At 45.0% G+C, this 71,052-nt stretch overlaps 3 protein-coding genes and 2 pseudogenes across 3 annotated transcripts; 4 read left to right on the top strand and 1 right to left on the bottom strand.

Moving 5' to 3' along the window:
* The first annotated feature begins 16,839 nt into the window (after positions 1–16,839).
* Positions 16,840–17,866, top strand: LOC116747698 (annotated as a pseudogene).
* Positions 17,867–35,205: 17,339 nt separating this feature from the next.
* Positions 35,206–36,240, top strand: LOC116747044 (melanoma-associated antigen B3-like). Its single transcript, XM_032618877.1, has one exon. It carries the CDS (start codon positions 35,206–35,208, stop codon positions 36,238–36,240), a length of 1,035 nt encoding a protein of 344 aa, XP_032474768.1.
* A 9,491-nt stretch (positions 36,241–45,731) lies between these two features.
* LOC116747043 (ubiquitin-conjugating enzyme E2 D3-like) lies at positions 45,732–46,201 on the bottom strand. The gene is given in 2 exon segments (XM_032618876.1): positions 45,732–45,848; positions 45,851–46,201. Coding segments are annotated over 2 exon segments (468 nt in total).
* Positions 46,202–53,970: 7,769 nt separating this feature from the next.
* LOC116747042 (melanoma-associated antigen B4-like) lies at positions 53,971–63,147 on the top strand. Its single transcript, XM_032618874.1, has 4 exons — positions 53,971–55,016; positions 57,259–57,471; positions 57,927–57,977; positions 62,994–63,147. The coding sequence occupies exons 1-4, from the start codon at positions 53,971–53,973 to the stop codon at positions 63,145–63,147; spliced, it is 1,464 nt and encodes a 487-aa protein (XP_032474765.1).
* A 1,870-nt stretch (positions 63,148–65,017) lies between these two features.
* Positions 65,018–66,045, top strand: LOC116747791 (annotated as a pseudogene).
* The last annotated feature ends 5,007 nt before the right edge of the window (positions 66,046–71,052 follow it).

Here is a 71,052-nt window from a genome sequence, read left to right as displayed (position 1 = left end):
AGTAATTAAAATTCCTGAGTTTGCATAAGAAAGTGCTAACATACTGGGATCTGCATTAGATAAACTAAAGTACTCATGTAATTCCCAAGCAGACCCACTTCTAAGGCCAAGTGTCGCTTGACAGAAACTGTGGTACTCTCTAGCTTGTCTTGTAAACTACTATAAATTAAAATCAATTTACCAAGTGATTACTACTTGTTACGAGTATTTTTTTATAGCTTTGGACTCTGGAATCTTGGCCTTGGGAAATAAAAATTCTTAGTATTGTAATTTTGCAGAGGGTGAAATATGAAAAGTCCTTTGGGTCAATGTCAGTGTTCTCCAAGCATACTTGAATTAAGCTGTTGGCTGGTGTAATATACTGTACTGTAAATGACTCCTGATTGAAACCCTCATAGACCTACTTCCCCAGGTTCCCAGAACTAATGAGCAAAGAACAACACTTCTATTCCCCTTCTTCATTTAACTAACATTTTATGAAAATTGGAAGCAAAAAATAACAAATTTCTTAACGAATTTATCAATCTATAATATTGGGAAACCTTATTTGCCACGTTTTTTTTTTCCCCATTGACATCATGTTGATTCTACTAGCTCCAACTAAACTACAATAGACAAAATGTTTAACTGATAAACTCTAGCTTTATATTTGATATTATTGTTTCCATTCCAATTAATTTAAAGAATGAAAATAACTTGAATATCTAGTAGGTTCTTCATTTTAGAATTTTAGCTGGAATTTTCATGTAAATTCAAGAACTTACAATGAAATAGCAGATTTAGCATAAATGTAGTATTTTAGCTATTGTAAAGCTTAAAGTTATTAACACTATATATTGTAAACATAAAGGCTTTCTCTGCTGAATTTTTGGCATAGTTTTATAAAATATTATTTCCTTATGGTTTACAAGGTAGAGAATTTCCTCCCATTACTTTCATAGCCACTTTCTGGTTGGATAATTTCTTGATAGTCCCACTCTGACTATGAAAGAAAATCACATGCTTTGTGGTTTGGGATTAACAAAAAGCACGGGATAGGGAGAGTAAAATGCCAATTCTTTCTTTTGATGACCATTGTTTTTACTTTCATTCCATGGTTATATTTTATATGTTTCAATAGAATCCACTCCAGATATCATAATAGAAGAATGAAAAATGGCATCCGTATTTTCTTCCTAAAAAACTTTCAGGCATATGAATAACTTGCATTATTTTTTACCAATACAAATCACATGCATCCAGACATCTGTATTTCTTAAAAATTGTAGCTAGTAGACTCAATTTACTGACACAAACTACAGGGAGTTAATTTCTCAATGGCCCAAACTGCTTAATTTTTCACAAATGGAGTACAAGAACTTCATTAACCTTTTATTAAAAAAAAGAATTTTCCCTTTTTTGAAGAGTCAGCCTATTAAATTATTCTCTCTAATTGCTTTTGATGTTCTAGACAGTAGAGAAAGAAGACAACATATGGTTAATTCTCTTGTTACACATCTAACTACTAAATATTTGTGGTTTCTATGATTCCACCAGCAGGGAGAGTTGCCTATTTTTTACCCAATTATTTTGATTTTTTGTTTAATCTATAGTTACTCTGAAATAAGTATCAATTCCATAAGACATAAGCACCCAGACATAGTGGACTTTAATTTTACTTTCCTTAATTTAAAGATGCAGGCACCACACACCACTGCTAATTTACCATAAGGGAAGGTTCAGAAAAACTTCAAAAGGATAGGGAAAATTTTCCACCAGTAATGGTTTTGAAATGGAATCTACTTGATATCAGTTTGCTGGTAAATTTTTTAAATTCTAAAACAAAAACAAAAACTTTTATAGTCATGTGAATAGCACATTTTTCTTCTTTGTATAAAAAATTACTAGAAAAATGGGACCTATGTCATCAATATATCTTTTATTCTAATTGAAACACTTCACTCAAAAGGAGGGTTGCTGTTTTAGTCTGTCTACATGTACTAAGAAATAAATGGATTAGCTGCACTTTTTAGAATTCAGGAATCAATTAGTTGTCTACTATGTTTTAGGATGTTTGCCAGATTTGATATGGAATAATAAAAATAATGTCCTATAAGAAGTTTCATAGAAAATGAGGGAGGCTACAGTAGGAGGGTAAAAATATAAGGCAATGGAAATGGAAATATATGCAAATTTGACTATAATGTGCATTAGAGTTAGAGTAGGACCCCCAATATAAACACAAAGTACTCTATGAGAAAATCCTTAAGAATTACATCATTTGCTAGTGATAGAAAACCAACCAAAATGGATTAAGGAAAATACAAATTTTAATGATGAACAAACCTGAAAATTTAGAGATATAAGGGACTTTAGGGATGACTGAAGCTTGAATGATGTCTTCAATACTTGTTCTCACATTCTCCATCCCTAGGGTCTGCTTTCTTCTGTGCTGGCTCCCTATGCAACCATCTTAGGTGCTCTCCTTCTTCAAGAGAAGGACGACTAGCAGGGCCAAGCTAATATTCTGTCATCTCAGAAAGAAGAGCAGAAAGACAGTATCTCTCTTCCTAATACTTTACTCCCAAACTTAATCTTATGAAGACAGATTTGTTTCTGTACCCATGCAAGAGGTAGTTACTGTAATCAGGGTTGCATCATGCCTTTATTGACCAGCTCTGGGCATCTATATTGTAAAGCCATGTAGAGTCAGAGGTAGAGATATGACTTATGATAAATTGGGGTTCTCTAAGCAGGAGAAGAAAGCATGGATAGGGAAAACAGTAGACATCCACTAGAAGGGGTCTGAAGAAGAGAACATGTTCAATTTGGAAAGGAAAGAAATGAGGAAAGATTTTAGAGTCCATACTATTTGAGATATGCCTTAAAAGACACGTGTAAAAGACACACTTAAAAGTAACAAGTGAGGTATGTCAAAGAGAATGGCATTCCAATCAGAATATAAAGCAAGAGCAAAAACATGGATACAGTAAAACATGGAGACACTTCTCAGCGAATGACAGGGAGTCAACAGCTAAGAATTTGGGAATTTACTTTTTGAAAATCTTTGATGAGACATTTGGAATTTTGTGTTCAGTTTTACAGAGGGGCTATTGAATGATTAGGAGAGGGGTCAATATCTGTCCTTTGTGAATGTTAGTCTGTAAAACTTTACAAGGTGGATGAGATGAGGAGACACTGGTGACAGGGGGTAATGTTAAAGGTCTGTTATGGGGATGATAATGTTAAAAATAATTTGAAAAGAATGAAATTATCTGAATTGGAAGATTTCAATGGTTTTAAATAACGATGGAGTGAAAGGTTGGGAAATAAGTTCAGCATTCCACCCTTGCCCCATCTCAAATTGTAAGAGAGAATTTCTTCTTTAATTTGTATTACATACTGGAATTTTACATAATATTTCATTTGAAAAAGGCAAATGCTGCTGCTATTTTTTTTTAAAACACTGATCTGCCTAACTAATATAAATATGTTATGTACTTCTCTTGGCTGGTCTCACTTTTTCATTGCCTGTTATACAGATGTGAACTAAGGAATAAGATAGCTGGGTGGGTTTCTGTAATGACAGTTCTTTTAATTTTTTTAAAATTTTGTTTAACATCTTTATTGGAACATAATTGCTTTATAATGGTGTGTTAGATCCTGCTTTATAACAAAGTGAATCAGCTATACATATACATAATATCCCGATATCTCCTCCCTCTTTTTTTTCTTTTTTTTGCGGTACGCGGGCCCCTCACCGCTGCGGCCTCTCCCGTCGCGGAGCACAGGCTCCGGACGCGCAGGCTCAGCGGCCATGGCCCACAGGCCCAGCCGCTCCGCGGCACGCGGGATCCTCCCGGACCGGGGCACGAACCCGTGTCCCCTGCATCGGCAGGCGGACTCTCAACCACTGCGCCACCAGGGAAGCCCCTCTCCTCCCTCTTGCGTCTCCCTCCCTCCCACCCTCCCTATCCCACCCCTCTAGGTGGTCACAAACCACCAAGCTGATCTCCCTGTGCTATGCGGCTGCTTCCCACTAGCTATCTATTTTATGTTTGGTAGTGTATATATGTCCATGCCACTCTCTTCACTTTGTCCCAGCTTATCCTTCCCCCTCCCCATATCCTCAAGTCCATTCTCTAGTAGGTCTGTGTCTTTATTCCCATCTTGCCCCTAGGTTCTTCATGACATTTCTTTCTTAGATTCCATACATATGTGTTAGCATACGGTATTTGTCTTTCTCTTTCTGACTTACTTCACTCTGTATGACAGACTCTAGGTTCCTCCACCTCACTACAAATAACTCAGTTTTGTTTCTTTTTATGGCTGAGTAATATTCCATTGCATATATGTGCCACATCTTCTTTCTCCATTCATCAGTTGATGGACACTTAGGTTGCTTCCATGTCCTGGCTATTGTAAATAGAGCTGCAATGAACATTGTGGTACATGACTCTTTTTGAATTGTGGTTTTCTCAGGGTATATGCCCAGTAGTGGGATTGCTGGGTCATATGGTAGTTCTATTTTTAGTTTTTTAAGGAACCTCCGTACTGTTTTCCATAGTGGCTGTATCAATTTACGTTCCCACCAACAGTGCAAGATGGTTCCCTATTCTCCACACCCTTTCCAGCATTTATTGTTTGTACATTTTCTGATGATGGCCATTCTGACTAGTGTGAGATGATATCTCATTGTAGTTTTGATTTGCATTTCTCTCATGATTAGTGATGTTGAGCATCCTTTCATGTGTTTGTTGGCAATCTGTATATCTTCTTTGGAGAAATGTCTATTTATGTCTTCTGCCAATTTTTGGATTGGGTTGTTTGTTTTTTTGATATTGAGCTGCATGAGTTGATTGTAATGTTTGAAGATTAATCCTTTGTCAGTTGCTTCATTTGCAAATATTTTCTCCCATTCTGAGGGTTGTCTTTTCGTCTTGTATAAGGTTTCCTTTGCTGTGCAAAAGCTTTTAGGTTTCATTAGGTCCCATTTGTTTATTTTTGTTTTTATTTCCATTTCGCTAGGAGGCAGGTCAAAAAGGATCTTGCTGTGACTTATGTCATAGAGTGTTTTCCCTTTGTTTTCCTCTAAGAGTTTGATAGTGTCTGCCCTTACATTTAGGTCTTTAATCCATTTCAAGTTTATTTTTGTGTATGGTGTTAGGGAGTGTTCTAATTTCATTCTTTTACATGTAGCTGTCCAGTTTTCCCAGCACAAGTTATTGAAGAGGCTGTCTTTTCTCCACTATATATTCTTGCCTCCTTTATCAATCATAAGGTGACCATATGTGCGTGGGTTTATCTCTGGGCTTTCTATCCTGTTCCATTGATCTATATTTATGTTTTTGTGTCAGTACCACAAGGTCTTGCTTACGGAAGCTTTGTAGTATAGTCTGAAGTCAGGGAGCCTGATTGCTCCAGCTCCATTTTTCTCTCTCAAGATTGCTTTTGGCTATTCGGGGTCTTTTGTGTTTCCATACAAATTGTGAAATTTTTTGTTCTAGTTCTGTGAAAAATGCCAGTGGTAGTTTCATAGGGATTGCATTGAATCTGTAGATCGCTTTAGATAGTACAGTCCTTTTCACAATGTTGATTCTTCCAATCCAAGAACATGGTATATCTCTCCATCTGTTTGTATCATCTTTAATTTCTTTCATCATTGTCTTATAGTTTTCTGCATACAGGTCTTTTGTCTCCTGAGGTAGGTTTATTCCTAGGTAGTTTATTCTTTTTGTTGCGATGCTAAATGGGAGTGTTTTCTTAATTTCAATTTCAGAGTTTTCATCATTAGTATGTAGGAATGCAAGAGATTTCTCTGCATTAGTTTTGTATCCTGCTACTTTACCAAATTCATTGATTAGTTCTAGTAGTTTTCTGGTAGCATCCTTAGAATTCTCTATATATAGTATCATGTCATCTGCAAACAGTGACAACTTTACTTCTTCTTTTCTGATTTGGATTCCTTTTATTTCTTTTTCTTCTCTGATTGCTGTGGCTAAAACTTCCAAAACAATGTTCAATAATAGTGGTGAGAGTGGACAGCCTTGTTCCTGATCTTAGTTGAAGTGGTTTCAGTTTTTCACCATTGAGGACGATGTTGTCCATGGGTTTGTCATATATCGCCTTTATTATGTTGAGGTAAGTTCCCTCTTTGCCTACTTTCTGGAGAATTTTTATCATAATTGGGTGTTGAATTTTGTTGAAAGTTTTTTCTGCATCTACTGAGATGATCATATGGTTTTTATTCTTCAGTTTGTTAATATGGTGTGTCACAATGATTGATTTCCATATATTGAAGAATCCTTGCATTCATGGAATAAACCCCACTTGATCACGGTGTATGATCCTTGTAATGTGCTGTTGGATTCTGTTTGGTACTATTTTGTTGAGGATTTTTGCACCTATGTTCATCAGTGATATTGGCCTGTAGTTTACTTTCTTTGTGACATCTTTGTCTGGTTTTGGTATCAGGGTGATGGTGGCCTCATAGAATGAGTTTGGGAGTGTTTCCTCCCTCTGCTATATTTTGGAAGAGTTTGAGAAGGAAAGGTGTTATCTCTTCTCTAGATGTTTGATAGAATTTGCCTGTGAAGCCATCTGGTCCTGGGCTTTTGTTTGTTGGAAGATTTTTCATCACAGTTTCAATTTCAGTGCTTGTGATTCGTCTGTTCATATTTTCTATTTCTTCCGGGCTCAGTCTTGGCAGGTTGTGCATTTCTAAGAATTTGTCCATTTCTTCCAGGTTATCCATTTTATTGGCATAGAGTTGCTTGAAGTAATCTCTCATGACCTTTTGTATTTCTGCAGTGTCAGTTGTTACTTCTCCTTTTTCATTTCTAATTCTCTTGATTTGAATCTTCTCCCTTTTTTTCTTTAGGAGTGTGACTAACTGTTTATCGATTTTGTTTATCTTCTCAAAGAACCAGCTTTTAGTTTTATTGATCTTTGCTACTGTTTCCTTCATTTCTTTTTCATTTATTTCTGATCTGATCTTTATGATTTCTTTCCTCCAGCTAACTTTGAGGTTCTTTTGTTCTTCTTTTTCTAATTGCTTTAGGTGTAAGGTTTGGTTGTTTATTTGAGGTGTTTCTTATTTCTGAGGTAGGAGTGTATTGCTATAAACTCCCTCGTAGAACTGCTTTTGCTGCATCCCATAGGTTTTGGGTCATCATGTTTTCATTGTCATTTGTTTCTAGTTATTTTTTTTATTTCCTCCTTGATTTCTTCAGTGTTCACTTTGTTATTAAGTAGTGTATTGTTTAGCCTCCATGTGTTTGTATTTTTTACAGGTCTTTTCCTGTAATTGATATCTAGTCTCATGGCGTTGTGGTTGGAAAAGATACTTGATACGATTTCAGTTTTCTTAAATTTACCAAGGCTTGATTTGTGACCCAAGGTATGATCTATCCTGGAGAATGTTCCATGAGCACTTGAGAAAAATGTGTATTCTGTTTCTTTGGATGGAGTGTCCTATAAATATCAATTAAGCCCATCTTGTTTAATGTATCATTTAAAGCTTGTGTTTCCTTATTTATTTTCGTTTTGGATGATCTGTCCATTGGTGAAAGTGGTGTTAAAGTCCCCTACTATGAATGTGTTACTGTCGATTTCCCCTTTTAAGGCTGTTAATATTTGCCTTATGTATTGAGGTGCTCCTTTGTTGGGTGCATAAATATTTACAATTGGTATATCTTCTTCCTGGATCGATCCCTTGATCATTATGTAGTGTCCTTCTTTGTCTCTTCTAATAGTCTTTATTTTAAAGTCTGTTTTGTCTGATATGATTATTGCTACTTCAGCTTTCTTTTGATTTCTATTTGCATGAAATATCTTTCTCCATCCCCTCACTCTCAGTCTGTATGTGTCGCTAGGTCTGAAGTGGGTCTTTTGTAGACAGCATATATATGGGTCTTGTTTTTGTATCCATTTAGCCAATCTGTGTCTTTTGGTGGGAGCACTTAGTCCATTTACATTTAAGGTAATTATTGATATGTATGTTCCTATTCCCATTTTCTAAATTGTTTTGGGCTCGTTATTATAGGTTTTTTCCTTCTCTTGTGTTTCTTGCCTAGAGAAGTTTCTTTAGCATTTGTTTTAAAGCTGGTTTGGTGGTGCTGAACTCTCTCAGCATTTGCTTGTCTGTAAAGGTTTTGATTTCTCCATCAAATCTGAATGAGATCCTTGCTGGGTAGAGTAATCTTGGTTGCAGGTTTTTCTCCTTCATTACTTTCAGTATGTCCTGCCACTCCCTTCTGGCTTACAGAGTTTCTGCTGAGAGATCAGCTGTTAACCTTATGGGGATTCCCTTGTGTGTTATTTTTCCCTTGCTTTTAATATGCTTTCTTTGTATTTAATTTTTGACAGTTTGATTAATATGTGTCTTGGCGTATTTCTCCTTGGATTTATCCTGTATGGGACTCTCTGTGCTTCCTGGACTTGATTAACTATTTCCTTTCCCATATTAGGGAAGATTTCAACTATAATCTTTTCCAATATTTTCTCCGTCCCTTTCTTTTTCTCTTCTTCTTCTGGGCCCCGTATAATTTGAATGCTGGTGCATTTAATGTCGTCTGAGAGGTCTCTGAGACTGTCCTCAGTTCTTTTCATTCTCTTTTCTTTATTCTGCTCTGTAGTAGTTATTTCCACTATTTTATCTTCCAGGTCACTTATCCGTTCTTCTGCCTCAGTTATTCTGCTATTGATCCCATCTAGAGTCTTTTTCATTTCATTTATTGTGTTGTTCATCATTGTTTGTTTTATCTTTAGTTCTTCTAGGTCCTTGTTAAATGTTTCTTGCATTTTGTCCATTCTGTTTCCAAGATTTTGGATCATTTTTACTATCATTATTCTGAATTCTTTTTCAGGTAGACTGCCTATTTCCTCTTCATTTGTTAGGTCTGGTGGGTTTTTGTCTTGCTCCTTCATCTGGTGTGTGTTTTTCTGTCTTCTCATTTTGCTTATCTTACTGTGTTTGGGGTCTCCTTTTTGCAGGCTGCAGGTTCGTAGTTCCCATTGTTTTTGATGGCTGTCCCCAGTGGCTAAGGTTGGTTCAGTGGGTTGTGTAGGCTTCCTGGTGGAGGGGACCAGTGCCTGTGTTCTGGTGGATGAGGCTGGATCTTGTGGGCAGGTCCACGTCTGGTGGTGTGTTTTGGGGTGTCTGTGGACTTATTATGATTTTAGGCAGACTCTCTGCTAATGGGTGTGGTTGTGTTCCTGTTTTGCTAGTTGTTTGGCATAGGTTGTCCAGCACTGTAGTTTGCTGGTCGTTGAGTGAAGCTGGGTGCTGGTGGTGAGATGGAGATCTCTGAGAGATTTTCACCGTTTGATATTATGTGGAGCCTGGAGGTCTCTTGTTGACCAGTGTCCTGAAGTTGGCTCTCCCACCTCAGAGGCACAGCACTGACTCTGGCTGCAGCACCAAGAGCCTTGCATCCACACGGCTCAGAATAATAGGTAGAAAAAGTAGAGAGAAAGAATTAGTAGAAGTAGGAAGAAAGAAAGAAAGGAGGAATGGAGGGAAGGAAGGAAGAAAGAAAGAAAGAAACAAAGAAGGAAAGGAGGGAGGGAGGAAGGAAGGAAGGAGGGAAGGAAGAAAGAAAGAAAGGAGGGAGGGAGGGAAGGAAGGAAGGAAGAAAGAAAGAAACAAAGAAGGAAAGAAGGAAAGGAGGGAGGGAGGAAGGAAGGAAGGAGGGAAGGAAGGAAGAAAGAAAGAAAGAAGAAAAGAAGGAAAGAAAGGAGGGAGGGAGGAAGGAAGGAGGGAAGGAAGGAAAAAACAAAGAAAGAAAGAAGATACAGTAGAATAAAATAAAGTAAAATATAATAAAGTTATTAAATTAAAAAATAATTATTTAGAAAAAAAAGGGACGGATAGAACCTTAGGACAAATTGTGGAAGCAGAGCTATACAGACAAAATCTTACACAGAAGCATACACATACACCCTCACAAAAAAAGGTAAAAAGGAAAAAATCATATATCTTGCTCTCAAAGTCCACCTCCTCAATTTGGGATGATTCGTTGTCTAAAGGAGGGAAAGAAAGAAAGATAGAAAGAAAGAAAGAGAAAGAAAGAAAGAAAGAAAGAGAAAGAAAGAAAGAAAGAAGAAAGAAGAAAGAAAGAAAGAAAGAAAGGAAAGAAAAGTATAATAAAGGTATTAAAATTAATTATTAAGAAAAAAATTAAAAAAAAAAAACGGACAGATAGAACCCTAGGACAGATGGTGGAAGCAAAGCTATACAGACAAAATTTCACACAGAAGCATACACATACACACTCACAAAAAGAGGAAAAGGGGAAAAAATCATAAATATTGCTCTCGAAGTCCACCCCCTCAATTTGGGATGATTCGTTGTCTATTCATGTATTCCACAGATGCAGGTACATCAATTTGATTGTGGAGCTTTAATCCGCTGCTTCTGAGGCTGCTGGGAGAGATTTCCCTTTCTCTTCTTTGTTCTCACAGCTCCCAGGGGCTCAGCTTTGGATTTGGCCTCGCCTCTGAGTGTAGGTCGCTGGAGGGCATCTGTTTTTTGCTCAGACAGGACGGGGTTAAAGGAGCCGCTGATTCGGGGGCTCTGCTCACTCAGGCTGGGGGCGGGGAGGGAGGGGCACGGAGTGCAGGGCGAGCCTGCGGCGGCAGAGGCCGGCGTGACGTTGCGCCGGCGTGACGTTGCACCAGCCTGAGGCCCGCCGTGTGTTCTCCCAGGGAAGTTGTCCCTGGATCCCGGGACCCTGGCAGTGGCGGGTTGCACAGGCTCCCCGGAAGAGGGTTGTTGATAGTGACCTCTGCTCGCACACAGGCTTCTTGGTGGCAGCAGCAGCAGCCTTAGCGTCTCCCGCCCGTCTCTGGGGTCTGTGCTTTTAGCTGCGGCTCGCGCCCGCCTCTGGAGTTTCTTTAAGCAGCGCTCTTAAACCCTTCTCCTCGCGCACCAGGAAACAAAGAGGGAAGAAAAAGTCTCTTGCCTCTTCGGCAGCTCCAGACCTTTTCCCGGACTCCCTCCCGGCTAGCCGTGGTGCACTAACCCCTTCAGGCTGTGTTTGCGCAGCCAACCCCAGTCCTCTCCCTGTGCTCCGACCAAAGCCCGAGCCTCAGCTCGCAGCCCGGCCTGCCCCGGCGGGTGAGCAGACAAGCCTCTCGGGCTTGTGAGTGTCGGTCGGCGCCGATCCTCTGTGCGGGAATCTCCCCACTTTGCTCTCCGCACCCCTGTTGCTGTGCTCTCCTCCGCGGCTCCGAAGCTCCCCCGTCCGCCTCCCGCAGTCTCCGCCTGTGAAGGGGCTTCCTAGTGTGTGGAATCCTTTCCTCCTTCACAGCTCCCTTCCACTGGTGCAGGTCCTGTCCCTATTCTTTTGTCTCTGCTTTTTCTTTTGCCCTACCCAGGTACGTGGGGAGTTTCTTGCCTTTTGGGACGTCTGAGGTCTTCTGCCAGAATTCAGTAGGTGTTCTGTAGGAGTTGTTCCACGTGTAGATGTATTTCTGGTGTATCTGTGGGGAGGAAGGTGATCTCCGCATCTTACTCTTCCGCCATCTTCCCCTCCACCTGATTAAGAGAAATTTTATATCAGAGGATAAGTTCCTGATAGTTCATGAGTTTCAACATAGTTCTGGAGCATGTTTATCTCACACCATCTAGAAAGGCAGTATGTAGTTCGTAAGAGCATGAGATTCTGGAGCCAGACACCCGGTCTTTCAATCCCAGCGCTACCATTTACTAGTTGTGTAATCTTGGGTAAATTCCGTAACCTCTTTGTGCCTCTTTTCTTATCTGTAAAATTGTGATGATAGTAATACCTAACTATAAGATTATTCTGAGAATTAAGTGTAGGGCATTCAGCACGGTGCCCACGAATTCATAAGCGTTATATATGTGTTAACTATTATTTTATTATCAAAGCATTTTGCTGAGTTTTCATTGAAGGATTAATTGACATTAATACAGGAAGAATATGGGCCCTATAGATAACCTTAACACTTAAAAACTACAATGTAGAAATACTAACCTTCTGAGAGGGAATCTGTCACATCTGTAGTCCCTAAAGCACTATCGGATGATTTCCATTAATATTAATTAGGTCAATAAAAGTATTAATGTTTAAATACAAGCCATGGTTATCAGAAAAATTTATTAGCCTTAATACTTCACTCCTCATTTGTATAGGATAAATGAGGTAATTCAAAAGAGAGAGATTTTATGTTTTATCATTAGTAAATAGCTAAGCAGTGAAGAACTGAGGAACTCAGCTTTGACCACATCTTGGACTAAGTGAGATTTAAGGATTGTTTGGTATCCAAGGATACCTCTTAATGTAATTTCTATAAATCTGAGAAGAAAAGAGATTGTGATGATCTCATTTGAGAGTAATATGTGGAAGAAGGACCGGAATACATTGGAAATGCTGCCTAATCAAAGGCATTGTTTTCATGTATATTTTATAGTTTTTAAGTGATTTTTTTAGCTTAATGTTTTCTAGCTGGAACATTTTATGTCATAATTACTAGTCTCATCAGAGATTTCATTTTTATTTATACAGATATGTGGAATCTATGATTAGATGTGTGCATTTAGGCCAGTTGGACCTCCTTTAGTTTACATCAACGTACTTTTGGAATTTGGTATTCTCCTTTTTCAAGTATAATGCATATATATCTGGCACAGCTTCCTGCTTGACTCTATTGTTGTGCCTTATGTAAAATGACATTTAGTTTGCTTCTCATTGATTAGAATCAATAACATAAGTCATAATTATGTCCTGGAATAATATGCATTTCTAGTCTGGCTGCACTGTAGGTGGTGGGATATGGCCTGGGAAGCTAATCATCCTTTATCGTTTCTTTCCACTTGGGAGAGGGCACCCAGAACGCTAAACAATCAACTTCGTAACTAAATATATAGGAGAAAGTTGTTTATAAATTGGGGTCTCTTGTACGAAGGGGAAATACTAAGAACACTCTTTTTGCAAAACATAAATGGAGAACTAAGGCAAAGATAATTCAATCAGAATTTATGTCATCACCTCAAGAGTTCAAGCCAAACCACAAGACTAGTCCACTGTAATGTGTATATGTGTTGTGATGTCAATGTCCAATTCAAGTTAACTCTACATTTTATTGACCTGATGAGCACATTTGTTTGCTAAAGCCAAAAGACAATGCAGGTTCCCTGTCAGACTGTTATGATTGAGAGACCCCCTAAATTGTTTGGACTTATTGGCTTAATTATTCCACATTTGGGAATCCATGGAAGGGTCTCTTTTCAGGAACACTGATGCGTGTGAGACTGTTGTGACTGTTCTCTCCTTTGCAGAATATTCTACTGCCTTGGCTTCTGTATTAGTCAAGATAAGCTAGGTTATGTTAGAGTGTCAAATTAATCCTGAAATCTCAGTGTTTTACCACAACAAAGGTTTATTTCTCAACCACACTACATGTTCAGTGGGTATGGGGGAGGGAGGGGCATTTGGGGGTTTTCTCTGGGGCTTACCTATTCACTGAGGCAGGGGAGAGTGGACAGAGAGTCTCTAAAGGGCTCTTCTCTGATTCAGCCAAACCCATCACTGCTTCTCCCATTTCATTGGCTGAAACCGGTCATAAATCCTCGGTTAGCCTCAAGGGGTCTGAAAAATGGAGCTTTCCGTGTGCCTGAGAAGAAGGAATATAGAATTGGGTTTGGCGAGCACAGCACTGTCTGCTACAGTTTTTAAGACACTGCCCTGTCCTGGTTCTTCTACCTCTCAACCTGTTTTTTCTCTGCCGCCTCAATGGACTTCTTTTCCGTCACCCCTTGGGGAACTGGTGCTCCCCAAGTTACCATATCTGGTCCACTATTTTTTTCCTCCCCACCACTATCCCCAGGTAACTTCATCCACTCCTCCAGTTCTAACTGCAAACTATCTGCTGCTAACTTCCAGATCTATTATCCCAAGCCCTGACCTACCCACAAAGCTTTAAACATAAATCCAACGATGACTGATTCAAGGATATCTCAAACTCAGTGTGAAAAAATATAAACACATGATTTTCCCCCCCAACCTCATTCGTCCTCTTCCTGTATTCTTTGTCCCACTTAGTGGCAGCATCGTATTTCCAGGTCTAGATTCCTCCCTATCATTCCCACCTCTTAATTTTGTACGCCATCTTAGCTCGGCTGTGCTGCACAGTTGTTTAGTCAGTTATCAGTCTGGATGTCCACTGTGAAGGTATTTTTTAGATGCGATTAATAGTTACATCTGTAGGCTTTGAGTAAAGCAGATTACCACCCGTAGTGTGACTGGGCCTCGTGCAAATCAGTTGAGGGCCCCAAGACCAAGGACTGAGGTTTCCTGAAGGAATTCAGCCTCAAGACTGCAACACAGGGACTTCCCTGGTGGTCCAGTGGCTAAGACTCCGTGCTCCCAATTCCGGGGGCCCCGGTTCGATCCCTGGTCAGGGAACTAGATCCCACATGCATGCTGCAAGTAAGAGTTCCCATGCCGCGACTGAAGATCCCGCATGCCACAACGAGGACCCGGCGCAGCCAAAACAAATATATAAATATTTTTAAAAATAAATAAATAAAGGACTGCAACACAGAAACCCTGCCTGAGTTTCCAGTATGCCTGCCCTGCTATACAGACCTTGGACTCAAGACTGTAACATCTGAGTTTCTAACCTACTGGCTTGCTCTATGAATTTCAGCTCCCTGACTTCCCCCAGCTAGGGCCTCGGGGAGGTGAGGGCTTTGTTTGGAGGCTGGAGGACTCGGGACCATAGAGGGAGGGGTTCCCAGGCTCTGATAGACGGCACCAGCAGGACGCAGGGACCGCTGACCCCTGACCCCTGACCAGTGGGTGTCCCCGCAGAGTCCCGCCCCTGCCGTCACCCCTCGGAGACCCCACGCCGCGCTGGATGCGGCTCCCCCGACTTCCGCTTCAGAAGCGAGGAGCCTGACCGGGAGCCGCGGCGGTTGTTCAGCCAAGCGTGGGTTTTCAGGACTCGTCCGGAGCCACGGTGAGGACCTGAATGTAGCCTGCAGGGACCTTCCCTCCCCCCTCCCCCCACAACAAAGGTGACCCACCTGCATCCCACCCCTGCGATCTTGTTCTTGGAGGCCCCAGCAGAGCTATCGGGCTGAATTCGGCCTAGGATGTCTCAGGCAGAAGGCCTTGGTCTGTGAGAGTAGCGCTGATTCTACAAATGGAGAAGATCTAAGTCCTAGATGACGGCCCTGAGTGCTAGTGAGCAGACCTCGGCCCCCAAAGCGGGCCACACTGAGCAGCGCCCCTGCTCTCAGCTCTAGGAGGCCCTAGCAAGTTAGACAGATGTTGAGTGACCTAAATTCCCCTCTAGTGACGGAGGGAAATGAGGGCTACCTCATGACTCCCAAACTCAGGAGAGGAGGCTCCGGGCAGAGCTGGCAGGCTGTGGTGCCCCCTCATCTCCTCTGGAGATGGTCTCAGGGAGATGAGAGCCTTGGTCTAATGGAATAAGCCCAATTCAGCAAAGGGACCTAGTCCTCAACAGCATTCATGGTTGTGACACCGAGTGAGGATGGGGGCCCCTCCCACAAGAAACGGGGCAGCATAACGCACCAGCCCTGTTTTCAGGCTTGGGAGAATTGGGTATTTTGACATGAGTTGCATTCACTTATTCCCAGGACATCTCAGGGAGGTGAGAGACCAGGTCAAAGGGGGCAGCGTCGGGTCGGCAAGGGAGGATTTCAGGTTATGCCAGGTGTCATGGTGAGAGCCTTGAGGACTGTGGGGATGTCCCACATGAAAGCATTCAGGCCACAAAGAATCCTCACTATTAGCATCCCTGGGAGACCTCAAGCATAGATGTCAGGCAGAAATGCCCATTAGTTCCCACTACAGGCGAACAGGGAAATAAGGGTCTTGGTCTGAGGAGAGTGGTCCCATGTCAGCAGAGGGAGAAATCTTAGACCCTATCAGGAGGCACATTTAGACCTTGAATTGGGATCTTGTGTGGGACCACAAGGACTTCAACCTGCCTGCAACAGCTTTCATTCTTGGGAGACCACGTTTAGTTAGATACGGTCATCTTCACTTCCTCCTGTTGGGACACAGGCTGGTTGGCTCTTACTATCATATAGGCATCATTCAGGCAAAAGTTGAGCTTCTCTACCAGGAGCCCAACTGAGGAACCCGAGTGAGGACTCAAAGTGTCCAGCCCAACCCTTGGATTTCAGCCCAAGACATCTCTGGGAAGGACTGTCAGGTAGAGCGTCTGCTCACTTCTTTATATCACGTCTAAGAGAGGTGAGGTCCTCAGTCTGAAGGTGCATCCACCAGTCAGCAAATGGAGAGTGGTTCCAAGCCTTTTAAGGAGCCAAGGTGAGGACCTCGAATGATGATCGCAACGAACTCAGGATAGGAGGGACCCTACTGAGCTCGCAGCTCTGGTGTCCCCTGGCAGGGAGGTGGACTGAGGCACCCCTTCACTTCCTTCTCCTGGATCGCAGGGAGGTTTGAGGTGTCAGCTGAAGAGTAGCAGCGGGGAGGGTGCCCAGGCTCTGCCGAGACCTGACATGATAATATTGAAGATGAACCGAGAGGACCCCACTGCCAGCACCTGTTGTCACCTGAGTAAATCCAAGGCAGGGCTGATAGGATGCAGAGTAAAACTCTAAGGCCTCTGTGGTTCCTCTATGGGATTCTGGGAGGACAGGCTGACCGGGAAAACAGGAACCTTGTGGGTTCCCAGAGCAGTGCCCTCAAGGAAACTTGCAGAGGCAGCCTTTGATAAAGCCAAGGTGGAATCTCCCTACTTTAAGGTGCTCACGTCATCTCATTCTCCAGCCTCCAGGTATCCAAATCACCTGTCATTGGCCCACACTCCTGTCTGCTGTCCCTGACCATAGCCACCATGCCTCGTGGTCAGAAGAGTAAGCTCCGTGCTCGTGAGGAACGCCGCCGTAACAGAGGTGAGACCCAAGGTCTTAATGCTCAGGCCACCACAGCAGGGGTAGAAGAGACCACTTCCTCACCCGCTTCTGTTTCTCAGGGTACTCCCCAGAGCTCCGCTGCTGCTGGCCCTCGCCAGGAGCCTCAGGGAGCCCCAGCCACTAGCTCTCGTGATGCAGGGGTTTCATGCCCAGATATGATGTACGTGCCAAGGGCCAAGTTGAGGAAAGTAAAAATTCCTCCCAGGCCTCAACCTCCAGTGATCCTGGAAAGGATCTTGTAACCAGGAAAGCAGGGATGTTGGTGCAGTTCATGCTGTATAAATATAAGATAAAGGAGCCCATTAAAAAGGGAGAAAAGCTGAAGATTGTCAACAAAAGGTATAGGGAGCACTTCCCTGAGATCCCCAGGAGAGCCTCCGAGTGCGTGGAGCTGGTCTTTGGCCTAGAATTGAAGGAAGTCAAGCCCAACAGTCATTCCTATGCCCTCGTCGGCAAGCTAGATCTCACCGATGATGGGCGTCGGAGCAGTGGCGGGCGGTTTCGGAAGAATGGGCTCCTGATGCCTCTCCTCGGTGTGATCTTCTTGCATGGTGACCGCGCCTCTGAGGAGGAGATCTGGGAATTCCTGAATATTTTGGGTGTTTTTGATGGAAGGAGGCACTTCATCTTGGTGGAGCCCAGGAAGGTTATCACAAAAGATTTGGTGCAGGAAAGGTGCCTGGAGTACCGCCAGGTGCCCAGCAGCGATCCGCCATGCTCTGAGTTCCTGTGGGGCCCGAGAGCCCGCGCTGAAACCAGCAAGATGAAAGCGCTGGAGGTTCTGGCCAAGATCCATGATACGGTCCCCACTGCCTTCCCACCCCACAATGAAGAGGCTTTGAGAGATGAGGGAGAGAGAGCCCGAGCCAGGGCTGCAGCCAGGGCTGGCACTACTGCCACTGCCGTGCGCGTTCCAGGGCCACATCCAGCCTCTCCTCACACCCCTAGTGAGGTCTGAAGCCCACCCATTCTTCACTTTGTGGTAGGAAAAGCCTGTTAACCAGTGTTCCTGATATGCTTAAATAACTTGTTGACTTTTTTCCTGCATTTTTAATTGGTGTTCCTTTCAACAGAAAGTTTATTTAGATTCAGAATATAAGTATATGAATGACATGGATCACACACTTATTGCTGTTTGTCAGATTTAGGAGTAAGAATTTTGTTTTTTGAAATACGAATTGGAAATCCTTAAATCACTTTTGTGGTCCAGAACAAGAATAACATCACTTTAGGATAAGAATATCCTTGGAAACATGAAAGAACACCACGCTAAAATAGGATCAGAAGATAGCTAGGTAGCTAGATGGAGAGATAAGGTAGATAAGACAGAGAGCTAAAGTCAAAGTTGATCAATTCTTGGTTTGCCTTACTCCATTTAGTCTTTCTTTTGTAAATTTAAAAGATATATACTGGATTTGCTTATGGTTTTCAAGAATGTTTGAGAATACAAATTATAGCAAATGATTTGTTCATGACTCTTATTTTACACAAACATTAACTGAGCATCTGCTCTTAAGAAGTCTCTGTGCTCGTACTGGGGATGTTTAATCAAAAAAGTCCTAGCCTCTGCCCATGCAATTACAGTTTCTCAGAGAAGCTATTATTGTATGGAAAAGGGTGAGATGCTCTCTACTTCAAGAAGAGCAGGTAAAAAAGCAGGGTAAAGAGAGGGTGGAGAGAACATATTCCGTAGTTTTCATTGTTAAAAGCGGAATTTTGGCTGATTGGGAGGATTTTTTCCGTCTAGAATGCTGCATATTCTCTGACATATCTTAGATGTAAAAAAAAAAAAAAAAAAATCCCAGCTGGATTGATGGTAACGTCTGAGGTCAAGATAATCATAGTAATAACTGCCGTTCCCTAACGTCTCAATACGAGACAGGCACAGTGACAGATGCTTTCCATACATTACATATATTCCACCAGTCCTACAAGACAGGTCTTATCAAACTCGCTTCACAGCGAAGATCCTGAGGCTCATAGAGTTAGAGTTTGGTAATGTGCCAAATTTCATAAGGCTAGTAAATGACAGGGGTGGGACTAGACTCCTGGTCTAGATTACCGTAGAGCTCATACTGTTCTACTCCTCCTACCCTGAGACACATCCTGTGTCTTTTATTTCAGTTGTTTTCTCGGTACTTCAAACTTTGTCTTAGGTGATAAAAAGCATGGCCTTGTGCTCAAACTACTGGATTGGAACACGTAGCGAGAGCAGTAAGAATACCAAAATATTTGAGAGGTATAAATAAATAAATGAAAGAGACAATATTCGGTGACAGTATAAGCATCTACATTTGCGATGTTAGATAACCTCAAAAGACTAGGGGCTCTCAAAATCATCCCCTGTAGAAAGTAAATCTATCAGAACAGAAGTGACGTGGGAATCTTCATCTGGCTGATGAGATAGAATAGATCAGTGTGCTTTTTTCCCTGACAGGCTACCACCACCTGTTCTGGGACTCCTGCCTTGTGCTACAGCTTCCCCATCTCACATTACTCCTGGGCCAGGGACCCATTCTCTGTAAGGTTTGCAGAGGGAAAACTGCTCAAGAGTTTGCAGAGATGTGGAATTTCCTAAGCAGGCTTTAATCCAAGAGACAGAAAGCAGGATGAGGGCCCCGTGTAGGAGGACTGAGGAGACCAAAGCCCAGAATATTGGGGGGTGGTCATTGGGACACCAGTCCTGTCTGCTATCAGACACAGAGGGTCTCAGGCAGACCTGTTAGGCTAACCGTACCCTCACTTATTCTTCAGGCTTCTTGGGGCCATAAGAAATTTGTCTAAGGGCAGAGTTCTCAGGTTGGTAGAGGAGAGAGTGTGAGTCTCTCACAGAAATGACAGTGATAAACCTGAATAAAGACCCAGCCAGAACAGTAGGATCCCATAAAGTCCCATCCCCTTTGGCAGCCCCCTGAGGTCCAGAACAGTCCTGGCTGCTTGTGACTAACACTTTCAACTCAGGTCACGGGAAGGTGGGGACTCTGGGGATCAGCAGAGCCCTCAGCCTTAGATCAGCAGAGAATGGAGTCCCAGGAAGTGTGCAGAGTCATAGTGAAGACCCTGTCTGTGGACGTGGGGACCACTCAGTCCACCACTGTCAGGGCTACACTCAGCCCCTCCTCTGCTAAGTGTAGCCCTGGGAGGCATAGGTCCTGGGAGGCATAGGCAAGAGCTGGCAGGGTCAAGTGCCCCCTGACTTCTGCCTGGGGGGTGTCAGGGAGGGGAGGACCTTGGTTTATAGGCTGGCTGTTCAGCAGAGAGTGGAATCCCAGGCGTGACAGTGTCAAAGTAAAAGTCCGGTATGAGGAGTGTGGCAACCAACTACCCAGTTACAGATACATCCTTAGAAAGTCCCGCGTCTGTAATTGGCCTGGGGAGGCAACAGACAGGGCTTTCAGACTAAGTTCACCCCTTATTGCCTGAAGGAGGATGGTTTCAGGAACTTAAAGTCCTTGGACTGATGGAGGAGGCCTCATTCAGCAGAGGAAGGGTACCCAGTTCCTAACAGGAGTCAACATGATGACACTGACTGACAATGAAAGGATCTCTCCCAGAAAGAAGGGGACCACATAGAGCACTGTCCCTGTTGTCAGACCTGAGGCTATGTCACTTAGGCACGGTGACATGACGCGTCATACTCACTTCCTCCCAGAGCTCTCATGGAGGTAAGGAACCTCATTAAAAACCAATGTGCTCAGTGGCTCTCCTTAGGATCTCAGGGAATTGTTCCCTGTACATTTTGTTGACAACCTTCAGCATGTCTACCTCCATAATGGGCTCTTTCATATTTCTGCAGTAGGAATTGCCTGCCGATGCAGGGGACACGGGGTCGTGCCCCTGTCCGGGAAGGTCCCACATGCCGCGGAGCGGCTGGGCCCGTGAGCCATGGCCGCTGAGCCTGCGCGTCCCGAGCCTGCCTGTGCTCCGCAACGGGAGAGGCCACAACAGTGAGAGGCCCGCGTACCGCAAAAAAAAAAAAAAAAAAAGCTCATATTTTCTTTTATTTGGGGTTGTAGTCTGAGCATAGTGCATAGTATACAGTAGGTACCTTATATTTAATCAATAAAGGCTGAAAGAAAGACTATAAATAAGGGAAAGATCGTCAATTTGTGGTTTGCCTAAATCCTTCTCATGTTTCTTCTTGTAAAAGTGGAAGTCATACACCTGGATTTGCTTAGATTATTCAGGAATGTAAGATAAATTAAATTTTCATGGATTAGGCCACATGCTTCCTCCTTTTTAATTTCCCAATCATTAATTGAGAATGAGCTCTTTGGAAGGCATCATACTAGTACTGTGGATGCTTCCCCCCGCCACCCCCCAAAAAAAGCCCCCAAACAACAACCACCACAAAAACAAGATCTAGCCCCTGCCCGTTGAATTTTAGAGTCTAGGAGCTGCTATTATATAAAAAGATGGTGGGATGCACTCTGTGACCTAAAGAACAAGTAAAAAGTAGGGTTAAAAAGGGCAGGCAGTTGGAGCTGAAAGCAATCAAGTGTAAATGGCCTGAGGCAAGGCCACTTGGCGCCTTAGGAAAATGCAAAAGCCTTCAGTGAGAAGTAATTTTAAGTGAGGTTGCCTGGTGGGCTAGATGAGACTGTGGGAGTGGTGAGCCCGGCCAGAGCCTCAGATGGAGGGCCTCAGAGAATCCAGAATCCACTGGGCTGGCAGTCTTTACCCTGGGTTGGGGGAGCCAGAGACCTCGCCATTAAAAGCGTACTCAATTATTCTATCTTGTGTGTAATTTGGCAAATTCTAGGCAAGTTCTAGATTTTTGTTGGTAGTTAAATAAGTGGAAGTAATGGTTATTTAGAAGAAAGGGTAGCTGGTAGGGAAGATACTGGTCAATGACAAAAATTCTGGGAAGATACTGGTCAGTGACAAAAATTCTAAGGACTTTGAGTTGTTTCCAACTAGGAAAGATTCTCCCACAAGCGCATTATGTATTATATCCTCTGGTGTGGATATTACATGATTGTCCTTGCTAGGCAGCATTTTAGTTAATTGCGATTCCGTTGTCTTGCTGTTTGGTTAATGTGCTCAAGCTCACGGGGCCAGTGAAACAGCACGTAAAACAATTGATCAGCTTAAACTGGTTTTGCCTCCTTAAATAGGTTGTTGATTAATCAAACCTTGTGTTATTTTACAGAGACAGAACTGCACATCTCCAAGAAGCAACCCATGACCCCAGGATGACCCTGGAACCAAGATCTTCAGTCTGCAGAGCTCAGAGAATAGAAATGTTGCCTGGAGAGCCCGTGACAATCCTTCAATTAAGGAAAATCTGGCCTCCAGCAGCATGAGTAGCTTATATGGACTAATTCAAGACTAGCCAATTAGCTTCCAAGTTTGAAATTACCCGGACCCCTTAAATTTCACCCAGACCGCTGGATTGAGGTGAGATTTGAGAGCCTTGTCTCCTGTGTTAGTCGGCCTTGCAGTAAAGCTCTTTTCTCAAAAACTGTTGCCATAGTGTTGGCTTCTGTGCACACAGTGCAGTGAGCCCTTGTTCAGTAAGTTTTGGCAACCCAGGTGAAGTTTAGGTCTTGTGACCGCCTGCCTGAGGCACTGTAGCCCCTGGCAGAGTGTGGGCCCTCAGCACCAACCTTGAGTAGCCACCTAGACTGAATTTGTCTAGAAGGTCGGCTCTTGGGTTCCTGCTTCCCCGCCATGGCACTCGAGGCTCCTCGGGCTACTTTTGCTTTTGAGAAAAGAAACAGCTCCTGGATCAGACGTCTTTTGGGTGAGTAACCTTGTTAAAATGTGCCTGTACCTAAATTGTCTAATAATCTCAGTGGAATTGTGGGTTAGAGTCCTGCCTGGGGGAGTTTTTTTTGCTCCGGATAGAGTCCAGGTTAGAGTCCTAAGGCTGGGATCGTGGGCTAGAGTCCCACCCTAAGAGAGACAGTACAAAAGGTTACAGCTGCTGAGGTACTCAAAGGATTGGGTTAAAGTCCCAGGCCTTTGGATTTGTTTGCCTATGTTTGTTTAGGTCTGACTGTTATATCTGTCAGGATTGGCTAATGGGAGTTGGCTATTGGATGACTGTGGCAAAACTTTATTAAACCTGATTGATATTAATGAGGGTCCTCTGACTCAGGAGATAAAAGACCTTGCTCCTGGACTGGAAACCTTGCTTTACAGGGTGATGGGGTTTTTCACCCATGCCTAAGATGATTGCCCGGAGGTGGTGTTACACGTGTATATTCCTTTTTTGTTTTTTTGTTGCTTTATTGGAGAATAGTTGATTTACAATGTTGTGTTAGTTTCAGGTGTACAGCAAAGTGAGTCAGTTATACATATACATATATTCGTTCATTTTCAGATTCTTTTCTCATACAGATTATCACAGAATATTGAGCAGAGTCTCCTGTGCTATACAGTAGGTCCTCGTTGGTTATCTGTCTTATATATAGTAGTGTGTATGTTAATCCCAAGCTCCTGATTTATCCATTCCCCCCCCACCCCACGTTTCCCCTTTGGTAACCATAAGTATGTTTTCGATATCTGTAAGTCTGTTTCTGTTTTGTAAGTAAGTTCATTTGTGTCATTTTTAAAAATCAGATTCCACATATGAGTGATATATGATATTTGTCTTTCTGTCTGACTTATTTCACTTAGTGTGATAATCTCTAGGTCTGTCCACGTTGCTGCAGATGGCATTCTTTCTTTCTTTTTTATGACTGAGTAATATTCCGTTGTATATATGTACCACGTAGTTTTTATCCATTCCTCTGTCGATGGGCATTTAGGTTGCTTCCATGTCTTGGCTATTGCAAATAGTGCTGCAGTGAACATTGGGGTGCGTGTACCTTTGCAAATTATGGTTTTCTTTGGATCTGTGCACAGGAGTGGGATTGCTGGATCACATGGTATTTTTTATTTTATTTTATTGGAGTATAGTTGATTTACAATGTGTTAGTTTTAGGTGTACAGCAAAGTGATTCAGTCACACATATACGTATATTCGTTCATTTTCAGATTCTTTTCTCATACAGGTTATCACAGAATATTGAGCAGAGTCCCCTGTGCTATACAGTAGGTCCTCGTTGGTTATCTGTCTTATATATAGTAGTGGGCGTGTTAATCCCAAGCTCCTGATTTATCCATTCCCCCCCGCCTCACGTTTCCCCTTTGGTAACCATAAGTTTGTTTTGGATATCTGTAAGTCTGTTTCTGTTTTGTAAATAAGTTCATTTTCTTTTTCAACACATTTTTTAAACATCTTTATTGGAGTATAATTGCTTTACGATGGTGTGTTAGTTTCTGCTTTATAACAAAGTGAATCAGCTATACATATACATATAGCCCCATATCTCTTCCCTCTTGCATGTCCCCTGCATTGGCAGGCAGATTCTTAACCACTGCACCACCAGGGAAGTCCCGGAATAAAGTTTTTATCTCAAAAGGCAGTGCGATAGTATTGGCTTCTATGCATGTCAGGCAGTGAGCCCTTGCTGGGTAACACTAGTAAATGACAGGCCTGGGACTAGACTCCTGGTCTGAATTCCTCTAGATCTCACACTGTTATACTCCTCTTGGCCTAAAGCAGAGCTTGTATTCCTTGACACTCAAATGTATCTTGGGATAAAGATAAGGACTGTGTGGCTAAAGAACGGGATCGGAATCTATCCAAAGCATTGAAGAATACCTCAGTAAATGCCAGTTAGGAATAAGAAGGAGGAACAGGAATAAGGAGAAGAAACAGATGCTGCTCAGTGACAATAGGATCATCTCTATATGCAGTGTCACATAACCTCAACCAGGGGAAGCACAAAACCATCCTGGACAGCTCCTTTCCTTTAGAAGTAGGCGCATATCTCAGACACTGTGGGTTGGGTTCTAGGTCATCACAATAATGCGAATATTGCAATAAAGTAAATCGCACGAAATTTTGGGTTTCCCAGTGCTTATAAAAGTTGTTAATCCTATTGTACACTTACTAGACAGTGTCTAAAAAAAATGTACACATCTTAATTTAAAAATACAAAACAGTGGGCTTCCCTGGTGGCGCAGTGGTTGAGAGTCCACCGGCCGATGCAGGGGACACGGGTTCGTGCCCTGGTCCGGGAAGATCCCACATGCCACGGAGCGGCTGGGCCCGTGAGCCATGGCCGCTGAGCCTGCGTGTCCGGAGCCTGTGCTCTGCAACGGGAAAGACCACAACAGTGAGAGTCCCACGTACCGCAAAAAACAAACAAACAAACAAAAAACAAAAATAGTTACAAGAATAACAAAGATAGCTGAGCAGAGAACCATAAGAAAATAATGAAGAAGTTTAAAATATTTCAAGAATTAACAAAATGTGGCACAGGGACCCCACGTGAACACATGATGTTGGGAAAACGGCACCCATTCACATGTTCAATGCACGGTAACCACAAACTTACAATTCGTAATAAAACAATATCTGTGAAGCATGATTAAGTGAAATACGATAAAAAGAGGTATGCCTATAAATCAATTAAAACAAGTCACAGAAGAGGCTAACTCTGGCTATTGAAAAGGACAGATTAGCATTATTTTTCTCTGGGAGCCCACCCCTGTCCTGGGCCCCCTGCCTTATGTTGCATTTTCCCCATCTCACGTCAAGTCTGGGACATGAAGCTACAAGGTTTGCATTAGGTACGCTGCTCAAGAGTTTGCAGGGATGTGGCATTCCCCAGGAACCTTTTAATCCAAGAGATAGACAAAAGGAACACCACCCCCCCCCCCACCCCCCCCGAAATGAGTGAGGACTGGAGAGACAACCACGCCAAAATATAGGTCATTCAGAGACCTGCCCAAACGTGCTCTCAGACCTAGAATGCCCAGGCAGGGCATCCTCTCTTATAAGTCTCATAGTTTTCAGTGAGGTCAAAGTCTTGGTCTAAGAAGAACAGCCTCAGTTCAGTAGAGGGAGAAGCTCAGGTTGGAGGGTCAGGGAGGATCAGGTCCCGGGACTGGCCAGGAGTATGGTGGGGCCCCTGAGTGAGGAAAGAGCGTATCACTAGACCCACAAATGAGGGGGCTTTACAGACCCCTGCCCCCATTCTTAACCATGAGAGGCCCCAGGCAGAGCCATAGGGATGAGAAGCCTCCTCATTTCTGTCTGTCTGGTCTCGGCGAGGGAAGAGCTTTGTCTATCAGGATCAGGTTCCAGTTCTGCAAGGGAAGGGGTCTTGGCCATAACCAGACAAAACAGGGTCAAGGTGAGGACCTCAGTGCTAATGAGAGCGTCTCTCTCCGAAGGAGGAAGGCTCACAGTGTGGCGCCCCTCTTGTCAGGCAGAGATGGTCAGAGCAACGCCCTGCCTTCCCCACTAGGGGCTCGGGGAGGTGAGGGCTTTGTTTGGAGGCTGAAGGACTCGGGACCACAGAGGGAGGGGTCGCAGGCTCTAATAGATGGCACGGAGAGACCCGCGAGGGAGGATCATGGGACGGCTGACCTCTGAACCCTGGGATCCCATAGAGCCCCGCGCGTCCCGTCAGCCGTTGGAACCCCACACGAGGCAGCCGCAGCCGGTAGTGGCTCCCACACTTCCGCTCCGGGGGCGAGGAGCCGGACGGTTGTTCACGGCGTTTGTTCGGCCAAGGGCGGATTCCCAGGACTGATCTGCAGTCGAGGTGAGGACCTGAATGCGGACCCAAGGGATCCTTCCCCCCTCCCGTAACAAAGGTGACCCCCACAAATCGCGCCTCTGTGATCGAAAGTGGAAGGTTCCCGAAAAGCTGTTAGGCTGAGTTCTGCCTGGAAATTCTCAAGGGGGAAAGCCTTAATCTAAGAGAGAATTTCCTGATTCTGTAAATCAAGGAAACCTAGGCCCTGACTGAAGTCAAGGCGGGGGAGGGGGGGGCGGGGAGGATGGGGGGCGGGGGAGGGGCGGGGCCTGAGTGCTAATGAGGACGTAGAGATGGCAACAAAGCCGCACCCATGCACTCAGTTCCCGGAGCCTCCAGGCCGGGGTGGTCGTATATAGCAGGCCCAAACTTCCCCCCCACCCCCAGGAGCTCAAGGAGGTGAAGCTTGTGGGCACAGTTCAGTAAAGGGAGAAGTCCCGGGCTCTGACAGATTACAAGATGGGCACCCTGTATGTAGGACCTAGGGACCACCGGCTCCAGAACACTAGAGTACCACAGACCCCCGCCCCTGCTGTCAGCTGTCAGAGACCCTGAGTAGTTGTGGCCGGATGTGAGTCATCCTGACTTCGGCTTCAGAGGTTCCAGGAAGTGAGAACTTTCATCTGAGGGCCATGCCTCCGGCCGGCCAAGAGAAAATTCCAGTACTGGTCTGGAGTCAAGGTGAAGACTTTGAGTGGGGAGTGAGAGGTGCCACTCGGCCCATAACAAACTGCACGAAGTCTCGCTGCTGGCTGTAGGCCCTGGGAAGCCCCAACAGAGCCATCAAACTGAGTTCTGCCTGAGATGTCTCGGGGCTGGGAGGGCCTTGGTCTAGGGAGTAGCTCCATCTTGCGGATGGAGGATACCTAGGTCCTAACTGAGGTGAAGGTGAGGGCCCTAAATACTGATGAGGGGGCCTCTCCCCATTTAGGGGTGGCATCACAAAGCAGCGCCCCTACACTTGTGGGAGGCTCCAGCCAGGGGTAGTCATATATGTAGGACCCTGACTTCCCCCTCTAGGGACTCAGGGAATTGAGGGCTTTGCTCTGAGGCTGGACTAGCCAGGTTATTGGTGGGAGGAGTCCTAAGTCCTACACATAGTTCAGGTCAGAGACCTGAGAGGACTAAGGTGAACACCGACTCTAAAATGTAGGGTCTCATAAATTCTGCCCGTGTTCTGAGTAGAAACCAAGAGTACCTGTCAAGCTGAAGCACTCTTCTCATGTGTCTGGAGAGTTCAGAGACGTGAGGGTGTTGGACTAATTGAATAGCCCCAATTCTGCAGAGGGAAGAGACCCAGGGCTTTATAGGAGTCAGGGTGAGGACCCTGAAAGAACAGTGATGATACCACTCACCCACAAACAGAGGAGACAACAGAGAGTGTCCCCCTCCTTGCTTGCAGTGCTGGGTAGCCCAGGTATGGAAGTCAGGTGTGTGTGAGCCTTCCTTTATTTCTTTTCTTTTTTTTAACATCTTTATTGGGGTATAATTGCTTTACAATGGTGTGTTAGTTTCTGCTTTATTACAAAGTGAATCAGTTATACATATACATATGTTCCTATATCTCTTCCCTCTTGCGTCTCCCTCCCTCCGACCCTCCCTACCCCACCCCTCCAGGCGGTCACAAAGCACTGAGCGGATATCCCTGTGCTATGCGGCTGCTTTCCACTAGCTATCTACCTTACGTTTGGTAGTGTATATATGTCCATGCCTCTCTCTCGCTTTGTCACAGCTCACCCTTCCCCCTCCCCATATCCTCAAGTCCATTCTCCAGTAGGTCTGTGTCTTTATTCCTGTCTTACCCCTAGGTTCTTCATGACATTTTTTCCCTTAAATTCCATATACATGTGATAGCATACGGTATTTGACTTTCTCTTTCTGACTCACTTCACTCTGTATGACAGACTCTAGGTCTATCCACCTCATTACAAATAGCTCAATTTCATTTCTTTTTATGGCTGAGTAATATTTCATTGTATATACGTGCCACATCTTCTTTATCCATTCATCCGATGATGGACACTTAGGTTGTTTCCATCTCCGGGCTATTGTAAGTAGAGCTGCAATGAACATTTTGGTACATGACTCTTTTTGAATGATGGTTTTCTCAGGGTATATGCCCAGTAGTGGGATTGCTGGGTCATATGGTAGTTCTATTTGTAGTTTTTTAAGGAACCTCCGTACTGTTCTCCATAAGTGGCTGAACCAATTCACATACCCACCAGCAGTGCAGGAGTGTTCCCTTTTCTCCACACCCTCTCCAGCATTTATTGTTTCTAGATTTTTTTTTTTTTTAAACATCTTTATTGGGGTATAATTGCTTTACAATGGTGTGTTAGTTTCTGCTTTATAACAAAGTGAATCAGCTATACATATACATATGTTCCCATATGTCTTCCCTCTTGCGTCTCCCTCCCTCCCACTCTCCCCATCCCACCCTTCCAGGCTGTCACAAAGCACCGAGCTAATATCCCTGTGCCTTGCGGCTGCTTCCCCCCAGCTATCTACCTTACTACGTTTGTTAGTGTGTATATGTCCATGACTCTCTCTCGCCCTGTCAAAACTCACCCTTCCCCCTCCCCATATCCTCAAGTCCGTTCTCCAGTAGGTCTGCGTCTTTATTCCTATCTTACCCCTAGGTTCTTCTTGACATTTTTTTCCCTTAAATTCCATATATATGTGTTAGCATACGGTATTTGTCTTTTTCTTTCTGACTTACTTCACTCTGTATGACAGACTCTACGTCTATCCATCTCATTACAAATAGCTCAATTTCATTTCTTTTTAAGGCTGAGTAATATTCCATTGTGTATATGTGCCACATCTTCTTTATCCATTCATCCGATGATGGGCGCTTAGGTTGTTTCCACGTCCTGGCTATTGTAAATAGAGCTGCAATGAACATTTTGGTACATGACTCTTTTTGAATTTTGGTTTTCTCAGGGTATATGCCAAGTAGTGGGATTGCTGGGTCATATGGTAATTCTATTTGTAGTTTTTTAAGGAACCTCCATACTGTTCTCCACAGTGGCTGAACCAATTCACATTCCCACCAGCAGTGCAAGAGTGTCCCCTTTTCTCCACACCCTCTCCAGCATTTATTGTTTTAGATTTTTTGATGATGGCCATTTTGATTGCTGTGAGATGATATCTCATTGTAGTTTTGATTTGCATTTCTATAATGATTAATGATGTTGAGCATCCTTTCATGTGTTTGTTGGCAGTCTGTATATCTTCTTTGGAGAAATGTCTATTTAGGTCTTCTGCCTATTTTTGGATTGGGTTGTTTGTTTTTTTGTTATTGAGCTGCATGAGCTGCTTGTAAATTTCGGAAATTAATCCTTTGTCAGTTGCTTCATTTGCAAATATTTTCTCCCATTCTGAGGGTTGTCTTTTGGTCTTGTTTATGGTTTCCTTTGCTGCGCAAAAGCTTTGAAGTTTCATTAGGTCCCGTTTGTTTATTTTTGTTTTTATTTCCATTTCTCTAGGAGGGGGGTCAAAAAGGATCTTGCTGTGATTTATGTCATAGAGGGTTCTGCCTATGTTTTCCTCTAAGAGTTTGATACTTTCTGGCCTTACATTTAGGCCTTTAATCCATTTTGAGCTTATTTTTGTGTATAGTGTTAGGGAGTGATCTAATCTCATACTTCTACATGTAGCTGTCCAGTTTTCCCAGCACCATTTATCGAAGAGGCTGTCCTTTCTGCACTGTACATTCCTGCCTCCTTTATCAAAGATAAGGTGACCATATGTGCGTGGGTTTATCTCTGGGCTTTCTATCCTGTTCCATTAATGTATCTTTCTGTTTTTGTGACAGTACCATACTGTCTTGATTACTGTAGCTTTGTAGTATAGTCTGAAGTCAAGGAGCCTGATTCCTCCAGCTCCGTTTTTTGTTCTCAAGATTGCTTTGGCTGTTCGGGGTCTTTTGTGTTTCCATACAAATTGTGAAATTTTTTGTTCTACTTCTGTGAAAAATGCCAGTGGTAGTTGGATAGGGATTGCATTGAATCTGTAGATTGCTTTGGGTAGTAGAGTCATTTTCACAATGTTGATTCTTCCAATCCAAGAACATGGTATATCTCTCTCTCTATTTGTATCATCTTTAATTTCTCTCATCAGTGTCTTATAATTTTCTGAATACAGGTCTTGTGTCTCCTTAGGTAGGTTTGTTCCTAGATATTTTATTCTTTTTGTTGCAGTGGTAAATGGGAGTGTTTTCTTGATTTCACTTTCAGATTTTTCATCATTAGTGTATAGGAATGCCAGAGATTTCTGTGCATTAATTTTGTATCCTGCAACTTTACCAAATACACTGATTAGCTCTAGTAGTTTTCTGGTAGCATCTTTAGGATTCTCTATGTATAGTATCATGTCATCTGCAAACAGTGACAGTTTTTCTTCTTCTTTTCCGATTTGGATTCCTTTTGTTTCCTTTTCTTCTCTGATTGCTGTGGCTTAAGCTTCCAAAACTATGTTGACTAAGAGTGGTGAGAGTGGGCAACCTTGTCTTGTTCCTGATCTTAGTGGAAATGCTTTCAGTTTTTCGCCATTGAGGGTGATGTTGGCTGTGGGCTTGTCATATATGGCCTTTAATAGGTTGAGGAAACTTCCCTCTGTGCCTACTTTCTGGAGGGTTTTTATCATAAATGGGTGTTGAATTTTGTCAAAAGCTTTCTCTGCATCTATTGAGATGATCATATGGTTTTTTTCCTTCAGTTTGTTAATATGGTTTATCACATTGATTAATTTGCGTATATTGCAGAATCCTTGCATTCCTGGAATAAACCCCACTTGATCATGGTGTGTGATCCTTTTAATGTGCTGTTGGATTCTGTTTGCTAGTATTTTGTTGAGGATTTTTGCATCTATGTTCATCAGTGATATTGGCCTGTAGTTTTTTTTCTTTGTGACATCCTTGTCTGGTTTTGGTATCCAGGTGATGGTGGCCTCGTAAAATGAATTTGGGAGTGTTCCTCCTTCTGCTGTATTTTCAAAGAGTTTGAGAAGAATAGGTGTTAGCTCTTCTCTAAATGTTTGATAGAATTCGCCTGTGAAGCCATCTGGTCCTGGGCTTTTGTTTGTTGGAAGATTTTTAATCATAGTTTCAATTTCACTGCTTGTGCTTCGTCTGTTCATATTTTCTATTTCTTCCTGATTCAGTCTTGGCAGGTTGTGCATTTCTAAGAGCTTGTCCATTTCTTCCAGGTTGTCCATTTTATTGGCATAGAGTTGCTTGTGGTAATCGCTCATGACCTTCTGTGTTTCTGCAGTGTCAGTTGTTACTTCTCCTTTTTCATTACTTATTCTGTTGATTTGAGTCTTCTCCCTTTTTTTCTTGATGAGTCCGGCTAATGGTTTATCAATTTTGTTCACCTTCTCAAAGAACCAGCTTTTAGTTTTATTGATCTTTGCTATTGTTTCCTTCATTTCTTTTTCATTTATTTCTGATCTGATTTTTATGATTTCTTTCCTTCTGATAACTTTGTGGTTTCTTTTTCTTCTTTTTGTAATTGCTTTAGGTGCAAGGTTAGGTTGTTTATTTGAGTTGTTTCCTGTTTCTTAAGGTGGGCTTGTATTGCTATAAACTTCCTGCTTAGAACTGCTTTTGCTGCATCCCATAGGTTTTGGGTCGTCGTGTCTCCATTGTCATTTGTTTCCAGGTATTTTTTTATTTCCCCTTTGTTTTCTTCAGTGATCACTTTGTTATTAAGTAGTGTATTGTTTAGCCTCCATGTGTTTGTATTTTTTACAGATCTTTTCCTGTAATTGATATCTAGTCTCATGGTGTTGTGTTCGGAAAAGATACCTGATGCAATTTCAATTTTCTTAAATTTACCAAGGCTTGATTTGTGACCCAAGATGTCATCTGTCTTGGAGAATGTTCCATGAGCACTTGAGAAAAATGTGTATTCTGTTGTTTTTGGATGGAGTGTCCTATTAATATCAATTAAGTCCATCTTGTTTAGTGTATCATTTAAAGCTTGTGTTTCCTTATTTATTTTCATTTTGGATGATCTGTCCATTGGTGAAAGTGGGGTGTTAAAGTCCCCTACTATGGATGTGTTACTGTCAATTTCCCCTCTTAAGGCTGTTAGTATTTGCCTTACGTATTGAGGTGCTCTTATGTTGGGTGCATAAATATTTACAATTGTTACATCTTCTTCTTGGATCGATCCCTTGATCACTATGTAGTGTCCTTCTTTGTCTCTTCTAATAGTCTTTATTTTAAAGTCTATTTTGTCTGATATGAGAATTGCTACTCCAGCTTTCTTTTGGTTTCCATTTGCATGGAATATCTTTTTCCATCCCCTTACTTTCAGTCTGTATGTGTCTCTAGGTCTGAAGTGGGTCTCTTGTAGACAGCATATATATGGGTCTTGTTTTTGTATCCATTTAGCCAATCTGTGTCTTTTGGTGGGAGCATTTAGTCCATTTACATTTAAGGTAATTATCGATGTGTATGTTCCTATTCCCATTTTCTACATTTTTTTGGGCTCATTATTGTAGGTCTTTTCCTTCTCTTGTGTTTCTTGCCTAGAGAAGTTTCTTTAGCATTTGTTTTAAAGCTGGTTTGGTGGTGCTGAACTCTCTCAGCATTTGCTTGTCTGTAAAGGTTTTGATTTCTCCATCAAATCTGAATGAGATCCTTGCTGGGTAGAGTAATCTTGGTTGCAGGTTTTTCTCCTTCATTACTTTCAGTATGTCCTGCCACTCCCTTCTGGCTTACAGAGTTTCTGCTGAGAGATCCGCTGTTAACCGTATGGGGATTCCCTTGTGTGTTATTTGTTGTTTTTCCCTTGCTGCTTTTAATATGCTTTCTTTGTATTTAATTTTTGACAGTTTGGTTAATATGTGTCTTGGCGTATTTCTCCTTGGATTTATCCTGTATGGGACTCTCTGTGCTTCCTGGACTTGATTAACTATTTCCTTTCCCATATTAGGGAAGTTTTCAACTATAATCTCTTCAAATATTTTCTCCGTCCCTTTCTTTTTCTCTTCTTCTTCTGGAACCCCTATAATTCGAATGTTGGTGCATTTAATGTTGTCCGAGAGGTCTCTGAGACTGTCCTCAGTTCTTTTCATTCTTGTTTCTTTATTCTGCTCTGCAGTAATTATTTCCACTATTTTATCTTCCAGGTCACTTATCCGTTCTTCTGCCTCAGTTATTCTGCTATTGATCCCATCTAGAGTCTTTTTCATTTCATTTATTGTGTTGTTCATCATTGTTTGTTTCATCTTTAGTTCTTCTAGGTCCTTGTTAAATGTTTCTTGCATTTTGTCCATTCTATTTCCAAGATTTTGGATCATCTTTAACTATCATTATTGTGAATTCTTTTTCAGGTAGACTGCCTATTCCCTCTTCACTTGTTAGGTCTGGTGCATTTTTATCTTGCTCCTTCATCTGCCATGTGTTGTTCTGTCTTCTCATTCTGCTTATCTTACTGTGTTTGGGGTCTCCTTTTTGCAGGCTGCAGGTTCGTAGTTCCCATTGTTTTTGATGGCTGTCCCCAGTGGCTAAGGTTGGTTCAGTGGGTTGTGTAGGCTTCCTGGTGGAGGGGACTAGTGCCTGTGTTATGGTGGATGAGGCTGGACCTTGCCTTTCTGGTGGGCAGTTCCACGTCTGGCGGTGTGTTTTGGGGTGTCTTTGGCCTCATTATGATTTTAGGCAGCCTCTCTGCTAATGGGTGTGGTTGTGTTCCTGTTTTGCTAGTTGTTTGGCATAGGATGTCCAGCACTGTAGCTTGCTGGTCGTTGAGTGAAGCTGGGTGCTGGTGGTGAGATGGAGATCTCTGGGAGGTTTTCCCCGTTTGATATTATGTGGAGCCTGGAGGTCTCTTGTTGGCCAGTGTCCTGAAGTTGGCTCTCCCACCTCAGAGGCACAGCACTGACTCCTGGCTGCAGCACCAAGAGCCTTTCATCCACACGGCTCCTCAGTTTGGGGTGATTCGTTGTCTATTGAGGTATTCCACAGATGCGGGGTCCATCAAGTTAATTGTGGAGATTTAATCCGCTGCTCCTGAGGCTGCTGGGAGAGATTTCCCTTTCTCTTTGTTTGCACAGCTCCCGAGTTTCCCCTCCTTTATTTCTGATGGTATCAGATTGGTGAGAGCCAAGGCAAGGACCCTGAATGAGGACTGAGGACCCCAAGGAGCCCAGGACAGAGTCCCATAGAGTTGTCAGCTGTGGGTGCCCCCTGGCAGGGGTGCTGGTCTGAGGTGCCCCTTCCCTTCTTCTTAAGGTATCCCAGGAAGATGAGGACCTGGGTCTGAGGTATAAATTTAGAGCAGCACAGAGGAGGGGGCCCAGGCCCAGCCCAAAGTTGATATGATGGTCCTGCATATGAACTGAGGGAACCCCAGTGCTCCAGAGTAGAGGGGGCTCCACAAGGACTAGATAATTGCCCACTGCTGCTCTCAGCCCCAGTAAGCACCAGGCAGGGCTGGCAGGCTGCAGCGTGAGGCTCACTTTGATTATTTCCACAGGGTTCTTAGAGGACAGGGTGATCAGAACAGGAGTCCTGTGTGTTCGTAGAGCAGGACCCACATGGAAACCTGAAGAGCGGCCCTCTTAAAGGCAGGGTGGTACCTCCCTGCTGTAGGCGCTCACACCCTCTCATCCTCTCGCATCTCTGCAGCGCTGTCCTACCTGCGCTCCTGCCTTTTGTCCCTGACCACAGTCAGCATGCCTCGGGGGCAGAAGAGTAAGCTCCGCACCCGTAAGAGACGCCACCAGGCCCAAAGCGGGACCCAGGGTCTGACGGGTGCTCAGGCCACTGCAGCTGAGGAGGGAGCCGCCTCGTCTTCATGTCCTTCTCCTCCTGGGGTTACTACTCGGAGAAAGCCGGGTGCTAAGTCACGTAGCACTCTCAAGAGTCCTCAGAGGGCCCTAGCCACCACCACTAAGCCTGCAGGTGTTTCTCCCGCGAGATCAAACAAAGGAGCCAAAGGCCAAATGAAGAAAAAGCACAGTTCCTCTCAGGCCCCCATCTCTGCCGTGCGGTCTCGAAAAGGCCCTCTAAGGAGGATAGTGAGTGTGTTGGTGCAGTTCCTGGTGCACACGTATAAAATGAAAAAGCCTGCTAGGAAAGCACATATGCTGAAGCTTATCGATAAGAAGTACCAAAATCGATTCCCTGAGATCCTCAGAAGAGCTTCTTTCAGCATGGAGATGCTATTTGGTGTTGACTTAAAGGAGGTCGACCGTACCAAGCATACTTATACCTTTGTCAGCAAAATGGCTCTCCCCAACGATGGGACCATGAGCCGTGGCCGCGGGTTACCCAAGACCGGTATCCTGATGTATATCCTGGGTGTGATCCTCATGAAGGGCAACTGCGCCACAGAGGAGAATATCTGGGAATTCCTGAATAAGATGAGAGTCTATGCTGGGAAGAGGCACTTCATATTTGGGGAGCCCAAGAAGCTCATCACCCAGGATTTGGTGAAGCTGAAGTATTTGGAATACCGGCAAGTGGCCAACAGTGATCCAGCGCGCTACGAGTTCCTGTGGGGCCCGAGAGCCCATGCCGAAACCAGCAAGATGAAAGTCCTGGAGTTCCTGGCCAAGGTCAATCACACCGTCCCCAGTGCCTTCCAGTCTTTGTATGAAGAGGCTTTGAAAGATGAGGAGGAGAGAGCCCAAGCCAGTGGATGTTCCAGTGTTCTGTCCAGCTCCTCCCACACAGAATCTGTGGCAAATTCTGCACTTTGTGGCTGAAGAGAGCATTCAATATTTCAAGTAGTGTAGGGCTGGGTGTGACAGAGGGAACACTGTATAATACCTTTGTGTTCCTGTTCTGTATGGGGAATTTGGAAATACGTCTTTGTTTTTTGCTGTTTTTCAAATGTTACTCCTAAATGAAATTTTATTTAGCGTTAGAATGTAAGTTTATGAATTACATCAGTCATACTTACTGTTGTTTATCAGGCTTAAGAATAAGAGTTTTGCTGTTTTGTAAAACATATTGGGAAAACTTCCATCTTATTTAGTAATTTGGTGGAAGATAACATGGCATTGCAATATGCAATTCCTTGAAAATGTGAAAAAGTTAAGTATAGTATAGTATAGTATACTGTATGTAGTATAGTATAGAAAAAGTAAGATGGTCAGTATTTGGTTTACTAATTCCTTTTACTCTCTGTTTTATAAAATTAGAAATAACAGTATGTGCTTGGCTCATTCAAAAATGTAGAATTAAATCATAATAAATTAGACCTCATGCTCACAGGCTCGTTTATTCCCCAAACATTACTTGAGCATCTGCTCTTTCAGAAGGCTCCTTGCTAGTACTCTGAGAGCTGAGAAGAAGAAGACCTAGCCACTGACCATAAGATTATAGAGCCGAGAAGCAGCTATCATATAAAGAAAATGGTGATGTATACTGTAAGACCAAAAGGACAAATGAAAAGACAGGATAAGAAAGGAGAGGGGTGGTTTCGCATGATAGCAGTCAAATGTAAATTCCCTGATGCAAGGCAGTGGTGGGCCTTGGGAAAAATGTAAGTCCTTCAGTGGGAGGTAATTATAAGTTAGGTGCGTGGTGGGCTAGATGAGACTGATAATTTTGAGCAGGGGCCGGACCCTCAGATGGTGGGCCGTACAGTTGAAAGACAAAGCCTGCAATGGGAAACTGCCCTTAGCAGTTACAGGCACACTTCATTTTGTTGCGCTTTGCTTTATTGTATTTCACAGATAGTGCTTTTTCTTTTCTTTTTTTTAACAAATTGAAGGTTTGTGTCAACCTTGCTTCCAGCAAGTCTTTCAGTGCCATTTTTCCAACAAGGTATTGTCACGTCATGTCTCTGTGTCACGTTTTGGTAATTCTCACAATATTTCACACCTTCCACCAGCAAAAAGATGGACTCGCTGAAGACTCAGGTGACGGTTAGCAGTTTTTAGCAGCAAGGTATTTTTTAATTAAGGTATGTACATTGTTCCTTGGCATAATGCTATTGCACGCTTAATAGGCTGCGGTATAGTGTAAACAGAAATTTTGTAAGAGCTCTGGGAAACCAAAAAATTCTTGTGACTCGCTGTATTGTGCTATTCACTTTATTTTGGGGGTCTGGAACCAAACCTGCAATATCTTCGAGGTCTCCTTGTACTTTGGGGTTGTGGGTGAATCAGAGAGAAATCACCTCAGGCAGGAATAGAATGTGTCCTGTGCTCTTGTCCCAGTGCAGGTGAACACTATGCAAATTAGATGTTTTATTCACGCTGTCATGTCTCCAGGGAGTTTCTGAGAAATAAGGGTGGTACTCCCCTGAGGGGGGATGCCCAGAAGCCACTGGACTGGCACTCTTTGCCCTAGTTGGGGGAGCCAGAGCCCACTCCACGAAAAAAAATCATTCAAATTAAGTTATCTTGATTGTAATTTGGCAAACTCTAGGCAAGGAGTAGATATTCGTGGGTGGTTAAATGAATGAAAGTGGGAGTGGTTTATAAAGAAGGGCAACTGAGAGGGAGGTAAGTTTTAGGTCCGTGAAACATTTTAGAGCTTCGTGTTGCATCTACTGAGGAAGTCTGCCTCATGTTGACCTCGAATGACACACTCTTAACAGGGAAATACTAGTTTTCCTTGCTAAGCAGGATTTTGCCTGATAGGGGTTTCTTTGCCCTAGAGCCCTGCTTGTTCTCTGGCATCTCCTGGATTGAGAGTTAAATCTCAGTGTAGTGGGTTGAAACTCCAGGGGACAAATTAATCATAGTAAGAACTGGCATCCTTGAAAGTCTCAGTACCGGCCAGGCAATGGGCCAGGCACTTCACAGGCATTATATAAATTCTATCAGTCCCCAAGGCAGAGCTTCTCAAACCCATTTCACAGATGAAAAGACCGAGGCTCACAGAGTTTGGTAATGTGTTCAGTTTCACACAGCTGTTAAGTGACAGTGTTGGAACTAGACTCCTGGCCTAACTAAGTCTGACGCCCACACTTTTCCATTCCTCCCAGCCCGAGGCCAACTTTGTGTTCCTTAATTCACCTTACTTCTCACTCACTACAAAATATATCTCAGGTGATAAAAAGGAGGACTCTGTGGCCAAAACACTGGATGGGAATACATAAGCACAGCAATAAGCGTATCAAAATAGTTGAAAAGGGTGAAGAAAGCAGAGGAAGATATTTAGTCACAGTATGATCATCTACATATCCAAAGTCAGATAACCTCAAAAGATCAGGGGCTCAGAAAATCATGCTGGACAGCCCTTCGCATTTGGAAGTTAAATCTATTCAAAGAGAAGTTACATAAAAGGCTAAGTGTTGCTGGTAAAGAGAAGGGAAAAACCAATGTATTCTTTTTCTTTGACAGCACATCCATCCTGCCTTGCGTTACAACTTCCCTACTTCACATCACTCCTGGGACGGAGACCCAGTCTCTGAAGGGTTTGCAGTAGGGAAGCCAGTCAAGAGTTTGCAGGGATGGGCCCTTTCCCAGGAAGCCTTTAATCAAGAAACAGGAGCCACGATGAAGGGCCCCTTACGGGTGGCCTGGGGAGAGCAACATGCCAGGCAAAGTTGTCAGCCTGAGCATGCCCTCAGTTACTCTTCAGGGTTCTCAGGGACTTGTGAGTCCTACCTAGGAGGATGAGCTCAGGTCAGTAGAGGGAGGAGTCCCAGTCTCTGCCACATGTGGTGGTCAGGACCCTGAATGAGGAATGAAGGAAGCACACCTGCCACCCCCGAACAGTGTGCCCCGTGGACTCCTGACCCTGCCGTCAGCCCTCAGAGTCCCCAGACAGCCTTGGCAAGATGTGGCTGCACCTGATTTCCACGTAAGAGGTTGAGAAAGTGAAGACTTTGGCCTGAGGTTGGCCAACTCAGGTCAGTAGAGATAGGATTTCCAAGGTGAGCCAGGAGGAAGGTGAGCAGAGAGAAGAGTTCAGGGCCCACCAAACCCGTATCGGCGGAGACCTCACAGAATCCTCCCTGTTGCCATGACAGATCCTGGTGTAACTGTCAGGAAGAGACGGCCTCATATCCTTCTCGGGGATCACAGAAAAGTGAGGAACTTGGTTTGAGGGGGAGGTCCCAGGGCAGCAGAGGGGGGAATCTTAGGCCTTCACGTGAGTCAGATTTAGGGTACTGAGTTAGAACCCCGAGTGGAATCACCATCATATCGTCTCAACCTGCCTGATACAGTTGTCACTCATGGCATGGCAGGTGTGGCCAAGTAAGGCCACCCTCACCTCCTCCTATTGGATCTCAGGGAAATAAGAGCCTTTCTCTGAAGAAATGTCCTCAGGTCGAGAAAGAGGGGAGCCTCAGGCCCTGCCAGGAGTCAAATCAAGGAAACTGAGTGAGGACTGAGAGGCCCACCCACTCTTGCATAGAGGGGAAAACTGGCCCTGCGCCTGCACTCAAGACTTAAATCCCCAGGGAAGGGTGTGAGGCTGAGCAACAACCACCACCCCCCATCAGTTTTTTTTTTAGTTCACTTTATTTTTTTTTTAAAGCAGTTTTAGGTTCACAGCAAAATGGAGCAGAAAGTACAAAGAGTTCCCATGTACCCTCTTCCCCGACACAGCTCACACCTCCCCCACTATCAACATCCCCCATCAGAGTGGGCCGTTTGCTACGATCTATGAAGCTACATTGACACATCATTAGCACACAAAGTCCAGAGTTACATTAGGCTTCATTCTTGGTGTGGTACACTTTGTGGGTTCCGACGAACGTACGATGACTTGTATCTACCATTATAGTGTCATACAGAGTAATTTCACTACCCTAAAAATTCTCTGTGCTCTATTCATCCCTCCCTGCCCCCAACCCCTGGCAACCACTGGTCTTTTTGCTTTTTCTATAGTTTTGCCTTTTTCCAGGATGTCATGTAGTTGGAATCACGCAGCATGTAGCCTTTTAAGATTAGTTTCTTTCACCTAGTAATACACGTCTAAGGTTGCTCCATGTCTTTTCATGGTTTGATATTTATTTCTAGCACTGAACAGTATTCCATTATTTATCCATTTACCTGCTGAAGGACACCTCTGTTGCTGTTAAGTTTCGGCAATTATGAGTAAAGCTGCTATAAACATCGGTGTGCAGGTTTTTGTGTGGATGTAAGTTTCCAACTCATTTTGGTAAATACCAAGGAGCATGATTACTAGATTGTATGGTAAGAGTATGTTTAGTTGGTTTTTTTAAAAAAAACAATTTATTGAGGTAGGATGGACGTACAAAAACCGTACATATTTAATGTATACAAATTGATGAGTTTGGAGATAAGTATCCACTTGTGAAACTATCAGTCACCACAGTTTATGCCATAAACATATCTATGACCTCCAAATGTTTCCTCCCACCCTTTTTATTTTGTGTGTGTGATAAGAACACTTACCATAAGATTTAACCTGTTAGAAAGTGTACAATATAGTATTCTTAACTGTAAACTCTATGCTGTATAGTAGATCCCTAGGATTTACCTTGCGTAACTGAAACTTTGTAACTTTTGATTAAAACCTTCTCAGTTTCCCCATCTCCATAGCCCCTGGCAACCACCATTCTGCTCTCTGATTCTATGACTTTGACTATTTTAGATTCCTCATATAAACGGAATCATGCAGTATTTGTCCTTCTGTGTCTGGCTTATTTCACTGGAACATAACGTTCTCTAGATTTATTCACGCTGTCATAGCTGGAGAAGTTTTAGCTTCTTTTTAAAGCTGAATGATATTCCGTTGTATGTATACTTTATACTTTCTTTATCCATTCATCCATCGGTGGACATTTAGGTTGCTTCCATAGCTTGGCTATTATGAATAATGCTGCAGTGAACATGGGAATGCAGATATCTCTTCAAGGTCCTGATTTCAATTCCTTTGGATAGTAGTGGGATTGCCGATAATATCATGTTATTCTTGATTTTTTTTTTTTTTTTGCGGTACGCGGGCCTCTCACCGCTGCGGCCTCTCCCGCAGCGGAGCACAGGCTCCGGACGCACAGGCTCAGCGGCCACGGCTCACGGGCCCAGCCGCTCCGCGGCACATGGGATCCTCCCAGACCCGGGCACGAAGCCACGTCCCCCGCATCGGCAGGCGGACTCTCAACCACTGCATCACCAGGGAAGCCCTATTTTTGATTTTTTGAGGAGCCTCCATACTGTTTCCCGTAGTGGCTGGACCAATTTACATTCCCACCGACAGTATAGAATATGTTTGGTTTACTGAGAAACTTGCAAACTGGCTTCCAAAGTGGCTATACCATTTGCATCACCACCAACAATGAAAGCGTTCTTGTTAAATCCCATCCTCACCAGCATTTGGTGCTGTCAGTCCTCTGGATTTTGGCACGAAGTGGTTTCTGGTTGTAATTTTAATTTGCAGTTCCCTAATGGTACATGGTGGCGAGCATCTTTTCATATGCTTGTTTGCCATCTGTATATCTTCCTTAGTGAGGTATCTGTTCATATCTTTTGTCCACTTTTTTAATCGGGTTGTTAGTTTCCTTCTTATTGAATTTTAAGAGTTCTTTGTATATTTTGGATAAAAGCCTTCATCAGATCTGTCTTTTGCAAATATTTCCTCTGAGACTGTAGCTCATCTTCTTGTTCTCTTGATGGTGTATTTTTGCAGATTAGAAGTTTAAGGGAATGGAAATCTAGCTTATCAATTATTTCTTTCATGGATCCCCATCCCATTTTTTATGAGTTCTGGAAGGAGGTGAGATCCTTGGTCTGAAGGTCCAGCCCCCAGTCGGCAAAAGGAAGAGTCCATGACCCTGTGCGGTATCCAAGTGAGGACTCCAAATGATGACTTAGGGCCTAACAAGCTCAGGACAGAGAGGTACCCACAGAGCTTTAACTACTGGGTTCCCCCTGATAAGAGTGGTGGGCTGAGGTGCCCCTCTCACTTCCTTCTTGTGGGTCCCGGAGAGCTCTGGGGTGTCAACTTTAGAGGAACAGAGAGGGGAGTTTCCAGGCCTTGCCAGGAGCTGTCATGATAACCCTGAAGCTAAACACAGAAGACCCCTACACTGAAAACACAAGTGGCCCCACTATCAACCATGCTGTCACCCTAGTCAGTAAAACACAGGGCAGGCAGGCTGCAGCCTAAGGCTCACCGTTTCTCCACTGGGTTCTCAGGGACAGGTCGACCAGGAGAACAAGAGCCCTGCAGAGTCCTAGGGCGGTGCCCTCAAGGAAACCTGCAGAGGTGGACTTGGTTAAAGCTTATGTGGAATCTCCCTGCTGAAGGTCCTCACACCATCGCATTCCCCCTCCTCCTCCCTCCTCCAAGTGTGGGCATCACCCACACTCCCGCCTGCTGTTCCTGATGACACTCATCATCCCCTAGGGTCACAAGAGTAAACTCAGTGCTCGTGAGAAATGCCAGCATGCCCGGGGTGAGACCCAGGATCTCCAGGGTGCTCAAACCACTCAGCAGGGAAGAGCCCCCCTTCTCTTCCTCTCCTGTTTTGGGGATGTTTCCTTGGACTCCCCTGTGGCTGGCATTCCTAGGAGCCTCAGAGATCCACATCCACCATGGTTACTTCTCAGCTGTTTCATGCACAATGTCTGAAAAAGACGTCAAGAGCCAAGATGAGAAAGTGCACGTCGCTCTAAAGCCTCAACCTCCACTGAGAGCTTACGGAAGGACCTTCTAACCATGAAGGCAGGGATGTTGATGCAATTCCTACTGCAGAAATATAAAAGAGCCCATCATGAAGGTAGACACGCTGAAGGTTGTCAACAAAATGTACAGGGAACAATTCCCTGAGATCCTAAGGAGAGCCACTGAGCACATGGAACTGGTCTGCGGCCTTGACTTGAAGGAAGTCAAGCCGGGTGGTGATTCCTATGCCCTTGTCAGCAAGCTAGATCTCACCGATGATGGGCGTCGGAGCAGTGGCGGGCGGTTTCGGAAGAATGGGCCCCTGATGCCTCTCCTCGGTGTGATCTTCTTGCATGGCGACCGTGCCTCTGAGGAGGAGATCTGGGAATTCCTGAATATTTTGGGTGTTTTTGATGGAAGGAGGCACTTCATCTTGGTGGAGCCCAGGAAGGTTATCACAGAAGATTTGGTGCAGGAAAATACCTGGTGTATCATCAGATGCGCGACAGCGATCGAGAGCCCAAGCTGAAACCGGCAAGATGAAAGTCCTGGAATTTTTGGCCAAGGTCGATGATAGGGTCCCCACTGCCTTCCCAGCCTGGTATGAAGAGGCTTTGAGAGATGAGGGAGAGAGAGCCCGAGCCAGGGCTGCAGTCAGGGCTGGCACTACTGCCACGGCCAGTGCACATTCCAGGGCCACATCCAGTCGCTCCTGTCACCCCGAGTGAGGTAGAGGCCGATTCTTCACTTTGTGGTTGGAAAAGCCTGTTAACCAGTGTTCCTGATATGCATAAATTCCTGTTGACTTATTTTTTTGGTAGTTTTCAAGTGATTTTCTTTTCAAAAGAAAGTTTATTTAGATTCAGAGCAAGCTTATGAATGACATGGGTCACACACTTATTGCTCTTTATCAGATTTAGAAGTAAGAATTTTGTTTTTTGAAATACAAATTGAAAATTTTTAAATCATCTATGGGATCCAGAACAAGACTGCATGGAATTGGAATAGGGATATCCTTGGTAATGTGAAAGAACTCCACAGTAAAATAGGATAAGAAGATAGAGAAAACAAATTAAAATTGTTCACCTATGGGTTTGGCGTACTCCATTCAGTCTTCCTTTTCCAAAATTTAAAAGATATACACCTTTTAAAGTTAGGAAAAGATATATACCTTTTGCATTTAGGATGTGCTTAAATTATTCAAGAAAATATGAGTTTATGGGACTGTAAATTGATGCAGCCACTATGGAAAACAGTATAGAGGTTCATCAAAATATTGAAAATAGAACTACCGTGTGATCCAGCAATTCCACTCCCGGAAATTTATCTGAAGGAAAAGAGAACAACAACTTTTTTGAAAAGATATCTGCACCCCCCATATTCATTTATTTACCATAACCAAGACATGAAAATAACGTAAGTGTTCATTAATGGATGAATGGATAAAGAAAATGTGATACACACACACTCACACACACAGTCATACTCTCATTCTCCCTTGGATATTATTCAGCCATTTAAAAAAGAAAAAAAAGGAAATCCTGCCATTTGCAATAACACAGAGGCACAGACAAAGACAAATACTATATGATCTCACTTATATGTGGAAATTAAAAAAAAAAAACACACCCAGAGAACAGATTGGTGGTTCCCACAGGTGTGGGGTGGAGGATGGATAAAATGGGTGTAAATGGCCAAACGGTACAAACCATTTACAAAATAAAGAAGTCCTGGGGTTGTAATGTACAGCATGGCGACTATAGTTAATAATACTGTATTGTATATTTGAAAGTTGTTAAGAGAGTAGATCTTTTTTAATTGAGGTATAGTTGGTATACAATATTTTATAAGTTTCGTGTACACAACAGAGTGATTCACAATTTTTAAAAGTTATATTCCATTTACAGTTATTATAAAATATTGGCTATATACCCTTGGTTGTGCAATATATCCTTGTAGCTTATTTATTTTTATTTATTTTTAATTTTTATTTATTTTTAATATTTTTGCGGTATGCCGGCCTCTCACTGTTGTGGCCTCTCCCGTTGCGGAGCACAGGCTCCGGACGCGCAGGCTCAGTGGCCATGGCTCACGGGCCCAGCCGCTCCGTGGCATGTGGGATCTTCCCAGACCGGGGCACGAACCCGTGTCCCCTGTATCAGCAGGCGGACTCTGAACCACTGCGCCACCAGGGAAGCCCGCTTATTTATTTTATACATAGTATTTTGTATCTCTTAATCCCCTATCCTTCCCCTGCCCCTCCCCCTTCCCTCTTCCCACTGGTAACCACTAGTTTGTTCTCTATATCTGTGAGTCTGTCATATTTCCCTAGTTTGCTTTATTTTGAAATTCTCCATATAAGTGGTATCATACAGTGTTTTTCTTCCTCTACCTCACTTATTTCACTTAGCATAATACCCTCCAACTCCATCCATGTTGTTGCAAAATGGCAAAAGTTCATTCTTTTTTTATGGCTGACTAGTATTCCATTGTGTGTGTGTGTGGTGTGTGTGTGTGTGTGTAAAGAAGATGTGGTATATACATCTTGGCAATTGTCGGTAATGTTGCTATGAACATTGGGGTGCGTGCATCTTTTCGAATTAGTGTTTTTTTCCTTTTTTTAACAGTAATTTAAAGTTTATTCTGGCTATAATGCAGGTTATTCTGACTTTAAGGTATCATACCTGGCATACTTCTGAGTCCATTCCTGAGAAATTCTTTTGTACTTCTCTCTCTCTGTTTTATAGATCCATGCAGTCTATGGCACTGGGGGGGGGGGTCATCTGGGTTTGGATCATATAGCAGTGAACAAATGGATGAAGGAACGTTAGAAACAATTAAAGGAGGAGACCACTGTGATCTTAGAATATTGAGACAAATGCTGCCATTAGTGTTAATGTCTGAATGATAAATTCTTGTTGCAAATGCAACCTTAGGTAGTTTGAAGGGGTAGTCTGTAGGAAAATGAATGGTCAAAAGGAATACACCACCTTGATATGGGTTTTCATTAGCTTCCATAATTGTGGCTTGCCAGTGAAACATATTATCCCCAGCTGGACCTGCAGAGCAGCGTGCTGGAGGGTCACGGGCCAAATCACTAAGTTCCTTATTAATCCCTTTCAGCACCATAGTCTGTGCTTTTCCTCTGGCCCCTCACAGTCCTGGTGTGTGCTCAAAGATCCGGTCAAAACTCTTGATTATCCGGGCGGCTGGGAAGGACTGTCTCTTCATCGTATCCTGGCTCTGCCAGACACAGGCACCTTCTTACTAAACAGAGAGGTTGGACTGGGAGGGTGGGGTCAGAGGCATGTAGACGAAGCTGAGGGGAAGGGTAGATGAGCGGTGGAAACCCTCAGGCTCAGAGAACCATCGAGAACCTGAAGGAGACCATCCAACTTAGTGAGGGGGTGGGGTTGTTGTTTTTTGTTTGTTTGTTTGTTTCTTTTGGATACATACCCGGGAGTGGAATTGCTGGGTCATATGGTAGCTCTATTTTTAGTTTCTGGAGGAACCTCCATACTGTTTTCCACGGTGGCTACACCTATTTACATTCCCACCAACAGTGTACAGATCTCCACGTGCTTGCCAGCATTTGTTATTTCTGTTCTTTTTGATGATGGCCATTCTGATAGGTTTGAGGTAATACCTCATGGTAGTTTTAATTTGCATTTATCTGATTATTGATGTGGTTGAGCATCTTTTTTTTTTTTTTTTTTTTTTTTGCGGTAGGCGGGCCTTTCACTGTTGCGGCCTCTCCCGTAGCGGAGCACAGGCTCCGGACGCGCAGGCCCAGCGGCCATGGCTCACAGGCCCAGCTGCTCCGCGGCATGTGGGATCTTCCCGGACCGGGGCACGAACCTGCGTCCCCTGCATTGGCAGGCGGACCTCTCAACCACTGCGCCACCAGGGAAGCCCCATGAGCATCTTTTCATTTGCCTGTTGGCCATCTGTATGTCTTCTTTGGAAAAATGTCTGTTTAGGTCTTCTGCCCATTTTTTCGATTGGGTTATTTGTTTGTTGTTTTTTTTAAACTGTTGAGTTATATGAGCTGTTTATATATTTTGGATGTTAGCCTCTTATTGAGCATATCATTTTCAATATTTTCTCCCATTCCACAGGTTGTCTTTTCATTTTGTCAATGGTTTCCTTTGCTGTGCAAAAGCTTTTAACTTTAATTATATTCCACTTTGTTTATTTCTGCTTTTATTTCCTTTGCTTTAGGAGACAGATCCAAAAAAATATTGCTATGATTTATGTCAAAGCGTGTTCCACCACCCATGTTATCTTCTAGGCGCATTATGGTTTCCACTCGTATATTTAGGTCTTTAATTGGTGTTGAGTATATTTTTGTATGTAATGTTAGCAGAATGTTCTAATCTCATTCTTTGACGTGTAGCTGGACAGCTACATCGTCAAAGAATGAGATTAGAACATAAACAGAATTTGGCGATACAACAAAAGGAAATATGCATTTACATTTGAGCCAGTAACTCCAATTTTTCAGAAATTAACCCCGAAGACACATCCACAACGATGTGAAAATACTGCAATGTCCGTGAATATATTAATTGATAAAAACGTGGTATATTCGCAGAGTGGAGCACTATACTGTGTAGCTATAAAAAAGAATGAGCATGATCTTTGTAAACTAGTATGGGGTGCTTGCAGGATGGTTATGGATATAGATATATAAAAAGAATGTGTGAGTTTGGGGCTAATGTCAATGATACCAAGCCCAGTGCCTTCCCATCCTGGTATGAAGAGGCTTTGAGAGATGAGGAAGAGAGAGCCTGAGCCAGAGCTGCAGCCAGGGCTCATACTGCTACGCTGGCCAGTGGGTGTTCCAGGGCATGTCCCAAGGCTCCTCCGGTCCCTAGTGAAGGCTGAGCAGATACTTCACATTGTATTTAAAGAAAGCAGTCAGTCCTTCCGACTAGTGGAGGGCCAAGGTGTGGCTCCTGGGAACACAACATATAATATATTTGTGTTCCTAGACGAATATGCACAAATCGGAGATTTTTCTTTTTCTATTTTTAAATGTTGTTCCTTTCAATTAAAGATGTGTTTAGCTTCAGAGTTTAAGTTTATTAATGACATGACTCACGCATTTAGTGCAGCTTATCAGGTTGAAAAATAAGAATTTTGGTATTATGTAACGCAAACTGGAAATCCTTGAATCATTTCTTGTCATTCGGAACATTGGAATGTGGATTTTTTGTGAAAAAGGAAATTATTCCACAGTAAAGTCCTGTGTGATCATGAGATACAGAAAAAAAAATCTGAAAGGTATTCACTTCTTGTTTGTTTTACTCCTTTTAGTCTTTCTTTGTAAAATTGAAGTATATATACCTGGATTCGCTTATTTAAGAATGTGGGAGAAGTGAAATCACAGTATTACGCCTTCTTGCACACGTGCTCTTTTTTTTTTAATTTATTAATTTTTAGCTGCGTTGGGTCTTGGTTGCTGCAAGGGCTTTCTTTAGTTGCGGCGAGTGGGTCTACTCTTCATTGCGGTGCGTGGGCTTCTCACTGCGGTGGCTTCTCTTGTTGCAGAGCACGGGCTCTAGGCACGTGGGCTTCAGTAGTTGTGGCACGTGGGCTTCAGCAGTTGTGGCTCGCGGGCTCTAGAGCGCAGGCTCGGTAGCTGTGGCGCACGGGCTTAGTTGCTCCGCGGTATGTGGGATCTTCCCGGACCAGGGCTCGAACCCGTGTCCCCTGCATTGGCAGGCGGATTCTTAACCACTGTGCCACCAGGGAAGCCCTGATCTTTAATTGTTCAAACATCAATTTAGCGTCTGCTCTTCAGAAGGCTTTTGGGTGGTACTGGGGGTGCTAAGAAACATAGACCCAACCCCCTGCCTGTAGAATTCTAGAGTCTAAGAGCAGCATTCATAGAAAGCAGCTGGTGAACAAAGATCTAAAGGCCCAATAAAAATAAGGGGTAAGAAGTGGGGGCTGAGGGGTTCCTCATGAGGAGTCTAGTGTAAATGTCCTGATGCAAGGCACTTTGAGACTTTAGGACAATATAAAAGTCCTGCAGTGGGAGATAATTTTAAGTTAGGCCGTATGGTGAGCCAGCCAGTGAGGCTGTGGAAACACGGAACAGGGGCCAGACCCTCAGATGGTGGGTCTCAGAGTTGAGAGACTTAAGCCTGGAATGGAAAAGTGCCCTTAACAGTTACTTTGAAGTCATGAGTAAACCAGAGAAAAATCTCCACCCGGGGCAGGGATGGAACGTGCCCCGTGCTCCTGTCCCAGTGCAGGTGAACACAGTGCACAACCTAGGTGTTTTATGCACGTCATCTCCAAGGAGTGTCTTTGAAATAAAGGTGACAGGAGTCTGAAACTGGAAACTCAGAAGCCAGTGGGCTGATACTCTTTGCTGGGGGACAAGGAGTCAGAGCCCATTCTATTAAAAGGGCATTCGCATTCAGTTTTTCTTTTTTTTTTTTTTTTTTGATTGTAATTCCGCAAAGTCTACGAGAGGTGTAGATTTTCGGTGACGGTAAAATTAATGACGATAGGGGTTGTTTAGTTTAGATGAAAGGGCAGCTTGGAAGGAAGAAAGAGTTAGTCTTGGAAGCAAATTCTAGACTATTTGAATTTCATTCAGTTGGAAGGAAAATATAATTTTCATATTTGATTTATTGGGGAAATTAAAGATTCTTTGTAAACAGCATTTTGGACTGATTTGGTGTTCCATGTCCTAGAATGCCACATATTCTCTGATATCTCCTGGATTTAAAAATTCCTTCAGGGTGGGTGGTATCGTCTGCAGCCAAAATAATCATAATCGTGGTAAAAACAGACATTGTGTAAAGTCTCAATGTGGTCCAGGCGCTGTGCCAGGTGTTTACATACATTACCTGCATGCCACTAGCCCTGCAAAATAGGGCTTAACAAAGCCACTTCACCTGAGGCTCACAGAGCTTGGTGATGGACCTGAGTTCACACAGCTAATAGGTCACATGGCTGGGACTGGACCTCTGGTCTGAATTTGTCCAGAGCTCGCGCCATTCCACTCCTCCCAGCCTGAGGCTGATCATGAGTCAGTTAATTCACTGTCTTGTACCACTTCAAAATGTATCTTGAGTGATGAGAAGAAGGACTCTGTGACCAAAACACTGGACTGGAATACATACCCACAGCAGTACGAATACCGAAATAAACAAGAGATATGAATAAAGGAGAGAAAGAGATAATGCTCGGTAGCAATATGATCATCTGCATGTGCAAAATCAGATACCCTCAAATGATCAGGGGCTTACAAGATTATCTGGCTCTATCCTTCTATGTAGAAAGTAAATATTTTAGAACTACCCTAAGTCTGGCTGGTGAAGAGAAGGAATATATCAGCTCTTTTTCTCTGACAGCGTAACGTCTGTCCTGAGTTCCTTAATTTGTGCTGTATTTTCCTAATCTTACATCACTTTCGGGACAGAGACCCATTTTCTCCCAAGATTTGCAATAGGGTAACCGGTCAAATGTTTGTAGGCATATGCGTTTCCCAGGAAGCCTTTAATCAAGAGACAGAAGCTGATATAAGAACCCCCATGAATGAGGACAGAGGAGACAATCACCCCTGAATATAGGAGTTATCCAAAGACTAAGGAGAGTGACCTCAGTTCCGTAGAAGGAGGAGTGCCAGGCTTTGTTAGATGTAGTGAGCATGTTGAGTGAGGAATCATGGAAGGACCCAGCCAGAACAGTGAGGTCCTATAGAGTTGCATCCCTGCTGCCTGTTCTTGGAGGCCCCAATGGACTATGGTCATATGAGGATCACCCTGACTTTCCACTTGGAATTCTTAGGAGAGTAGGACCTTGATGTAAGACAAGCAGCTTCAGGAAAGCAGAGAGTGGAGTTACAGGATCGATCATGTGTCAAGGTGAGGATCTGAATGTGGACTGAGGGTAGCACGCACAGCATAAAAGGAGGCCCCGGAAAAATCTCTGATGCTGTCATCCCCAGGAAGCTCTGGCCATAGACGTCAGGTTGATTTCAGTCTGGAAAGTCTCGGTGAGGTGAGGATCTCTGTCTAATGGGGTTGGCCTCAGTTTTGCAGAGAGAGAGATAGAGACCTGAGCCCTAACAAGAATTCATGTGACGATGCTGAGTGTTATGAGGGGACCCCCCAAAAGCAGAGGGGGCCAAATAGAATTCTGTACAGTTCTTAGCCCTGGGAGACCCCGAAGAGCTACTGCTGAGTCATCCCCTCATTCCACCCGTGTGATCTCAGGGAGGGAAGGGCCTCATCTAGCAGGATCAGACTCCAGTTCTGCAGAGGGGGACGTCTTGGCCATAACCAGAGTCAAGGTGAGGACCCTCAGTGCTAATGAGGGGTTCTCTCCCCCAAGGAGGGAGGCTCACAGGGTGGCGCCCGTCTTGTCAGGCAGAGGTGGTCGGAGCAGCGCCCTGACTTCCCCCCACTAGGGCCTCGGGGAGGTGAGGGCTTGGTTCGGAGGCTGGAGGACCCGGGACCATAGAGGGAGGGGTCCCGGGCTCTGATAGACGGCACCGGCAGGACGCAGGGGCCGCTGAACCCCGAACAGTGGGCGTCCCCACAGAGTCCCGCCCCTACCGTCAGCCCTCGGATACCCCACGCAGCGCCGGATGCGGCTCCCCCTGATTTCCGATTCGGAAGCGAGGAGCCCGAGCCAGGAGCCCGAGCGGGAGCCGCGGCGTCTGTTCGTCCGAGCGTGGGTTTTCAGGACTCGTCCGGAGCCACGGTGAGGACCTGAATGTAGCCTGCAGGGACCTTCCCTCCCCCCTCCCCCCATAACAAAGGTGACCCCCCGCCTCCCGCCCCTGCCTGCCATCAGCAGCGTGGGACCCTGATCTGACCTATATGCCAGAGGAGTTGCCGTCTGGAGGGCCTCAGAGAGTGGAGGGCCTTTGTCTAGAGGGGGCGGCTTCTTAGGCAAAGGGTGTAGTCTTGTCCCCAGCAGGTGAAAAGTGGGACCTTCAGAGCTGACGAGGGTCCCTCCTTCCGAAAGGCGTGACTGCACGGGGCCCCCTCCCGCCTTCACTCGTGCGATGCTCTAGAGGAATTCAGGCTGAGAGAACCCCTCATTTCTGCCTGGGGTGGGAAGTGGGGTTGGGGGCTAGGGGACGTTCGGGTAGAGAAAGGCCTTTACGGAAAGGGGGCAGGACTTCCCTGGCGGTCCAGTGGTTAAGACTCCTCGCTTCCACTGCAGGGGGCGCACCTTCGATCCCTGGTAGGGGAGCTAAGATCCCACATGCCACATGGTGCAGCCAAAAAGAAAGGGCGGGGGCGTGGACCAAGAGGGTGTTATGTACGCTAAGTGAAATAAGTCAGACAGAGAAAAACTGTATGATTACTGTATGATTTCACTTACACGTGGAAGCTGAAAAACAAAACAAATGAACAAACAACAGAACAGAGACAGTTATAGATACAGAGAGCAAACGTGGTTGGGGGGAGGAGAGAAATTAGGTGAGGACAATTAAGAGATACAAACTACCACTTACGAAGTAAATGCGTAATGGGTGTGAAATGTAAAACAACAGGTAGTTGGATGGATGGATGGATGGATGGATGGATAGATAGATAAGGCAACCCCATTAAGCTTAGGGAGGAGACTTGGCCCTAAAAGAAGCAGAGGTAGGCCCATCAGTGTTAGTAAGCAGACCTCTCGTGAAAACAGGGAACTGCAAAAATCAGCAGCCCTGCTCTCAGACCTGGGAGTCCCCAGATAAGGTAGCCGGGATGCGGAGCCCCCGACTTCTCTTCTAGCTACTCAAGGAGGTGAGTGCTTTGGCCTGAGGCATGTAGATTCGGGTCAGTGGAGGGAGGAATCCCAAACCCAAACAGATGTGAGGCAGAAGTGCCCATCAATTCCCCACTCGGAACTCACAGGGAAGTCAGCATCTTGGTGTGATGGGTCAGCAGAGGGAGGAACCGTAGACCCTCCCCTGAGTGAGAAATGGGGACCGTGAGGGAGGACCACACGTTATGGGGCCTCAGCCTGCCTGTTGCGGCTTTCAGCCTCTGGAGACTAGGGGCGCTGTGGCCAGGTAAGGCCATCCTCACTTCCACTGTTCGGTCTCAGGGAGCTGTGGGCCTTACTGGGAGGAAATGTCCTCAAGTCAAGAGAGAAAGGCGCCCCCAGATCCTCCCAGGAGACCCAGTGGGGACTGTGAATGACGACCCCCCTTCCACCGAATCAAAGGCATAATAAAGAGTCCTGCCCAGGCCTCTGCTCAGCCCTTGAAGGCCCAGAGCATGGTTGTCAGGTGGAGGCTCCTCATTTCTTTGTATCATTTCTAAGGGAGACAAGATCCTTCGTCTGAAGGTGCCACACCAGGGGCAGCAGGAGGGGTCCCAGACCCTTGGTATCGACAAGATGAGGACGCTGAATGGTTGAGGACCAACGAGTTCAGGACAGAGCAGGCCCCACACAACTGTCAGCGCTGTGCACCCCGACAGTGTCCATGACGCAGTTCCTTTCTCGTGGGCCCCAGGGGAGCTTTGAGGTGTCACCTTTAGAGCAGCACAGGAAAGAGGCCCCGGCCCTACCAAGAGTCGATGTGGCAATCCTGTTTGTGAACGAAAGGGACCCTTGGAACCCAGAGAGGGCCTACCCTACCAGGATCCGTGGTCACCGCCGTCAGCCACAGGCAGGGCTGGCAGGCTGTAGCCTGAGGCTCACTCACTCTCGCTTCATACGCTGGGTTCTCAGGGGACAGGCTGACCAAGAACAAGAGCCTAGTGGTTCCTAGAGCAGTGCCCTCAAGGAAACGTGCAGAGCGGCGTTCTTCAAGTCAGGGTGGGACCTCCCTGCTGAAGGTGCTCACACCCTCTCACCTTCCCTCCTCCAGGTTCCAGCATCACCTGCTCTCCTGCCCACTCCCCCGCTTGCTGTCCCTGCCCATAGTCATGCCTCGGGGGCAGAAGAGTAAGCTCCGTGCCCGTGAGAAGCGCCGCCAGGCCCGGAGGGAGACCCAGAATCTCGGGGGTGCTCAGGCCACTGCAGCACAGAGAGAAGAGTCGCCCTCGTCCCCCTCTTCTCTTTCTCGGGGTACTCCCCCGAGCTCCCCTGCTGCTGGCACTCGCCAGGAGCCTCAGGGAGCCCCAGCCACTAGCTCTTGTGATGCAGGGGTTTCAGGCCCAGGATCTGATGTGCGTGCCAAGGGCCGGGTTAAGGCAAGGGAAAATTCCTCCCAGGCCTCAGCCTCCGGTGAGAGCTTTCAGAGAGATCCTCTGATCAAGAAGGTGGGAATGTTGATACAATTCCTGCTGGAGAAGTATACAATGGAAGAGCCCGTTATAAAGGCAGACTTGCTGAAGCTTGTGAACAAAAGGTACAAGAGGAAGTTCCCTGAGATCCTCAGGAGAGTTGCTGAGTGCGTTCAGCTGGTCTTTGGTCTTGAGTTGAAGGAAGTCAAGCCGGGTGGTGATTCCTATGCCCTTGTCAGCAAGCTACATGTCAGCGACGACGGGCGTCAGAGCAGTGGCGGGCGGTTTCAGAAGAATGGGCTTCTGATGCTTGTCCTCGGTGTGATCTTCGTGCATGGCGACCGCGCCTCTGAGGAGGAGGTCTGGGAATTCCTGAATGGTTTGGGTGTTTATGTTGGAAGGTGTCACATAATCTTTGGGGAGCCCAGGAAGCTTATCACAGAAGATCTGGTGCAAGAAAAGTACCTGGTGTATCGTCAGGTGCGCGACGGCAATCTCCCGTGCTGTGAGCTCCTGTGGGGCCGGAGAGCCCACGCTGAAACCAGCAAGATGAAAGTCCTGGAGTTCATGGCCAAGGTGGCTGGTACCGTCCCCAGTGCCTTACCAGATCTCTATGAGGAGGCTCTGAAAGATGAGGAAGAGAGAGCCCAAGCCCGAGCCCGAGCCAGAGCTGCAGCCAGGGCTGGTACTCGTGTCAAGGCCAGTGTGCCTTCCAAGGTCATGTCTAGCAGTTCCTCCCACCCTTAGTGAGGTCTGAGGCAGCTTCTTCACTTTGTGTTTGACCAACGCTGCCAACCTTTTCAGTAGTGAGAGGCTAAGCTGGGGCTGGAAAGATCATAATATATATCTTCTTTGTGTTCCTGTTTTACACTAGTATCTTTCAAATGTTGTTTCTTTTACTAGAATGTTTCTTTAGATTCAGAATCCAAGTTTATAAATGACATGGATCACATATTTGTTGTTGTTTATCAGGTTTAAGCGTAAGAGTTTAGGTAGTGTGTAGTACGATGTGAAAACTCCTTGCATCTTTCTGGCGTTCCGGACTGAGATAATATGGCTTTGGAATAGGAATTTTCTTGGAAATGTGAAAGAATGCTGTGGTTTTAAAATGAAAAGTAAAGTTTAGTCAAATTTTGGTTTGTCTCATTCACCTTTGTCTTTCTCTTTGTAAAATTCAAAGATATACACCTAGATGTCCTTAGCTTATTCAAGAATGCCGACAAAATTAGATAGTAATAAATTACATTCCTCACCCAGTGCCTCATTGATTCCCATCTGTAATTGAGCATCTGCTCTTTGGAAGGTTCTGTGCTGGTAGTGATGATGCTAAGATAAAAAAGACCTTGCACCTGCCTGTAGATGTTGAGTGTATAAGAGCAGCTGTTATATAAGGAAGGTGGTGTGATGAAAAAACCCAGTGAGGATGGTGGGGAGAGAGTCCAGATGAGAGCAGTGAAGTATAAATTCTCTTAGCCAGAGCACTTTGAGGTTTGGTTATTTTGCAAATCCCTCCTTGGGAGGTAATTTTAAGTTGGCTGCATGGCGGGCTAGATGAGGCTGTGATAATGGTGAGCAGGGGTCCAGTGCTTTTGCCCCGGTGCAGGTGAACACAGTGCCCAAATAAACCAGGTGTTTTATGCATATTGTCTCCTTTGGGGTGGGATGCTGAGAAGCCCCTGTGCTGGCACGCTGTGCCCTGGGCTGGAGGAGCCCCAGCCCGCTCCATTAATTAGTTATCGGGGTTTTTTAATTGGAGTGTAACTGCTTTACAATGTTGTATTAGTTTCTGCTGTGCAACGAAGTGAATCAGCTCCACGTATACATATATCCCCTCCCTGCTGGACTTCCCCCCACCCATCTAGGTGGTCACAGAGCACCAAGCTGAGCTCCCTGTGCTGTACAGCACATTCCCACTAGCTATCTATTTGTCACATGGTAGTGTACATAGGTCAATCCTAATCTCCCAATTCATCCCACCCCCCCTTCCCCCGTGTCCACGTGTCCGTTCTCTATGTCTGCGTCTCTGTTCCCACCCTGCAAAGAGGTTCAACTGTACCAGTTATCTAGATTCCACATATATGCGTTAATATATGAGATTTGTTTGTTTTGAGTGTAATCTGGCAGAACTCCTAAATGGGCCCAGATTTTGGTGGTGATGAAACACGTGAAAATCGGTGGGGGGGGGGGGGCGCGGGTTTGGGAGGCAGGGGAATTATTGGTCCTTGACACAGATTCTATAAGGTTTGATTTGCATCCTGGTGAAACCCCTGCCTCCACAAATGAAACAACATACTCTCTGATAGGGAAAATGTGCTCAGGGTTACTTGCTAAGGACCACTTTGGTTAATTCAGCTTTCTTTGTCCTAGAGGCCCGCATAGTCTCTGACATCTCCTGGATAAAATGAAAAATTCCTAGAGATGAGGGTATCTCTAGGACAGAGAAGACCAGTCTCTTCTGGTATGAAAACAAGCATCGTAATAACTGCCATGCACGAAAGACCCAGACATCGCCAGCCACTGTGCCAGGTGCTTTACATATATCACATATGTTCCGACAGTTCTATAAGATGAGGCTTATCAAACCCACTTGGCAGACAAAGAACTTGCAGTATTCTCTGGACTGGTAAAGTGACAGAACCGGGAGTACAGCCCAGTCTGAATTCCTCCAGAGCCCGTACTGTTCCACTCCTCCCAGCCTGAGGCAGCCCTTCTGTCTCTTAATCCATTTCTCCTTTCACTGCTCCGTGACGTCTCTCAGGCAATAAGAAAGAGGAACTTGTAGCCAAAATATTAAGAGCAGGCCTAAAGAAGGAAGGTGAACACGAGAATCAGACACCATCTGGGGATTGTCTGTGGGCTTCGTTTACCTAGGATCCTCCTGCCCCTCGCCCCAGGCTTCCCTGAGAGCTGATTGCCCCGGTCCCGGCACGGGTGTCCAGTCCCAGCACTTTCCGGCATCACAGCGCCCTGCCCCTGGGTCTTCCCCAGTGTGCCCTTGTGTCCAGACTGGAAGCTGACCTGCTGGCCAGCTCTCCTCTGCATCTTCCTCTGGAGGCTGCACTCAGCTCCCGGAGGAACAGACAGCCCATATGCCTTGCCCTCCCCTGAGTCGGAGCATCCCGACTCCCCGCAGATCCCGTTCGTCACCGTGGACCCCTGGGACAGCAGCTGCCCTTTCCATGTATCTGTTCACTTCAGACAGTGACGTTTACACACCTCCTCATCCCCACTGGGTGCCTCCACCACATTCTCGGTGTTTGCAAGCCTGCTGGTGACGAGACTCTGATTTGGTGTGGACTCTACAGGGCCTTGGCTTATAACCCCAAGGCTAGGGAGGCCTTGTTTGAAACAACGTGATATTTGCAGTAGGATTTTAATGCAGTGTCTTCTTTGAATCTGGCCACTGAATCCATACACTGATGAGTGAACTTAATTAAGGGGTCCAAAAACCAAAGCCTTCTTCCTAAGTGGTAAAGGAGGAGGGACCAAGGAAATCACTGTGTAAACAAACATCTGCTGAGGCTGAATTCCTAAAATCCCATCTTGGAGTCCTTCTTGGAGGTGGAAAATGGTTCTTTGGCAGACATGCTAGCTTTGAATAACAAGGAAGAATAATTCACCATCCTCCCAGTAATTCTTGTCTGTGTCTGTCCCAGGGGAGATGCTGTTTGTTCAGTATGCTTAATGGCACCTGTTCGGGTGTTCAGGTATGTTCAGTCAGGTGGTGGGTGGCTGTGATTTTGACCGTGCAACCAAAAGTTAGGAGAAAATTTCCAGCCTACTGAGATTACACAGGTTATTGCAATTGGCAATGCAGAAAGGTACTGGTGAAAGCCCTCTCTGCTGAGATGTACAGGGTACTTTTGGAAATTAGATGGGATCCTATATTTGAAAACACGTCTTACATAGTATGCACAAGAAAAAAATTGGTGAATTTCAAGGTAAATTTGGCCTTCTCAGAAACTCCTCCAACTAACTAAGAGGGTTGTTGTCATAAGCAATTGCAATAGTCGCTCTTTATTGAGCACATACTATACACCAGTTTATGGGAGACTGCAAACCTCATCCACATCCTGTCTTGCTCTCCCTGGGTTCCTGGGGAGACTATATTCCCAGTCCACTTGTAATTAGGAAGGGTCACCTCCAGACCAAGGCACGAGGGAGTCAGTATGGCACCTCTGTGCTTTCTCTTCCATTCAGCAGCAAACAGAGAGAGCCCGTGTTGAGGTGTGGAGCCACGTGATGTACATAGCCGGGATCTCGGAGTCATCTGTGAGCGGTGAGCCTCTGCCAACCTTCATCAGATTTTATGTGCACAAGAAACAGACTTTTGTTGTGTTAAGTCATTCAGATATCAGGTTTTCTCTGTTGCATCAGTTAGCAGTTACTTAATCCGAGTGATACACAACTACTATTTCTACTCTTAGGCTCATTTAAATGTTTTAATGACAGAGCTAATCATAGCATATATACTCTTCTTATAAAAACTTCTTACACACCTAAATCACAAACTCCCCCCTTACAACATTGCTCGAAAATTCAGCCCCCTTTTCAGAAGTAACCACAATTAACTGTCTGGTGTGTGTCATTCTAAAGCTGATTTGAGGCTTCTTTGTACATAGATGTGCTACAAAAATGTGTTGAATTTTTAACACACAGGGGCCACAGTGTACATGTTGTTCTGTGACTTGCTCTTGTAACTTAATGGAAGTGAATGCAAGATCTTTCTGTGACAGCACTTATAAGACCCACCTCACTTTTTAAAGCTGTCATCACCGTTAGAAAAGGTCCCAGCCAGCCCTCTGGTCCTAAGCTACAGCGTGAAGTAGAGCCCCTCAGCCAACCTGTAGATCTGTGAGAACAAACAGTTGTTGTGTTAGGATGCTAAGTTTTGTGGCTCTTCATTGGGCAGTGGAAGTTTACTAATAAGTACATCAAGGGCTAGCAGTTCATATTTTAATTTTTTATGTTCTTTGTCTTCCACAGGGAGCACATACTATTCCTAAAAATACTTTTAAGGTTAAGAAAAATAAACTTCAAAAGGCATGGGAAATTCTAATTACAGACGTTAGGGAAGCCTTTAAAATGGGAAAAATAAGCAAATAATTTACAAAAGAAGAGTGAAGTGACGCATGATTATTTCTCCTACAGAATGAAAACAAAAAGATTACCTATAGACTGTTCTCTCTCCAGCTGGTGGATTGATAAAGAGAAATTTTATATCAGAGGATAAGTTCCTGATAGTTCATGAGTTTCAACATAGTTCTGGAGCATGTTTATCTCACACCACCTAGAAAGGCAATATGTAGTTCGTAAGAGCATGAGATTCTGGAGCCAGACACCCGGTCTTTCAATCCCAGCGCTACCATTTACTAGTTGTGTAATCTTGGGTAAATTCCGTAACCTCTTTGTGCCTCTTTTCTTATCTGTAAAATTGTGATGATAGTAATACCTAACTATAAGATTATTCTGAGAATTAAGTGTAGGGCATTCAGCACGGTGCCCACGAATTCATAAGCGTTATATATGTGTTAACTATTATTTTATTATCAAAGCATTTTGCTGAGTTTTCATTGAAGGATTAATTGACATTTAATACAGGAAGAATATGGGCCCTATAGATAACCTTAACACTTAAAAACTACAATGTAGAAATACTAACCTTCTGAGAGGGAATCTGTCACATCTGTAGGCCCTAAAGCACTATCGGATGATTTCCATTAATATTAATTAGGTCAATAAAAAGTATTAATGTTTAAATACAAGCCATGGTTATCAGAAAAATTTATTAGCCTTAATACTTCACTCCCCATTTGTATAGGATAAATGAGGTAATTCAAAAGAGAGAGATTTTATGTTTTATCATTAGTAAATAGCTAAGCAGTGAAGAACTGAGGAACTCAGCTTTGACCACATCTTGGACTAAGTGAGATTTAAGGATTGTTTGGTATCCAAGGATACCTCTTAATGTAATTTCTATAAATCTGAGAAGAAAAGAGATTGTGATGATCTCATTTGAGAGTAATATGTGGAAGAAGGACCGTAATACATTGGAAATGCTGCCTAATCAAAGCATTGTTTTCATGTATATTTTATAGTTTTTTTTTTTTTTTTTTTTTTTTTTTATGCGTTACGCGGGCCTCTCACTGTTGTGGCCTCTCCCGTTGCGGAGGACAGGCTCCGGACGCGCAGGCTCAGCGGCCATGGCTCACGGGCCCAGCCGCTCCGCGGCATGTGGGATCCTCCCAGACCGGGGCACGAACCCGTGTCCCCTGCATCGGCAGGCGGACTCTCAACCACTGCGCCACCAGGGAAGCCCTATTTTATAGTTTTTAAGTGATTTTTTTAGCTTAATGTTTTCTAGCTGGAACATTTTATGTCATAATTACTAGTCTCATCAGAGATTTCATTTTTATTTATACAGATATGTGGAATCTATGATTAGATGTGTGCATTTAGGCCAGTTGGACCTCCTTTAGTTTACATCAACGTACTTTTGGAATTTGGTATTCTCCTTTTTCAAGTATAATGCATATATATCTGGCACAGCTTCCTGCTTGACTCTATTGTTGTGCCTTATGTAAAATGACATTTAGTTTGCTTCTCATTGAGTAGAATCAATAACATAAGTCATAATTATGTCCTGGAATAATGTGCATGTCTAGTCTGGCTGCACTGTAGGTGGTGGGATATGGCCTGGGAAGCTAATCATCCTTTATCGTTTCTTTCCACTTGGGAGAGGGCACCCAGAACGCTAAACAATCAACTTCGTAACTAAATATATAGGAGAAAGTTGTTTATAAATTGGGGTCTCTTGTACGAAGGGGAAATACTAAGAACACTCTTTTTGCAAAACATAAATGGAGAACTAAGGCAAAGATAATTCAATCAGAATTTATGTCATCACCTCAAGAGTTCAAGCCAAACCACAAGACTAGTCCACTGTAATGTGTATATGTGTTGTGATGTCAATGTCCAATTCAAGTTAACTCTACATTTTATTGACCTGATGAGCACATTTGTTTGCTAAAGCCAAAAGACAATGCAGGTTCCCTGTCAGACTGTTATGATTGAGAGACCCCCTAAATTGTTTGGACTTATTGGCTTAATTATTCCACATTTGGGAATCCATGGAAGAGGTCTCTTTTCAGGAACACTGATGCGTGTGAGACTGTTGTGACTGTTCTCTCCTTTGCAGAATATTCTACTGCCTTGGCTTCTGTATTAGTCAAGATAAGCTAGGTTATGTTAGAGTGTCAAATTAATCCTGAAATCTCAGTGTTTTACCACAACAAAGGTTTATTTCTCAACCACACTACATGTTCAGTGGGTATGGGGGAGGGAGGGGGCATTTGGGGGTTTTCTCTGGGGCTTACCTATTCACTGAGGCAGGGGAGAGTGGACAGAGAGTCTCTAAAGGGCTCTTCTCTGATTCAGCCAAACCCATCACTGCTTCTCCCATTTCATTGGCTGAAACCGGTCATAAATCCTCGGTTAGCCTCAAGGGGTCTGAAAAATGGAGCTTTCCGTGTGCCTGAGAAGAAGGAATATAGAATTGGGTTTGGCGAGCACAGCACTGTCTGCTACAGTTTTTAAGACACTGCCCTGTCCTGGTTCTTCTACCTCTCAACCTGTTTTTTCTCTGCCTCCTCAATGGACTTCTTTTCCGTCACCCCTTGGGGAACTGGTGCTCCCCAAGTTACCATATCTGGTCCACTATTTTTTTTTCCTCCCCACCACTATCCCCAGGTAACTTCATCCACTCCTCCAGTTCTAACTGCAAACTATCTGCTGCTAACTTCCAGATCTATTATCCCAAGCCCTGACCTACCCACGAAGCTTTAAACATAAATCCAACGATGACTGATTCAAGGATATCTCAAAGTCAGTGTGAAAAAATATAAACACATGATTTTTTTCCCCAACCTCATTCGTCCTCTTCCTGTATTCTTTGTCCCAGTTAGTGGCAGCATCGTATTTCCAAGTCTAGATTCCTCCCTATCATTCCCACCTCTTAATTTTGTATGCCATCTTAGCTCGGCTGTGCTGCACAGTTGTTTAGTCAGTTATCAGTCTGGATGTCCACTGTGAAGGTATTTTTTAGATGCGATTAATAGTTCCATCTGTAGGCTTTGAGTAAAGCAGATTACCACCCATAGTGTGACTGGGCCTCGTGCAATCAGTGGAGGGCCCCAAGACCAAGGACTGAGGTTTCCTGAAGGATTTCAGCCTCAAGACTGCAACACAGGGACTTCCCTGGTGGTCCAGTGGCTAAGACTCCGTGCTCCCAATTCCGGGGGCCCCGGTTCGATCCCTGGTCAGGGAACTAGATCCCGCATGCATGCTGCAAGTAAGAGTTCCCATGCCGCGACTAAAGATCCCGCATGCCACAACGAGGACCCGGCGCAGCCAAAATAAATATATAAATATTAAAAAAAAAGGACTGCAACACAGAAACCCCGCCTGAGTTTCCAGTATGCCTGCCCTGCTATACAGACCTTGGACTCAAGACTATAACATCTGAGTTTCTAACCTACTGGCTTGCTCTATGAATTTCAGCTCCCTGACTTCCCCCAGCTAGGGCCTCGGGGAGGTGAGGGCTTTGTTTGGAGGCTGGAGGACTCGGGACCATAGAGGGAGGGGTTCCCAGGCTCTGATAGACGGCACCAGCAGGACGCAGGGACCGCTGACCCCTGACCCCTGACCAGTGGGTGTCCCCGCAGAGTCCTGCCCCTGCCGTCACCCCTCGGAGACCCCACGCCGCGCCGGATGCGGCTCCCCCCCGACTTCCGCTTCAGAAGCGAGGAGCCTGACCGGGAGCCGCGGCGGTTGTTCAGCCAAGCGTGGGTTTTCAGGACTCGTCCGGAGCCACGGTGAGGACCTGAGTGTAGCCTGCGGGACCTTCCCTCCCCCCTCCCCCCATAACAAAGGTGACCCACCTGCATCCCACCCCTGCGATCTTGTTCTTGGAGGCCCCAGCAGAGCTATCGGGCTGAATTCGGCCTAGGATGTCTCAGGCAGAAGGCCTTGGTCTGTGAGAGTAGCGCTGATTCTACAAATGGAGAAGATCTAAGTCCTAGATGAGGGCCTTGAGTGCTAGTGAGCAGACCTCGGCCCCCAAAGCGGGCCACACTGAGCAGTGCCCCTGCTCTCAGCTCTAGGAGGCCCTAGCAAGGTAGACAGATGTTGAGTGACCTAAATTCCCCTCCAGTGACGGAGGGAAATGAGGGCTACCTCATGACTCCCAAACTCAGGAGAGGAGGTTCCGGGCGGAGCTGGCAGGCTGTGGTGCCCCCTCATCTCCTCTGGAGATGGTCTCAGGGAGGTGAGAGCCTTGGTCTAATGGAATAAGCCCAATTCAGCAAAGGGACCTAGTCCTCAACAGCATTCATGGTTGTGACACCGAGTGAGGATGGGGGCCCCTCCCACAAGAAACGGGGCAGCATAACGCACCAGCCCTGTTTTCAGGCTTGGGAGAATTGGGTATTTTGACATGAGTTGCATTCACTTATTCCCAGGACATCTCAGGGAGGTGAGAGACCAGGTCAAAGGGGGCAGCCTCGGGTCGGCAAGGGAGGATTTCAGGTTATGCCAGGTGTCATGGTGAGAGCCTTGAGGACTGTGGGGATGTCCCACATGAAAGCATTCAGGCCACAAAGAATCCTCACTATTAGCATCCCTGGGAGACCTCAAGCATAGATGTCAGGCAGAAATGCCCATCAGTTCCCACTACAGGCGAACAGGGAAATAAGGGTCTTGGTCTGAGGAGAGTGGTCCCATGTCAGCAGAGGGAGAAATCTTAGACCCTATCAGGAGGCACATTTAGACCTTGAATTGGGATCTTGTGTGGGACCACAAGGACTTCAACCTGCCTGCAACAGCTTTCATTCTTGGGAGACCACGTTTAGTTAGATACGGTCATCTTCACTTCCTCCTATTGGGACACAGGCTGGTTGGCTCTTACTATCATATAGGCATCATTCAGGCAAAAGTTGAGCTTCTCTACCAGGAGCCCAACTGAGGAACCCGAGTGAGGACTCAAAGTGTCCAGCCCAACCCTTGGATTTCAGCCCAAGACATCTCTGGGAAGGACTGTCAGGTAGAGCGTCTGCTCACTTCTTTATATCACGTCTAAGAGAGGTGAGGTCCTCAGTCTGAAGGTGCATCCACCAGTCAGCAAATGGAGAGTGGTTCCAAGCCTTTTAAGGAGCCAAGGTGAGGACCTCGAATGATGATCGCAACGAACTCAGGATAGGAGGGACCCTACTGAGCTCGCAGCTCTGGTGTCCCCTGGCAGGGAGGTGGACTGAGGCACCCCTTCACTTCCTTCTCCTGGATCGCAGGGAGGTTTGAGGTGTCAGCTGAAGAGTAGCAGCGGGGAGGGTGCCCAGGCTCTGCCGAGACCTGACATGATAATATTGAAGATGAACCGAGAGGACCCCACTGCCAGCACCTGTTGTCACCTGAGTAAATCCAAGGCAGGGCTGATAGGATGCAGAGTAAAACTCTAAGGCCTCTGTGGTTCCTCTATGGGATTCTGGGAGGACAGGCTGACCGGGAAAACAGGAGCCTTGTGGGTTCCCAGAGCAGTGCCCTCAAGGAAACTTGCAGAGGCAGCCTTTGATAAAGCCAAGGTGGAATCTCCCCACTTTAAGGTGCTCATGTCACCTCATTCTCCAGCCTCCAGGTGTCCAAATCACCTGTCATTGGCCCACACTCCTGTCTGCTGTCCCTGACCATAGCCACCATGCCTCGTGGTCAGAAGAGTAAGCTCCGTGCTCGTGAGGAACGCCGCCGTAACAGAGGTGAGACCCAAGGTCTTAATGCTCAGGCCACCACAGCAGGGGTAGAAGAGACCACTTCCTCACCCGCTTCTGTTTCTCAGGGTACTCCCCAGAGCTCCGCTGCTGCTGGCACTCGCCAGGAGCCTCAGGGAGCCCCAGCCACTAGCTCTCGTGCTGCAGGGGTTTCATGCCCAGGATATGATGTACGTGCCAAGGGCCAAGTTGAGGAAAGTAAAAATTCCTCCCAGGCCTCAACCTCCAGTGATCCTGGAAAGGATCTTGTAACCAGGAAGGCAGGGATGTTGGTGCAGTTCATGCTGTATAAATATAAGATAAAGCAGCCCATTAAAAAGGGAGAAAAGCTGAAGATTGTCAACAAAAGGTATAGGGAGCACTTCCCTGAGATCCCCAGGAGAGCCTCCGAGTGCATGGAGCTGGTCTTTGGCCTAGAATTGAAGGAAGTCAAGCCCAACAGTCATTCCTATGCCCTGGTCGGCAAGCTAGATCTCACCGATGATGGGCGTCGGAGCAGTGGCGGGCGGTTTCGGAAGAATGGGCCCCTGATGCCTCTCCTCGGTGTGATCTTCTTGCATGGCGACCGCGCCTCTGAGGAGGAGATCTGGGAATTCCTGAATATTTTGGGTGTTTTTGATGGGAGGAGGCACTTCATCTTGGTGGAGCCCAGGAAGGTTATCACAGAAGATTTGGTGCAGGAAAGGTGCCTGGAGTACCGCCAGGTGCCCAGCAGCGATCCGCCATGCTCTGAGTTCCTGTGGGGCCCGAGAGCCCACGCTGAAACCAGCAAGATGAAAGTGCTGGAGGTTCTGGCCAAGATCCATGATACGGTCCCCACTGCCCTCCCACCCCACAATGAAGAGGCTTTGAGAGATGAGGGAGAGAGAGCCCGAGCCAGGGCTGCAGCCAGGGCTGGCACTACTGCCACTGCCGTGTGCGTTCCAGGGCCACATCCAGCCTCTCCTCACACCCCTAGTGAGGTCTGAAGCCCACCCATTCTTCACTTTGTGGTAGGAAAAGCCTGTTAACCAGTGTTCCTGATATGCTTAAATAACCTGTTGACTTTTTTCCTGCATTTTTAATTGGTGTTCCTTTCAACAGAAAGTTTATTTAGATTCAGAATATAAGTATATGAATGACATGGATCACACACTTATTGCTGTTTGTCAGATTTAGGAGTAAGAATTTTGTTTTTTGAAATACGAATTGGAAATCCTTAAATCACTTTTGTGGTCCAGAACAAGAATAACATCACTTTAGGATAAGAATATCCTTGGAAACATGGAAGAACACCACGCTAAAATAGGATCAGAAGATATAGCTAGGTAGCTAGATGGAGAGATAAGGTAGATAAGACAGACAGAGAGCTAAAGTCAAAGTTGATCAATTTTTGGTTTGCCTTACTCCATTTAGTCTTTCTTTTGTAAATTTAAAAGATATATACTGGATTTGCCTATGGTTTTCAAGAATGTTTGAGAATACAAATTATAGCAAATGATTTGTTCATGACTCTTATTTTACACAAACATTAACTGAGCATCTGCTCTTAAGAAGTCTCTGTGCTCGTACTGGGGATGTTTAATCAAAAAAGTCCTAGCCTCTGCCCATGCAATTACAGTTTCTCAGAGAAGCTATTATTGTATGGAAAAGGGTGAGATACTCTCTACTTCAAGAAGAGCAGGTAAAAAAGCAGGGTAAAGAGAGGGTGGAGAGAACATATTCCGTAGTTTTCATTGTTAAAAGCGGAATTTTGGCTGATTGGGAGGATTTTTTTCCGGCTAGAATGCTGCATATTCTCTGACATATCTTAGATGTAAAAAAAAAAAAAAAAAAAAATCCCAGCTGGATTGATGGTAACGTCTGAGGTCAAGATAATCATAGTAATAACTGCCATTCCCTAACATCTCAATACGAGACAGGCACAGTGACAGATGCTTTCCATACATTACCTATATTCCACCAGTCCTACAAGACAGGTCTTATCAAACTCGCTTCACAGCGAAGATCCTGAGGCTCATAGAGTTAGAGTTTGGTAATGTGCCAAATTTCATAAGGCTAGTAAATGACAGGGGTGGGACTAGACTCCTGGTCTAGATTACCGTAGAGCTCGTACTGTTCTACTCCTCCTACCCTGAGACACATCCTGTGTCTTTTATTTCAGTTGTTTTCTCGGTACTTCAAACTTTGTCTTAGGTGATAAAAAGAATGGCCTTGTGCTCAAACTACTGGATTGGAACACGTAGCCAGAGCAGTAAGAATACCAAAATATTTGAGAGGTATAAATAAATAAATGAAAGAGACAATATTCGGTGACAGTATAAGCATCTACATTTGCGATGTTAGATAACCTCAAAAGACTAGGGGCTCTCAAAATCATCCCCTGTAGAAAGTAAATCTATCAGAACAGAAGTGACGTGGGAATCTTCATCTGGCTGATGAGATAGAATAGATCAGTGTGCTTTTTTCCCTGACAGGCTACCACCACCTGTTCTGGGACTCCTGCCTTGTGCTACAGCTTCCCCATCTCACATTACTCCTGGGCCAGGGACCCATTCTCTGTAAGGTTTGCAGAGGGAAAACTGCTCAAGAGTTTGCAGAGATGTGGAATTTCCTAAGCAGGCTTTAATCCAAGAGACAGAAAGCAGGATGAGGGCCCCGTGTAGGAGGACTGAGGAGACCAAAGCCCAGAATATTGGGGGGGTGGTCATTGGGACACCAGTCCTGTCTGCTATCAGACACAGAGGGTCTCAGGCAGACCTGTTAGGCTAACCGTACCCTCACTTATTCTTCAGGCTTCTTGGGGCCATAAGAAATTTGTCTAAGGGCAGAGTTCTCAGGTTGGTAGAGGAGAGAGTGTGAGTCTCTCACAGAAATGACAGTGATAAACCTGAATAAAGACCCAGCCAGAACAGTAGGATCCCATAAAGTCCCATCCCCTTTGGCAGCCCCCTGAGGTCCAGAACAGTCCTGGCTGCTTGTGACTAACACTTTCAACTCAGGTCACGGGAAGGTGGGGACTCTGGGGATCAGCAGAGCCCTCAGCCTTAGATCAGCAGAGAATGGAGTCCCAGGAAGTGTGCAGAGTCATAGTGAAGACCCTGTCTGTGGACGTGGGGACCACTCAGTCCACCACTGTCAGGGCTACACTCAGCCCCTCCTCTGCTAAGTGTAGCCCTGGGAGGCATAGGTCCTGGGAGGCATAGGCAAGAGCTGGCAGGGTCAAGTGCCCCCTGACTTCTGCCTGGGGGGTGTCAGGGAGGGGAGGACCTTGGTTTATAGGCTGGCTGTTCAGCAGAGAGTGGAATCCCAGGCGTGACAGTGTCAAAGTAAAAGTCCTGTATGAGGAGTGTGGCAACCAACTACCCAGTTACAGATACATCCTTAGAAAGTCCCGCGTCTGTAATTGGCCTGGGGAGGCAACAGACAGGGCTTTCAGACTAAGTTCACCCCTTATTGCCTGAAGGAGGATGGTTTCAGGAACTTAAAGTCCTTGGACTGATGGAGGAGGCCTCATTCAGCAGAGGAAGGGTACCCAGTTCCTAACAGGAGTCAACATGATGACACTGACTGACAATGAAAGGATCTCTCCCAGAAAGAAGGGGACCACATAGAGCACTGTCCCTGTTGTCAGACCTGAGGCTATGTCACTTAGGCACGGTGACATGACGCGTCATACTCACTTCCTCCCAGAGCTCTCATGGAGGTAAGGAACCTCATTAAAAACCAATGTGCTCAGTGGCTCTCCTTAGGATCTCAGGGAATTGTTCCCTGTACATTTTGTTGACAACCTTCAGCATGTCTACCTCCATAATGGGCTCTTTCATATTTCTGCAGTAGGAATTGCCTGCCGATGCAGGGGACACGGGGTCGTGCCCCTGTCCGGGAAGGTCCCACATGCCGCGGAGCGGCTGGGCCCGTGAGCCATGGCCGCTGAGCCTGCGCGTCCCGAGCCTGCCTGTGCTCCGCAACGGGAGAGGCCACAACAGTGAGAGGCCCGCGTACCGCAAAAAAAAAAAAAAAAAAAAGCTCATATTTTCTTTTATTTGGGGTTGTAGTCTGAGCATAGTGCATAGTATACAGTAGGTACCTTATATTTAATCAATAAAGGCTGAAAGAAAGACTATAAATAAGGGAAAGATCGTCAATTTGTGGTTTGCCTAAATCCTTCTCATGTTTCTTCTTGTAAAAGTGGAAGTCATACACCTGGATTTGCTTAGATTATTCAGGAATGTAAGATAAATTAAATTTTCATGGATTAGGCCACATGCTTCCTCCTTTTTAATTTCCCAATCATTAATTGAGAATGAGCTCTTTGGAAGGCATCATACTAGTACTGTGGATGCTTCCCCCCGCCACCCCCCAAAAAAAGCCCCCAAACAACAACCACCACAAAAACAAGATCTAGCCCCTGCCCGTTGAATTTTAGAGTCTAGGAGCTGCTATTATATAAAAAGATGGTGGGATGCACTCTGTGACCTAAAGAACAAGTAAAAAGTAGGGTTAAAGAGGGCAGGCAGTTGGAGCTGAAAGCAATCAAGTGTAAATGGCCTGAGGCAAGGCCACTTGGCGCCTTAGGAAAATGCAAAAGCCTTCAGTGAGAAGTAATTTTAAGTGAGGTTGCCTGGTGGGCTAGATGAGACTGTGGGAGTGGTGAGCCCGGCCAGAGCCTCAGATGGAGGGCCTCAGAGAATCCAGAATCCACTGGGCTGGCAGTCTTTACCCTGGGTTGGGGGAGCCAGAGACCTCGCCATTAAAAGCGTACTCAATTATTCTATCTTGTGTGTAATTTGGCAAATTCTAGGCAAGTTCTAGATTTTTGTTGGTAGTTAAATAAGTGGAAGTAATGGTTATTTAGAAGAAAGGGTAGCTGGTAGGGAAGATACTGGTCAATGACAAAAATTCTGGGAAGATACTGGTCAGTGACAAAAATTCTAAGGACTTTGAGTTGTTTCCAACTAGGAAAGATTCTCCCACAAGCGCATTATGTATTATATCCTCTGGTGTGGATATTACATGATTGTCCTTGCTAGGCAGCATTTTAGTTAATTGCGATTCCGTTGTCTTGCTGTTTGGTTAATGTGCTCAAGCTCACGGGGCCAGTGAAACAGCACGTAAAACAATTGATCAGCTTAAACTGGTTTTGCCTCCTTAAATAGGTTGTTGATTAATCAAACCTTGTGTTATTTTACAGAGACAGAACTGCACATCTCCAAGAAGCAACCCATGACCCCAGGATGACCCTGGAACCAAGATCTTCAGTCTGCAGAGCTCAGAGAATAGAAATGTTGCCTGGAGAGCCCGTGACAATCCTTCAATTAAGGAAAATCTGGCCTCCAGCAGCATGAGTAGCTTATATGGACTAATTCAAGACTAGCCAATTAGCTTCCAAGTTTGAAATTACCCGGACCCCTTAAATTTCACCCAGACCGCTGGATTGAGGTGAGATTTGAGAGCCTTGTCTCCTGTGTTAGTCGGCCTTGCAGTAAAGCTCTTTTCTCAAAAACTGTTGCCATAGTGTTGGCTTCTGTGCACACAGTGCAGTGAGCCCTTGTTCAGTAAGTTTTGGCAACCCAGGTGAAGTTTAGGTCTTGTGACCGCCTGCCTGAGGCACTGTAGCCCCTGGCAGAGTGTGGGCCCTCAGCACCAACCTTGAGTAGCCACCTAGACTGAATTTGTCTAGAAGGTCGGCTCTTGGGTTCCTGCTTCCCCGCCATGGCACTCGAGGCTCCTCGGGCTACTTTTGCTTTTGAGAAAAGAAACAGCTCCTGGATCAGACGTCTTTTGGGTGAGTAACCTTGTTAAAATGTGCCTGTACCTAAATTGTCTAATAATCTCAGTGGAATTGTGGGTTAGAGTCCTGCCTGGGGGAGTTTTTTTTGCTCCGGATAGAGTCCAGGTTAGAGTCCTAAGGCTGGGATCGTGGGCTAGAGTCCCACCCTAAGAGAGACAGTACAAAAGGTTACAGCTGCTGAGGTACTCAAAG

Source organism: Phocoena sinus, chromosome X (assembly GCF_008692025.1).
Source record: "Phocoena sinus isolate mPhoSin1 chromosome X, mPhoSin1.pri, whole genome shotgun sequence".
In the NCBI taxonomy this organism is placed as follows: Eukaryota; Metazoa; Chordata; class Mammalia; order Artiodactyla; family Phocoenidae; genus Phocoena; species Phocoena sinus.
This window is presented reverse-complemented; position numbering and strand designations above follow the sequence as displayed.

Bases quoted from the DNA above. Each gene is read 5' to 3' on its own strand.
- LOC116747042 (XM_032618874.1), top strand. From the start codon at position 53,971: ATGCCTCGGGGGCAGAAGAGTAAGCTCCGTGCCCGTGAGAAGCGCCGC. The intron at 57,472-57,926 runs GTGACGTTTACA...TGTCTGTCCCAG, and splicing joins GTATCTGTTCACTTCAGACA to GGGAGATGCTGTTTGTTCAG. The intron at 57,978-62,993 runs GTATGTTCAGTC...GTGTCCCCGCAG, and splicing joins GCACCTGTTCGGGTGTTCAG to AGTCCTGCCCCTGCCGTCAC.
- LOC116747044 (XM_032618877.1), top strand. From the start codon at position 35,206: ATGCCTCGGGGGCAGAAGAGTAAGCTCCGCACCCGTAAGAGACGCCAC.